Source organism: Lagopus muta, chromosome 4 (assembly GCF_023343835.1).
Source record: "Lagopus muta isolate bLagMut1 chromosome 4, bLagMut1 primary, whole genome shotgun sequence".
NCBI classification, from domain to species: domain Eukaryota; kingdom Metazoa; phylum Chordata; class Aves; order Galliformes; family Phasianidae; genus Lagopus; species Lagopus muta.
Window position 1 is genome coordinate 55904569 of NC_064436.1, and position 72089 is coordinate 55976657.

Genomic DNA, 72089 nt, shown 5'->3' on the forward strand with positions numbered 1-72089 from the left:
TGCAAATAGCTGCCAGCACGATTTAAAGGCATTTCATTTGCCTTCAAATCCCAAAAGAAAAATAGGAAAAATAATTCCTATCACATTAGTAGCTATACAAAATATTTATATTTTTCCACATCTCAACTTTGATTTTGAGGTATAAAATCAGATAATTCCATTTGTTCACACATCTATTTCAGCAACAACAAATTGGACGCTATAATATTTTGAGAATTATTTTTCTGGTACTACTTAACAAATCATTTTAAGGACAGGCTGAGAGAGCTGGGACTGTTCAGCCTGGAGAAGAGAAAGCTCCAGGGAAACCTGATAGCGGCCTTTCTGTATCTGAAGGGGAGCTATAGGAAAGAAGGGGACAGATTCTTTAGTAGGGTCTGCAGTGATAGGACAGAGGAAATGGATTCAAACTAAAAGAGCGAAGATATAGATTGGATACAAGGAAAAGGTCTTAGCTAATGAAGGTAGTGAAATGCTGGAACAGGTTGCCCAGAGGGATGGTGGATGGTGGCTGCCCCATCCCAGGAGACACACAGGGGCAGGCTGGACAGGGATCTGAGCAACCTGATCCAGCTGTAGGTGTCCCTGTTCAGTGCAGGACAGTTGGACAAGAAGACCTTCAAAGGTATCTTCCAAAACAAAGTATTATGTGATTGTGTCATTGCTCATGTACTTTGTGAGAGATTCTCAGCAGAATAAATTTAAAATAAAGCAGTCTGCATGGTGATGGAATGGAAAACTAAGTGAAATGTTCTCCAAAGAACCAAATGTAACATGAAGCAGTAAATAAACACGGCATTAGAAACTTAGCTGAAGCATGTTTTGCCTCCCAGTGGTCTGCAGTTTTGGTTTATGCCTTTTTGAAATGCTGGAACAGTTTGAATCACTGTGTTTTCAAGGTCAAGCTTAGATAAATTGTGAATCCTCCCTAATAGCATGTTGTAAAATATTCTTAGTCATTTCTTACAGCTGTCAACTTGCGAGGAACCTTCTTCAATTTACATATTGCTAAATGGCCTTAATTTTGGGGGATGGCATTACAACTATTCCTGTTCACACATTCACAGACTTCTCATAAAATCTTTTGAAATTTACCTGCTAAGTAGCTTTTCTGAAATACAATCTGCTCAGTAGAAATTACACTGAAAGATCTGTCGAGATATATAAAGCAATTTTTGCCTTGTCCAACTGTTCTTATTTACTAAAAAGTACATAGTAATTGGCTGTGGAGTATCACTCTGATAGGAAAAATATTAAGGGCTATGTAACGCAGCAGCAGAGCAAGGTAAAGGAGGAGGAGAACATGCTATTTATTTTTCCAGGTTGCACTACAGTATTCTTCACAATCACAGAATCCCCGCAGATTCTGCAGACATTTGAGAAGGGAACATAAGCAAAGGGAATGCAGAAGTCATGCATTGAATTGTCCTATTATTTACCAGTTCAAATGAGATTTTTTTTATGGTTGCAGCTACACAGTGCATAGAGTTAGCACTACTTCATAACGTCTTCCAGTCTAAAGTAATTAGAAATTGGGCCAAATCTTACTGTCTTCAGAGTTATCACAGGAAGAAATAGAATAATCATCAGGAAGAACACCAAGAAATTATTTTAATTACTTCACTTTGATATGGCATTCTATATACCCTTACCTAAGTACAAAAATCAAAACGAAATTTCTTTGCCTCAGGCAAGTTACTGTTGAATTCCTTTTGCCAAGGAATGAGTGAAAAAAAATACACTACTTTCTCTGACCCTCCTTCTCCTAAAAACACTTTCTCCTGATGTGAGTCTGAAAACACTGTACCTGCCAACATGGCAGAAGGGCCCAGGGCCCATGTGTTAATATGAAACAGCACTGGTTGAAATCTCATTCGTTCTGAGATAATACATATTGAACAATATTTTCAGTATTTTCAATTTTTTATCCTAAATGCTTCCAAATATCCAATCTTACTACCACTTTAGAACAAAGAAGACTTGCAGTACACACTACCCTCAGTTGTCATCAGAAGCATTAAAATTAACTAATATGGTAATATAAGTTAGTGATCCAAGTTCCAATAAAGCTCAACAGCTTTAGCTCTACTCCCCTGCATGTGTTTGCAGCCAACTGGACATTTAACAAGATTCCAATATTAAAAAAAAAATAACTAAATTTAAAGGGAAAACAAATTCAAATAGATTCAAATAGATAATGCAAAACAAAAACAAATAGAATTTTGCCATTTCTATGTGCATCCATAGCATTCAAATTTAATACATAAATTTAATGCAGTTCAAGTGCTATTCCAGACAGGTTTTGTTTCTTTAATGTTCACTCAGATAATTAGTTATAAATGTATGTTATTACTTTTTGTTGTTTTGGGAGAAGTAGGGTGTTAAAATTTGTTAGCAATCACTGCTAATTGACTACAGCAGCAGGTTAACTTGTAAATCTATGCAGGTGTTGTGTCAACTGAACTCAGAAGGGATGGGGTTCTTATTCAGATCAAAATGCTAACTGTATTGTAACATCCCTTTCCTGAAAATACTGTCTAATCCAAAAGGCTTTAATTTATTCAACACTAATTTTACAAGATATTTACTACCTGCAGTTTCCTCTGAAATCATTGTAGAAGCAGATGTTTGGAACCTTGCAAAACAATCGAATCTCTAGAGCTGTTACACCTACTTTTGAGATGGGAAGTTCCAATTATCTCCCTAAATGCAGTGTGGGAACTGCAAAGTGATATTTTGCAAAATGTATCATTATTTAATGTCTTATTTGGACTGATCCTATAGTAAAATATTACATAGGCAATCAACTGCAACTATTTTTACCACTCACTTATCTTACACTACCTACTTAATGGCAACAGATACCGGTATGCCGAGTGACAACATTTTCAGTGTTTTAAATTTGAATGCAGAACATGAATGAGATTATATGTCTAATAAATAAGTTGCTTCTAGCTTAAGACTTGCAATTCTCTAGGTCACGCTGTTCACTAGAATAATATTTTCATAGGGTAACAGTAGTTTCTTTCAGAATAGCAGTTAAATGCAAACCAGCCTAATGCCTGTTAATCAGCTGAAAAACTGGTGCAGTCACTGGAAAGATCAGCAAAGTGCACTGTTCTTGTCACCTTTGTTTTAGCATTTACATTTATGGGGAGAACAGATTTTTCCATACTCAAATGACTAAGGACCTAGTCCAGCAGTTGCTGTGACATGATATTAGTTATATCTCAGCAAGAAGCAACAGTGTTACTTTTATTTTCTAAGGTAATATATATTCTAGATGTACTCACAAACTGCTGAGAGTCTTATAGTTGCTTCAATACAGGGGTACATCAGCATTCCAGTAAGGCACAAGCACTGAGAAACAGAAGCACGTGCATAGCTTTTAGTGCCTGGAAATTCCCACAAAGGGATTACTCATATTGTTAAAATGAAGCTCATTACAGCTGGGCACCCTGTGGAAACATGTCCTTGAGCAAGGTGCAGCCATTCAATCCATTCCCACTCATCCCATTCATCACACTGCGTTCATCTCATGCAGTGTAAATGAAATGGAGCCAGTGTTCCACTGACAGATAGACCTCACATCTTTTCCCTGTCTTCATGGTGAAGATCACAGGTCTCAGAACATATATATGCACAATAGTGACTTCCTGACCCTAGTACAGTAATACAGAGAATACAATGACTATGACCATAAAAACCATTACAGAAAAGATTATCATATTCCAAGCATAAATTAGACAGTTAACTTTCTCTCCTGTGTTAAATGTGGAGAACTACTACCAGTTTTGATTTTTCCCATCTGTTCTATTCCAAGCTTGCCGAAAGGCTGATATTCTGACAGTAATCTGAGGCATGGTTTTGCCAACTGTTTCTTTTTGAAAGTCCGTATTCCATATGTTCTTGTTTTGCTTCTTTTTATTGCCCTGAAATTACACAGCTAATAAGGAGAGAACTGCCAGTGTTTTCTACAATTAAACTAAAAGAATATATATATATGAGGAGAGACAATTGGAATATATTGCTAATATATATTATTATTATATATTGCTAATATATTGCTAATGACTTACATCCATGTCTTGTCATAGCATGTATTTCTGTAATTCATAATGATTGTCTGTTAAACCTCACATACACTGCGTTTGATATACATCAAATACAGTCTCCACAGAAAGCTCATGATTTAGAACAAGGTATGCACATGGAGTAAGAGTAGGGAGGGAGTTTATTTCCTCTATTTCAGATAAGAATAAAAAATTACTGGCAGGAGTGTAGAAGAGAGAATATAGGTTACAAAAGAAATTATCTCCAGCCTTTCCCCTCTTTCTTCCCTACCTCTTAGCCCAATCCATACAGAGTAATTCTGTTCACAAGACAAAACCTTCCACTTTTTCACATGGAAGTTTACAAGATTTCTGTACATTCAGCCCTGAGTTTTATTCAATTCTCTTCGGTCTGCCATTCTTAAGAGGTAGATTTGCTGTGGGTATACTCTGTGTCATCATTCATAGCACTGTTGAATGTGATCAGTATAAGTCCCAGGGTATTTTGATGATTACTGACCAGCAGACACTTTTCGAACCATTGATTATTCTCCTTACAACTTACTGTTTCAGACTGTTCTCCTCTAACACTTCCATCATCCAGACAACAACTGCATTAAACTAAAGTCAATTATTCTCAGCCTTAAAATTTTTCTTCAATTTCAGACTTGAGAAAAAGATGTAACTGTAGAAAGTAGATCTAGTGGATATATGTTTTCTATAAAGTACATCTCATTTATTTATTTAGATTATCACTGTTTCAACAACATTAATATTACTGATTGATAAATAGCTGAAAACACTAATTTACTCTGAAACTGAGAACTATTTTCTAGATTTTTATTTACTCATTCATTATTCATAACAGACAAGCAGCCAAAATTTGTCATCATGATAACTACTATATCAGTAATATTTTATATTATATATTTCCCCTCCCTGGAAGAGTTCGAGGCCAGGCTGGATGGGGATTTGAGCAACCCGGTCTAGTGGGAGTTGCCCCTGCTAGAGGGAGGTGTTGGAGCTAGGTGATTTTAAGGTTTCAATCCAAACCATTTTATGAGCCGATTCTATGATGTGTTTATAATATAGTAGCATTTGGAACAGTGAGCCTTATTTTCTTCTGCTATGAACATAAATGAAATCTCTCAGAGAAACTACCTGGTGTTTACTTCTATTGAAAGCCTATTGCACCTATCAAACCTCCTTAGGAGATTTCTGAGGCATTGGTACAAGTAAGAAATCATAATAATGACCACCCTGAAATGACTTTCAAGATTTGCTGAACCTGCTCTAAAACCCTTTCTCCCTTTTCCTTTCATGCCATACTGCTTTGTTTTAGCTGCAGTTATTTCTGAGGTGAAAACCTGTTGCTGGGAAGCTTTCAGCGAGATCAAGGAACTGATATGAATCGTCACATAACTGCTCAAGATAATGCCAAGGAAAAAGTAAGGCAAATATGTCTGCATTCCTTTCAGGAATTGTAGTCTGAAAAGTCATTTGGGATGCTGATGTCTTTAAGCCATTTGTAAAGGTATTCTATTAATCGCAGAATCACAGAAGGGGTTGAAAGGGACATTAAAGCCCATCCAGTTCCAAACTCCTGCCATGGGCAGAGTTGCAATCCAGCATATCAGGCTGCCCAGGGCCCCATCCAATCTGTCCTTGAATGCCTCCAGGGTTGGGACATCAGCAGCTTTTCCAGGCAGCTTGTGCCAGTACCTCACCACCTTCTGAGTAAAGAATTTTCACAGAATCACAGATGCTGGAAGGGACCTCAAGAGATCATCAAGTCCAACCCTGCTAAAGTAGTTACCCTACAATAAGTAACACAGGTAGGCATCCTTCTGGCTCTTGAATATCTCCCTAGAAGGAAACTTCACAACCTTTCTGGGCAACCTGTTCCAGTACTGTATCACCCTTACCATAAAGAAGTTCTTCCACTTGTTTGTATGGAACTTCCTATGTTCAAGTCTTATGCCATTACTTTTTGACCTATCGCTACACACCTCTGAGAAGAGCCTGGCCTCATCTATTTCCTCTCCCACCTCTCTTTAGATATTTATAAACATTTATCGGATCCCACCTAAGCCTTCTTTACCCCAGGCTGACAGACCCAGGTTTTTCAACCTTCCCCCACAAGGGACGTGCTCCAGGCCTTTTATTTCCTTCCAGCATCTCATCTAAAACTCCTTTATATTAGTTTAAAGCCATTCCCCCTTGTCCTATCACTATCTGCCCACACAAAATATATCTTGCTTATTGGCTCCCCTCAATAATTAGCTTGAAATTGATGTCACCAATAATTCTGTTTAACGGAAATCTGCATGCTTAAATAATACTTTTCTAAAGAGAAATAAATTGGTAATATCAGTAGCCTTGATTTGTACTTATATATATATAATTATTATTTGGATGAATCTAAAGTAAACGCATGTCTTGTTTCTCACTTCTATTTACCCAATTTTGACATGTATTACCTCCACTGAACACAAAACTCACAAAATCATAGACAGAGGAACACAGAAGCTCAGGAAGAAAAAGGGCTCCAGGATCAAATATGCACATATGCATATAACCTCTTCCATAGATTAACTAGAGAACAATGTTTTGTTCTTAAGTCAGATAGCTCAATTTTCTTTGTGATTGACTATAACACTGATTATGTTCTGATTAACAGCCAATTTCATGATGAGCACATTATTCAAATTTATAGTCATTTGTTTGTAATGTGGACTATCAGAAAGCTTTGCTCTTAATTACACTGATGTTTTAATTGCAGTGTTCTACAATGCTGATTGGAATTGTCAGTTTGTGAAAATGATTATTGCATATTAATGCTAATTGTATAGTTATGTTCTTCTAGTATGATATGAACATGAGTTGTGTTCTCCCTCTTAATTCTACTGTATTCAATTAACATTAATATATTCTTTATTAGAAGCAGATGGGCTGGCTTTTCAATAAGAAGTGTTCTACTATGTTCCTGAACCAGTGACAGATATACAGAAAATGACAACGTGTAAGGATTGCATTGTTGAGGTTCTGCACATAGTTACTGATTTAAACACACACAATTTAACAGGCTGCTGTATTAGTACTCTGGATTTACAGGAAAGTTTTAAGAGCTGATCAGCTAACAAGTAATTATCTTATTGATGCACTTGTTGATAGTTCAGCAGATTAAATGTTAAACAGTAACTACAGTAGTAGATCTTCTGCACCAATCTAACCTAACGATATCAGTATTTGTCTGTAGACAATTTCATCTGACCTTACTTTCAAAGTGTTTATTTAACCTTTACTTCTAAGTTCATTGCCTTCTTATCTGCACTATGCTAAAATGAAAGACAGTTCAGATAGCTACCACAATTAGATGACAACGCTGATACCAACCATGTCAAAAAGATACAAAAACTTGCTAACGCTATCCATTGCCACTGCTACAATGTAGGCTTCAATATCCATTTTAAAAGCTCAACACATCAGTAAGCCACACAAAGTGAAGAATAGTTCATCTGTTACCAGGTACCTATGATGCGTTTCCCACTAAAAGGTAAGATTAGCCGTCATGGCTGATGAAGCCTAACTGTGAGGGCTGAGTTCTGGCTTGCTCCATCCCGTGTTTGTATCTGCAATACCTTAACATCCACTCTACTTGGGAAACCAATAGAAGTGGACTCTGAAATGCCACAAGTAACCTGCCCATTACAGCTGTGGAATCATCTTTAAGATCCTGGTCCAAGACTTGGTCTACAAAGGATATGACATAATATCATTAATAATTTCAAGATAGAAAAATCTTGTGAGAGAGAACAGCTCCCAATTACTCTCTTTCTAATGGCTTTTATTACAGAAAGTAATAGAGACAACATTGGTAACTTGCTCGTTTCTTGTGAGCTACAGAGAGTGTACTTCCTTCTTGGGAAGTAGTGTTTTTAATCTCTGGGAGCAGTTCTTACTGGCTTTCATCAGCCCGAGATGGCAGGCATCCACCATCCCAATGCTAACACAAATATTTCTGCAGAAAGTAATCTTTCCCAAGCACATTATGTTTCTTTTTATAAATAACCAAACAGCTTTGTGTGTACTTGTATTGTTGGATGTAGAAAGCCATAGCCTCACCCACACTCTAAATTGGCTGGATGCAATCCACCTCATGTCCAAAAGCCATTTAGCTACATTAATGCACAGCTAAGCCTGAGCTAATAGGACCTGCTGTGAATCCCAGTGTCAGTACAATTATGTTTTCACTGTGCCTTCACTGTGTTTTCTTTTTAGTCTCAAAAAATTAGATCACACAAGCTGATCATTTCATTATTTACTTCAGAATCCAAGTAGAAGTTATTATGTACGTAGAGAGTTTATCACAGATAGAAGCTTAAATACTAATATAAATATTCTCCAAAGTAGAAACAATAGATATAACAGGTATGTGGTAAACAATAAATTAAGTATTTCATTCCACTAGTCCTTTATTTTCTTTAAGATGACAGGCAACACAATTTCAGAGTTCACAATAACACATCTTAATTGATGGACTACTTCCATGTATTTTACTCCAAAGAATTAACGTTTGCATTTAATATCATACTGTCATTATCTTGTTTCCTCCACAGTGAGAAGATTTTTCTGCTTTCTGCAGGTGCACAGGACAGCTGAACATACCACAGCCTCCCCGTACCCCTGCTATCAGCATACACAATGATCACTAGTCATTATGCATAATTACATGGTTGCATGTATTAAATGTTGTTATATTGCATGACAGCACGTTTTAACAGTTAGGAATTTACATCTCAAAACTTATATAGGTATTTTACCAACATTTCAAAAGCAACGTCGTGTTTCAGGAATGTGTTTTTCTCACAAGTTATACATAACTTATCTGATAAGCAGAAGGAAAACGTAATTAAATAAGTACAAGGAAGGCATGTTTTTCCTCTTCATTTTCTGTGTGTTACCATCTGGTTCACTGGTAACCTAGAAATTAAATTTATCTACTACTAGCTACCTGAAGAATTGGAATTGGAGAGAGGAAATAAAGGTTAGTGCTCAGTATTTGTTTTAAGATAACATTGGTTCCAGGTGCACTAGAGCTAATACTGCTAAGTTATACTGCTGTGTAGAGAAATATACATTCAGATGAGAATTAAAAAAATTATTTTTAATTAAGGTGAACAAGTCAAAGTTGATTTAAAGAAGGACTGCTAGTCTGAGGCCCAAACAATACAAAACTTGAAACACAACTTCTCCTTTTTCATGAATACAAAGTTGTTTCTCATATTTATTTGACAATATCTGGAAATTCTGCTAAAACTACCTTTAAAGAAAATTTGAGGGACAGAAAATTCTCTGTGGAATTAGAATCAGCTTTAAACAGATTTCTTTAAATCTGTCCTAATCTAACGGCAGCACGGCATCTCTCTGGGAAGTTAAGTGACAACATCATAGCAACATAATGGCATAGAGTAATTAAAAGCGTGGGACTGGGAACATGCAGGCCTTGCAACAACGAATATTGTCATCTTTCTGTACTTTATCAGCACTGGGGGTGATTAAGGGATCAAGCCTGCAGGAAAGGTCAGAAGATTAACAGGTGTTTAAGGGAGTATAACAGAAATGAAGTGGCAGCTTCCATAGCAACAGTCAGGAGGTGGAGAGACAAAAAGGAAAAATAAATTAAAAAAATGGAGTACATCATAAAGTAAAGGCTCTTACTCACTCTCACAAGTAGTTTTGGGATGTGGTGACATACAAGTTGCCTAAGCAAACAAGTAATGACAAATAACAATTTTTCTAATAAAGAAGGGGACTTAGGTAATGATTCTGCTCACATGCTGTCCCTTTTTAGTTTTCAGTGGTGACTGCTCTTTCAGAAGACTCTTCCTGCCTTCCTGTCCCATGCCATGTACCTGTATCAAGGGTGAGCACAGTAAAAATTAGTGGCAAATGATAGTGTAGCAACATTTCTACATCCATCTTCTAATCTCATTGCTTTCTATTCATTCTGCTTGCTCACTCTGCAAACTGCTATGAGCCAGGTGTTTCTCAGCTCAGTATCAGAAAATCTGGCAGAAGAGGAAGCACAGCAGGATATTGCAAACAGGTCTTCCATTACACATTTTCTGGATGCTTAGTTACACCACAGACATTCTGAAAGTCAGAAAGAACCATCGACTCCGTTTTGAGAGAGAACACATTTACTGCCAGCATCAGGGCAGAGAAGTATGAAGTCAGTCAAACGAAGAGTTGGAAGTTTTAAACGAGGCTCAACAAGTTTGAATTCTCTCTTGAATCTCATGTTTTCATGATCTCCAATTTAAATTTAAATCCTTTCTGAACTTCTTCGCCCTTCGTTCCTCTTTCTTTGGAGATCAGAACCTAAAACTTGTAACTCCTATATGATTTTGACTTTCTACCTTGTTGTCTTTATATATCACAGTCATCTGTGCACTTGCCACTAAGCACCAGCTTTGGGAAGAAACATACAAATGGTTTTCTACATCTTGCCAAGCCTGCAAAAGTAACAGCATGAAATGTAATCTCTCTGGATCCCGAAGAAGATTAATGTCTAATCACAGACTGTGTATGAGATCACCACATTATTGAAATCTCTCTTAAATGAGTACCATAATGACACACTGTGACTGGAACAGTTCAGGTCAAGGCTGTGTAACACAGTATTGTGCACAGAATAACCTGTATTTTATTGAATGTTATCCCAAGTACTATGATTTTCATGAGTTGCTCCTTCGTTCTACTATATCTTCAGACTTGTTTAGTTTTCCCCATTCAGTGTTGTCTAGCAACTTCTTCCAAAGCAAACATCTCTACTTTTATGGTCTCTTAGCCTCATCAAGTGCATTTGAGTTTTGTTTTCTTATCACACTACAGAGCAGTAAGTTTTTCTCCCTACTAGAGGATTTTGCTTGCACACATACACCACATATATGACAACAGTGGGTATAACTGTGGTATGATCCATTTATTCTACGTGTATGATATTTTAAAATTAGTTTGAACACTATTAGTAGTTTGGCACAGCCACAGGGGATTCAAAGTAATCTGAACATCTATCCCCTCAGACCCTGAAGAATCCTTCAGTCACACTTACCATGGTTCTTTCCTCAAACGCTTATGCAGCCAATGCAGAGCAACTTAGCTGCTTCCATTAAGCAAGAAATAATTTATATGTTATGAAGCATGTGTCCCAAGTGGGAACTGGATGAAAAGAATTAGCTATAAAAAAAAAAACAACAACATGAGACTGGACAGAATACATATTCTTACCCGACGATCCCGAGCTGGTTGTAGTTCTCAGTCTCCAAGTCCATGACTGAATGTATGAAACACTACAGACTCACTTTTCCTACACATATGAAAAAATATAAAATCACTGCTTTTTCCCATTGTAAATGTTTTGGTTTGTTTTAGACTCTTCAATTATAGCACTACTTCTCTTCTGACCACTTTTGGTTCCTAAGAAATTTTGTAGCTGTCAGTATCTATTCCAATACTCAGCTTTTGTTGTCAGTATCCTTTCGATGGCTACACAGCATCTGGGGATACGAGGGTAAAATAGCCCAGCTAGAATTCCCAGAACACATCTTCATAAAATCTAACTTTTTACCATGAGCACCATGAGAAGATGTGTGAGAACAAGTGGGTGAAACCACAGGAAGGGCAATAGTTGAAAGGAAGGCCTTGGACTAGATTTCTGTTTAATGTAACAGAATCTTAATATACGTTTATATTTTAAAATTTTGTTTTTAAATATTTTCAAATACAACAGTATGCATTTAAAACTAAAAATATTCTCCCTTATATATTTGTATTAGTTGTTGATTGCATGCACATTTTTTCCTTTCTTTTTTTCTTTTATCTCCATGGCCTTGGAACAGATTGTACAGCGTTTGGTAAAGATTATATTACAATGGAACCGCAAACTGACACCTTAAAAAATGGGAACACTGCAAGCTATTCACAATTAATATAACCAAGGTTTCACCAAATGTTTTTCTTTAAATTAAGAAAAGTATCAAATTTCATGCCAGTTTCATTATCCTTAAATATTTATGCAAGATTAACTGTTCAGTTCTACATCTCAGTTTTCATAGATAAGCAAAAATAGCAAAAGGCCAACTGTTGAAAATGTAAAAAGTTTCAGAATGCAGAGCAGAGTGAGTTATAGAAGTTTTTGGAGGACTCAACAATTTTAAAGAGTTGATTACAACATGTTAAAATAGAATCAAAACCTGAAAGCTAATCTACATTAAAACTGTCAGTATATATTTGTCTTGTATGTATACACATACACAAGAGTGCTTATGCTTTACACCTTTACAAAACTTTCAGAATGAGAGAGTAAAAACTTACATGTGATATTGTTGTTGGTCAACTCAAAAATCTAAAATAATGTGTAAAAATCTATAGAATTTTTATTAAACTATGTTCTCTGAACAGAAGGACATCCACAAATATCTAAATTGAAGCTTAAGTGTTGGTCCAGTTGTACCTTCAAAGATCTTGTAAATTCCAAAATACATTAATTTGGAGTTCATTTCTTAGTAGTTTAATTACAAAAATGCTTAAGGCAATCTCAGAGAGGGAAGAGAACCACCTTTCATTTGCATTTGGGCCTCAAACACCAGCAAAGACATTGTCCAGTCATTATCAAGAGTTTATATTACAGCTGTTGCTCGAAAAACTGATATGCAATGTTTCAGTTACATAATCTAATCAATGAAATACTAGTAAAGAACCTTATTATTCATAGGAAACGGGGGAAAAAAAGGGAGAAACTCTCCTAAATATATCAATTTGTGTTGTAAGCATAACTGTTCAGAATTCAAAATAACAAAGCGAGTGAACCACACACAAGGTGAAAGTACTCACAAGCGTTTCTGAAACACTCATCAACTAAAACCGCAAATTTCCTTTGCAACAAGAGTTTTGCTAGCTGAAGTAAAAGACATTAAATTCCTTTTCAGACAGAAAGCCACACAAAAACTTTTAATAAAAGATACATCTGCCATTATTTCTAAGAGTCCTACACATACCTAGCCACAAACCCAGGCCTTCTACATTTTCTATAATTTCTGTTTTACCCTCTTCTTTCATATATTTCACTGTCTATTTCTTCTCTATTTCTTTCACTGTTAAAGTGGGGAATGATATATTGTAAATAACTGACACCAGTTCTTAATGCTTTTGGTGGGTAGTAATGGTGATAGGAGGATGGGTGGACTAGATCTTGTAGATCCTTTCCAACCTTGTGGTTCTATGATTCTGTGGTGTATTGTTACCCACCAGAAGACTGTAATGTATTTGTCCTTTTAAACTAGGTGGGTTTTTTTGTTGGGTTGTTGTTTTTGGAAGGTTTTGGAATTGTATTTTATGTTTTGCATTTACAAATAGATCATAAATGTGTGGTTATTAAACACTTACATTTTCTTAAATCAAGCAGTGCTGCTTAGTTGCTATGCCACAGACACACAAATAAATAAATAAGAAAGCATAAGACTGTTTCTATATTTGGATCTTAAGTGTACGATTGAATACTCACTTGTAGATGCCAGTTTTTCAGGGAAAGAAAATGCTTGCAGAAATTTGCAAAATGGGATTTACGGAACGTTAGAAAAAAAATAACCATTATTATCCTGGGCCCCCTGACATCTCCCAGGTAACTCAGAAAAAAAACACCCACAAGAAATATGAGAGTTTACAGACTGTAAGCTAATTGCATTTTCTCAGTCTTTGGATTGCAAAATGTTTGGTGACCTATGGATATCCTTTAATAGGGATAATGATAACCAAAATAACAAAAGCAATTCAGCTGTTGTTATGTTTAGGATTGCTATGCAGGGAAAAAGTGAAAAAGTACAAATCTTTTACAAACAAATTCAGAACCATCTACACAGTCTTGCACAGAATAGATAAATGTAAAAATACGGAGTTATATAGCGTATATGTTTGTGAGTTAATGCCAACATCTACAAAAAGAGCAATTTTAACATATATAAAAATACATATTAAAAAAAAAACTATATCTTTTAACATAAATCCAAAGGATCTGGTAGCTCAGTTTAAACCTATTATCAGTCTCCTGCCCATAGTGGCTGACCCAAAAGGAGAAAGCATGGAGATGAGCTGCAAACCTTGCCTTTCCACAGAGCTGCTCCAAGAGTGCCAGTTCCATTTAGCAGCTGCAGGGTCAGGGGGAAATTTGTGGTTTTGGAAACACAGTATGTCACTGTTTCCAAAACATTTTCCTGGAATTTTTTTTTTGTCTGAAGAAATTTTAAGAAAAAAGAAAGAAAGAAACATGGATTTGTTCCAATTTGAAAGTAAGCCAAATTAAAAAGAAAAATAAATAAATCTGTGAACTATAAAGCCTGCTATTCAGCCTGCCCCACTGCTGTGGCATTCTGATTTTTTCACATGCTCCAGTAGCACCTTAGCCCGTTTCCTCTTCTTTCTTCGCCCTGAGTCCTCCTAATTCATTCAACATGGCTTTTGCCCAGCTTTATTTTCTCTTTACCACTGTCATCTGCCCTTGTTGTTTGCTGGTGCTCTGTATTTCATCAACCAGCCTGAACCTCACTGGGGGCAAAAGCAGAAGATCAGAGCATCATCGTGAAGATTGCTCTATTCTTATCTGTGTCACCCTTTATCTGTCCGAAGAAGAGCAGCTCTTATCCCCCTTTGTTAAATGTCACGTAAACCCTGCCTCACCACAGAGTTTATTGTTATTGTTACACGGGAATTTGTGCTCTTGATTTTTCACTCGAGGTTCTTTGAATCTGCGTTCTCCATGGGAAAAGATTAAATCCCAATGACAGTAAAAAGAAGTGGTGGATATTTTGACCATGACATCATATCTGACTTGATAAACCTTCCTAAACTTTGTAAATTCTACAATAAAATCATGATAATTGCTAACAGTATTATTTTCCCATCTGCTGAAAGTCACTTTTCCTGAAACAATTACACAGATAACATATTCAATTAAATCCAAGCTTTTATCCTGAAATGAAATCACCAGAACAATGCTACAGTCTGAAACGGGTGCACGCAGTACAACTATGAGAAACTTAAATCGAGTCGGGCGGAGAGATATTTCTAAGTAGACAGTCAGGAAGACAGATCATGAATTATTGCACTTCGCTGTCATTTGAATCCACATGAAACAGAAAATGATTTTTTTTTAAATCTATTTTAAGGATATTACAGGAACGGTTCTTAGTGACAGGCAGGCATATAAGCTCCTTCTGTTGCTTTCAATATTCTAGCCCACTTTCTTCTCTTTATCTCAGGCATAAAACCATAGAACGCAAAGTAGAGAGCATCCAAAAATAAACATCTCAATAGCAGAAAACAATGGGTTCTGTTTTGCACAATACATCCCTTCAGACTGATGAATTTTAGCCCACAGAGCTAAGGATATTCCAATGTAAATTTACAAATTCAGAAGGATGATACATGTGATTCAAGACACTTCATACCACAGACAATTAAAAACCATCCATCAGCTTCTGACTAACAATCACTTTCCCCAAAGAACTAGAAATCTGCAACAAATGTTAACTTCCTGCCCATAGAAGTGGCCTGTTTTGCTGGCTGCAATTCCTGTAGTTAGATGGCTCCCTTTCAACTACATTCATTCCAGCAGGTCATATTTTGTAAAGCCTCTAACAACTAATTAAAGTTTTATTTCAGATCTCTAATAGCTCAATCAATAATTTAGGGAGAAAAGAAAACATTTTCTGGGAAAGCATTAGCATAAGATTCACTGAAGCTGTATCACTCCTTCTGGCCATATCTAATTTCAGCAAGATGAACGAAGAGAAAACACAGTATAGCTCAATGTCATTTTGTGCTGTAGTGTTCGCTTTGTATCTTGGAACAACTCTAAATAGCTTTTCTGCTAAAGCAATAATCAATTAGTACTAAATCTCATCTGCGGCAAAGCAAGATGTTCTCCTTGAAATTGGATAAAAATTACATTTTGCAAAGGTTCTCTCATTCCTGCACCACTTTCATTTAAATGCTGGTATTAAAGAAATTGAAAACTTCAATTCCAAATTCCACTGGATCAGTGATAGTCAGAAAAATTTTGAAATAGGGATCTCCAGAGGGAATCTCGTACTTCCAAACTTGCTTACTTTAACTCATATATCAATTTCTGAGTTAAAGAAAAAATCTCTGTGACAGGAAATTGTTTGGATTTTCTTTTTTACTCAATGCAAAAACTACTTAAGTACTCAGAATTACATCTGATTGCGAAAAATAGGAAAAAAAAATCAGTTAAATGAGCTGTAAAACAAACAAGGGAAAAGAAATATGATAAGAAATGTAGCCAGGTACTGTAAGTAAATGGGAAAAACATCACACAAAAGCTGTCTGAAATGTCTTATACCTATTTTATATACTTTGATGTAATTGTATAATTATATTGTAGAAAACTAAAATTCATATAGCAGGCATTTATAAGCAGTTGGTTAAAAAAATAAATAAGTTAAAATAACTTAGCTAAAAAGAAATGGATGAGATTATAAAGGCCTGGCAAATGCTAAAAAAAAAAAAAAACACACACAAATATTTAGCGAGTCTCTCTTCCTAGCTCCAGTTTTAGATACAGACACTGCATCCATAGCAAACATGCTGGAGTCCAAAATATTTCACTCTGGTTTGCATTTTGTTAGCTCAGCCAAGGGGAAAGGCACTTAAACACCATCTTTCAGTCTTCAAAAGGTAGGAGACATCCCCTTGCCCCACTGTGCTCTTCGACAGCTGTGGGAGAAATCCTTCAGTCTTCTCTCCCACTGTAGCAGTAAAAACAAAGAGGAAATTACCTTGGTTAGAAAAAGAAAAGCCATATTTGACACAGTCTAGAGAGGCAGCCTGTCTCCCACTCCTGCCTGTGAAGCAGTGTTACTTCAGACCAGCTTATGGTTGTCAGCAGCCTGACGTGTGATTTGGACAGAGCATTGGAAGTGAACACGGTGAGCTCATCTGCTTGTGGCATCCTGAACAAGCTGGCCTTGCCGAATAGGCAGTAGACAAAAAGCAAGAATCTCTAGGGAAACCTTGCTGTAAAACTAAACTTGCTGGTCTTAGGGGCCTCATATGTTCAAAGATTCTAGCTACTCAGGAAAGTTATCTACCATATGATTTGGTAAGTAAAAGGAATAAGTACATAATGTACTCAGACTCGCACAAACAACTAAAGTTCTGGCTTTTTTTTTTTTTTTTTTTTTTTCCTCCTCAACATACTCTATAATGTCTTTCTTCTCCAGCTTGTCTTGGAAGTTTCTTGTTTTTTGAGAAGCCATTTTTCCTCTGGGCAAAGGAAACAGATTATTGGCTTTAGCGACTCCTTAGATCACCACGTAATCTGGAATGCACAACACCCTACTGAGAATTATACAACAGATTTTAACTAAATAGTTCTTACACTGATTTCTGATACTTTTTCTTTTTTTCTTCCAACCAAATTGTTCTGCCATCATTTATGATTACTTGGCATTGTTGCTGGAAAGAAATGGGATGTTGGCAGATCCTATATGTAAAATAGACTTTGCCAGAACAATGACACTTGGAATCCTAATTTACTCAAGGGAATAATCAATTCTCTGTCAAAGCAGCTTCGATGTGAATAAAAGATTTACATGTGTTTATATGCTCCTTTCAAAATTTTTGCTTACTTAAAAAAAAATCTGTAGAAAGCTTCTGAATACTGCTTCTCATAGGAAAAAAATATTTCTGTTTCCTTATAGTTCCTGAAACACTGTCTCACTTTGCACCTCTGAAGCATCTTTGATGCAAAGATTATGATCAGAAAGCTGCCAGGATCAAGGTATTTAACCTGTCTTACCACAGATATCAAGCCGAGGTAACACAGAACACTGCTCTGAAGCACACATAACTTAACAGATTTGCTTTCAGTTTCTTTCTTTAAATAAGAAAAAAAAAAAAAGCTTTGGTGTTTTAAACAGTCTGTATCAAATTCCCCCATTTTATCTGAAAAAGAACTAAGTCACAAATACCTCACAATTTCTGGTTCAGTAGAAATTGACTATTGCTTCGCGTGTTGACCAGAAAGTAGTGCCTCCTATTTCATCATGTTGGCCCACATCAGAGGTGGATGGTGGTGGCATGGTAATAGAGGTTGAACCTTTCCACCAACATTCCATTACATTTTGCTGCTGCATGACAGATGGCAGTAGAAGGGCACTCTGACAAAATGACATCGGACTTGAAAGTGCATATGAAGCAAAGGGGTGAAATTGGATTCCAGCATGTTGAAAAAAATTGCACCTATTGACATTCATTGACACTTACTGAATGTTTATGGAGACCAAACAGTGGACGTGAACCTAAAGAGTGGTGCATTTTCAGCCGTAGTGACAATAGGTCACCCACCTCTGCTGGTACAGATTTTTATGAGCGCAGCATGCAGGCTCTTGTTCACTGCTGGAAAAAATAGACAGCGAATGGTGGTGACTGTGCTGAAAAGCAGAGTTTTGTAGCTGAGAATTTGCTCTATTGAATAGCTATATTTTTTTCTTTGTATTTTGTAGTTTCCATGGAAACAAATAAAAGGCATTACTTTTGGAGCAACCCATGTACATCTCTACTGAGGCATACCAAGTGTGGAGCAATATTCTATGGATATTTTCATCTCTTGAACTGCCAGATTTAGCGAGCACACCGACCTTGCTGAAAAATTTTTGATTAGGGATTGTAGCTTGATTGTTGCTATAAACAACCCAGGTATTTCTTCCATACAAGCAGTGTACACCATTCATTCAGCCCTTAAACAATACAGACAGCATTATTTCTTCTATCCAGTATAAATGATAACAAAAATAAGATTGTTCAGAATGAAAGTAAAAGGCAACTTTTTACTCACAATTATTATTTTTTCCTTTTTTTTCAAAGCCTGTGTCCTACTCTGTTTCTATTTGACTAAGGACAAATTTCCTTTTCCGAGCTGACTGGTTCTTGACTTTCAGGTACATCTTGTTTCCACAGAAGACAGAGGTCTTTAAAACCTTACATAACTATTAGCCATATAAATATCTTCAGATTTACAGTTTTCTTCTAGATCAGCTCTTAGTAAACAAAACAACAAGAAAAAAAAAATCATCTACTTGAGGGAGCTGAGCACACACAGCAATTACTCAAAGGCTTCTGACTGAAGGCACTACAGAATTCTACTATTCAACAGAACTACCTTACCTTATAAACTTTAAGCTCTTCTCTATGCCGGAAAACTTAAAAGATAAATTAAGTATCGAGTGTATGCTTAAAGCTCAGTAAGCACTCTTAGCAATCCCATGTGTGAACACTTCTATTCTGGAACCAGCCTCCTCATTCCAATTAGCTTAATTCACTTTAAGATACTTTATTATGTCCATTTTCACATTTCCATGAAACACAGTTAGAAAATTTCACTTGTGACAGTCTCGTGAGGTGGCTAGATACAGAAATGGGTAAATTGGAGATTTTTTTTTCTAATTACTACAGTCAAGTTCCAAGGACATAATGCACAATAGGTACAGTGGTCCTCTCTCAAGAAAACACTTTAATTATAGGTTGCTGGCAGAGATACAAAGGAAAGCTGGCTATCGTTACTGGCTGAAGGCTTTGATCTAGTTAAATTCAGAAAAAGCAATGCAAAGCGGACAAAGCAAAGTAATTACGATTATCTGGAGGAAATACAACAATACTAGAGCTGGTCTTCGCTCTTCACAAGAGATGTGTTCTTTTGTTAAGGCAGCAGGCTTGACCTCTATGTATTCATACAGCTAGGTCAGAGCATGCACAAATATTTAGCAACCTTTCTTTCCTTACAATGCTTAGCAGGGCAAACATGTTTGATGACTGTCATTAACCATATATTTGAAGGAAAAGCATCTGCTCTACAGCACGTACACAGTTCTTTTGTGTATATTCCTATGTGCTACTATGTACCTCATCTGTGTGATATCAATGATTCGCAAGGTAACTGAGTCCCAACTGTTATTATGAAATAATCATAACGCAAGGACAAATGCACATGAACAAGATTGTGAGAAAAAAAAAATATATAAGGGGAAAAAAATCCCTAGGAAATTGTAATTTCATGCAGGTAAAATGTTCCCCCTGCCCCACCCTTTCACCCTATGAACCCATTGCATTTACCCCCCTGTACCATTAAATCCCTTGAGAAAAGAACAACCTACCTGCAAACCTCGTGGCCATCTACTAAGTGTGTATCTAGAGCAGCAGGTAGACAATTTGCTGCCCATGGAAGGTCAGCATCCCCATGCAGTTATTTCAGCACCTTTATTAATTATCTCAGTCACCTTTAGAGGTACCTACCAGAACCTCACCCTAGATCTAGTGGTGACTGCTGCACTCCCAGAACAGTCCCACTTGAAATGACCAGGCTGAGAACAGCTGTATCATGCACCAGCTCTGCTGACTATATGCAAAATACTACACTATTCCCACGGGTAGGCATGGTGTAAGAGGAACTCAGTGAAGACTCTTGAAGCATTGGGTAGCTCAAGCTCATTTCTGATTCTCTCTTGCTTGTCCCTTGCAGAGAGCAGGGTGCCACCATTTACATGTTTCACTTTCTGAAACATTAAAATTTGGGATGGAAACATTTTAGCTCATGAGAAAAATATTGCATTTCACCCTTAGTACTTCCAAATTGCATACTTCATTCTGCACTTAAACTGAGACTTTTCTGAGATTAATTTGTTTCAGCACAGAAAAAAAAAAGAAAATATTTTGGGCAAGTGCACTGCAAAATGCCTCCAACACATCTCAAGTTCAGCTTTTCTCATTACTGGACTATTGACCCCAACCATTGTTAATTACAACTGCAAATTTTATAGTATTATTTCATAATTTCCTAAGGAAACGTATTTCCTGTCCTTTGGGGAAGAGAAGAAAATTCATTACAAGGAACACAGAATCAGCCAACCATTCCTGTCAAGAGACTGGACCTCTTCAATTTCTTTTGAAAAATAGTATCTAAAGTATTTATTCCTGAGGGGAAAAAATGCTGGTTTTGTGGAATATTGGAAGACTTTCTTTTGTAGCTTATGTCATTTAAGATTTCGTGGGAACTCATTTTCTGATCACATTTTCCGACAGTTGTTCAGAATATTGTGTTTAGTATCCCTTCTTGTAAGAATTTCGGAATGCTTTAGTAAAATGCAGATACAAAGATGTTTCCCTTCACTTTCAAAATGATGGACTTCAGTGAATTCTTAGCATCACTAGGCATCTTTTACTATTTTTCAAGGAGAGGTGAATCATTCTTTTTTGCAAGTTCATGAATAATGCATTGTATTGGATACAATGCTCAGTCATGTGATTATTAATACATCTCTCTCATACAAGCAGTTCTTAATCACCCAAGGCTGCTGTTTTTCTGAGGCATCTGAATAATTTCTTCTATTTCATCTGAGGGTTTTGAGCTTCCCTGCTGAATGGCTCAGCACTCTTTTAGGTCTGAAAGCACCCATCCTACCAGTTGCTCAGCATCCGAGTCCCGCTTGAGGACTTTGGGGCCCTAAGATACCACCTGAGCAGAGTGGATATGTTGAGCAGCAGGATAAAACTCTCACTGCCCAAAGCTGTCAGGACACCCAGGGTGAAGCTGCAACTACCACCAGCACTGTAGCAACAGTTCTTTTCTTCTGACCCTCCTCACTCCCCACCTTGCCCACACACCACCCAGGCATTTTTTTCCACCTAGCTTCATGCCAAGTTACTAGCAGGGGCTTTGTTTATCCTCATATCTTACTATAATCTTCATACACCCACTAATTCAGCAGGCTTTGGGACATGACTCAAAGGAACAAGTAAGAATCTTTTTTGTTTTAAAAAGATATGCTTAAAACGGTAATATATAAATGAGTTTGAGGTTATCAGCTGTACAAATATTGCAGACCAGATACTATTTTGTGTTTGATACAGTGCTTGTCCCTTATTTCTTTGTGCTTTCCCTCTTGCAACAGCAGTAAAGCACCTTTTTCCCCCCTGTGGCTTTTTTTTCCAACAAGATCTTCTCTAACAATTACTACATCTCAGTATTTTCAGGCCCAATATAAAATGTATGTTGACGTGGCATATTCTGCTTACTGGTTATATATTTCTGCAGATATAAATCAGATTTATGTAAGGAACATAAAAGCGAATTTCAGGGAATCGCAGAGAAACGTGATATAACTAGGAAAATAAGAATCAGTATAGCTGATCAACAGACCTGAATGAAGGCGACACTTCTGCTTTTTCCCCTCACTTTTAAAAATCCTGAAGTTCTAGGTTTTTTCCATAAGCAGACTATAGTCAAATAATTTTTTTGAAGACTATATTTCTCATTCATTGAATAATTATCCATAGATGCAATATGCTTATTGAATACCCAAATTTGACACCCTAGATCATTCACCATCTCTGGATTTGAATGCAGTTGTCTCACATTACTAATTTCTAATCTTCTTGCATGGCAATGAGTCTCAGACTCCCATTCTTGTTTTGCTTCAGCAAAATGTCACATTCTGACAAATTGGTGCAATGCAGAACTATCTCAAAGGAACATTTGGATGTGTTTATACATTTTACTGGGTTTAAAATGAACCACAGACAAATACAGAAAATAAAAATTAAAATGAACTCCTTGTATGCCGAGTAGAGGAAAGAGGGATAAGCTGAGGCACATCACTTCCAGGGAAGGCTTTTACAAAGAATGATTCCAAATCATCATTCTACATCCTTATCCCAGAACTCTCTTGTGCCAAATTTAACTTTAATAAATTGACTACCCAAACTAAAGCATATAAACGGAGTGTTTACTGCATTATGAATAAAGTCCTCATAAAGCACCAAAATCTGTTCAAATTCAATATACATATTCTTCTTAATGATACTGAGACACTTCCCCAAACTCTTGAACCTAAAAATCTGTGCCAGGAAAAAAAAAGCACTATGTGGATTTTTTTTTTTTTTTTTTTTTGTCTGTAGCAGGAATGACCACTATGAGGTTCTGTAAGCAACAGTGCCATAGCATGTTTACAGTGCATCTTGAGCCAGTGAACTCCCCAGTGCTCTCAGGGCCTTCACCCATCACCTGCCATGGACCACGGGCTCTATGCCTGATGGCTGTTCTGCAGAAAGCCTCATGCTACATTTTTGCAAAAAATCTGATAACCCCCTAAGCTATTTAGGCTGAATTTGAAACAGCACTTTCTGGACTGAGGAAGGCTGTACTTTTAAACATTCCAGCCCAGCTGGACTGCAGGAATGAAATATTAACTTAGCCAGCAAATATGCCATTTCAGTGAATGTCCCAGGCCCTTGTCTGGCTAGAACAGATTTCGATAGCTGCAGTTCTCTTATTTTATTCCTTCCTATTGTCTGATCAAGAGTCTTTCTAAGTTCCTGTCTACATTATCAGTTTATGAAGTGGGTTAGATAGGAAATTCATTACAGATGCTGCTATTAAGTGGTTTACCTCTACTGAATTTCTGCTTTTCTGTTCAATTTGCTCCTTTTTACTCCATTAAATCTCTGCTACAGAACTGTGCAGTGGTCACATGGTAAAAATACAGCGTGCCATTTATAAAAATAAGATCTCATTAAACAGTGATCAATATAAGTCTTTTGTGTAGGGAAGGAAACTCATCTCCTTGTGGTGTAGTGTACACCTGGTATTCAAAGCATCCCTGCAAAAGAGGACATACACAAAGCAGAAGAAAGCACCATGATACCTATTACTGTGGAACATAAGAGTTATTAAGTGTTAGCCGAGTGCTCACAGAAAGAATTAGTTTGAATAAGGCCATTTGGAAAACAAGTTCAAAACACCCCAGGAACCAAGCAAAGTTCCCCTGGAAGAGAATTGGTTTACTAGATTTCCTTCATTCCATCCTCTGTGCAAACTCACATTTCCATAGCACAGACTGTGATGTCTGGCTAAGTTTTGATACAATAAGCATGTTTCAATCTGTATGAACACATTATTTTCACGAATTGGTATCACGCAGGTCACTGATTATTCAAATAACTTCAAGGAGCTTTGCATATCTCTGCTGAAGTGCTGTAATTTTAGAGATATTCTCTTCTTAATGGAAGCAAACCACTTGTTAATATCATGCATAACATCATCTGCAAATAGCACATTGCTGAACTAAAAGGCTTTAATGTATTAGACCAGTGGACAAAGAATCAGTCTCCATGGCAACTCTATATTAAATTTTCTTGCTACAACAATCGTGAAGACAATTCAATCAACTCATTTGAGCTGAATTCTTCTATATTTCTAAATGACTCTCAAATATTTCTTCTCCTGAGTTTTTGTCTTAGTTTTAGGAGAAAAAAAAAAACATAGCAAAATGGATAGCTGAATGAAAGACCAACTTTGGGAAGGTCAGTGAGTCATTCTACAATTCTGATTTAAAAAAAAAAAAAAGAGAAAACACATTATAGCTTAAATATGTTAAGTGTTAGACACACCACCTACCCATGAAGCCCAGGCAAGATCCACCAGCTAGGTCTATGAAGATTTTATAATATCAGTTGTTCACTTCTGAGCTTTCATTACATATATGAGGGACAAAGTAGAAATCACTTGCTACCAACTGCCTTCTGCAAAATGCTCCCTTATATTTGAGGCTTTCCCTAAAGCCTTTAAGTCAGTTCATAACTGGATATCCAAATACAGCACGCTTTCCAGCTTTGAGCTGACCAGAGCTCTTTGCCAGGTCAGTCTTGGAAGTGGGTTGGCTGGTGTGAATATCCATACACTTTACCCCTGTGCTGGATTACTGCAATGCAACCAAACAAGTGTATCTTAGAAAACTCCATCTGACACAAACACAACTACTCACCAGCTGAAGCCACCATGAGATATGATAGCATAGCTCCAAACTCTGCACTGACTGCCCACTGAAAATGGGCAAATGAGCAGTGTCATCCCAGGTAACTGGACTATCTTGATACTGACCTTTGCTGTCTATGAGATCACCTCTCTGCCTGTGACCACTGATTTCTATAGCAGCTCTTTTCCACTGAAACCAATGATTGATAGACATAAACATGCCACAGTGAGGAGAAGACTTCACAGAATAGTAGGTAAAATTTTGGACGCAATTTCTGATGAAAGTAAAAGCACAGAAATTCAGGGGGATTATATTCCTTCCCACTTTCCCCAACTCATGAACTGAAACAAAAAATAGCTGACTGCTGCCTTCAGAAAAGCAATGAAAGAAAGGTAATGAAATTCAGAAAAGGTAATGAAAGAAAGACTCCTGAATATTATTGCTTGAGTGGTTCAAGTATACAGAAACATGACTTATGAGAGAGCCTACGTAGTCTGTGACATGAGTAGATATTGCAATCTCCTGCTAAACCCCTATAGTATTTGTATTTTGATCATCCTTTTTCTGAGCATAAGGTTCAGATGAGCTCAGAGCTTCAGAGCAAGAGCTGAAGTGGACCTTACAATTATTATCCATACTGCTAGGAACATTAGCATAATATATCTCTATTTGTTATGAAATAGCATCTGCATCCCTTCTTATACTGCCTGAAACAATGATACATTAATTACTTAGCAGGGTCTGTGCTTGCCACACTAATAATTAACACAAGTATCAGTGAAACTGAGACTTACTGCAGTAGACTTAGTCCTGAGGTTAAAACTGTTCATTCACCTAAATTCACTTAAAAGAGGAATCCGATTAGACTGAAAGATCTGAGAGTTTTAAGTATATTTAAAGCTTTAATGCTTTATTTATAAAACATACAAGCAGGAACACAGTGTGTGGTTTCAGGTTTCCGTTAAAATACTTCACATGTATCCATTTGTGCTTATTAAAAAACCACACAATTTAATCTGACCATCTCAAAGAGACATAGGTGGAATGACTTAAGTTTCCAGGTCACATCTAATTATTTTAATTAATTGATACTACAAAGCTACAACAACATCCCAAAACCACACCATCCTTCATGACCAATTAAAATTTGATCTTAACTCACTCTGATCTTACCAGTCATTACATGTATTACTCCTTAATCCCTCTTTCCTGTAACATCTTTAGGTTTGACTTTAGGTTTGCAGAATGTGGGCAAAGTCATTTAAAAACATGAGACACCAAACGAATGCCTACAGGTAAAATGTCTTAGAGCAATGAAGTGTCCATTTATTTTAAAAGCAATGAGGTTTAATGGAACATTACTGAAGCTTTTAATCTTCACTCGAAATATTTCATGCAGGCTTTTTCTCCTGGGAGCCCTGTCTGCAGAGATCCTAGAGCTGAACTGCAGTCAAGCTGCTGTGTGAGCAAAGATTGAAGTAGTTTGTGCTTAAATTAAATTGCAGAAACCTCACAGCAGAAAACTACCATTACAAAAAAAAACTTTACATAAAAGCCTTTGTCTTTAATTCCCTTTAGAAGATTACAGGCTTAATTACAATTTGCAGCAGGACCACACCCTACCTCCACTGGAGTTAAAATGGCTTCACAGGGACCAAAGTTTTGCCATCAGCATCAGCCCATACACTGCAATAATGTTCTTAACCTCAATCTCTATGATCAAAACACTTTTTTCCTCATAAGCAGAATTTATTAGCTCTCATCCACTGATTCACTAAGTATATTTTCATTGCTTTAGAATCAGAAGTGAATCACATTCACAGAAAGCAACCCCATGAAAGACAGTTTGCAAGAGCTTAAATAAACACACTCAAGACCTACCATGTTTTTGATCTACAGGTACATAAACCGAGCAAAATTACTTTCTTTTCTGTACTTACCATCTCTTAGGGGCACAATTCCATTGCTGTGAAGTTAAGCTGTGCCTATGTTAACGGGGTCAGCTAAGCATCATATTCTTCCCTTTGAAAGGCTTATGTCACCCATCCCTCCTTCTAATGCAAGAAATTTTCTAGTTCCAGAGTTCGAGTTAATTCAGTATGTCTGTGAGATAGTAAACGACACTTGGTTTTCTATGAAAAAGAACATACTCTGAAAGGGATATGAAGGACAAGTGATCACATTCAGAATATTCTGTATTTAGATAAGATTTTTCTTACAGTTAGATTATATTTTTCAAAATAGTATTTAAAAAAAATACTACAGCAGGTGCCCCTTCAGGAAATGCTTTGTGGCAAGGAGTTTGTATGCCAAAATCTCAGTATGCTGTAAGTGGTTTCAAATAAGAATTATTTCTCCTGTGATACAGGTGACTAATTAATCATCTGCACATACCTAGAATATTTACTAAGCATAATGAAAAGTACTTTTTAGGAGCTGTATTTTAATCACTAGCTCACTCCAAATGCAATTTACTACAAAGCCAGCAAATATGATTACATACGTAATTCTGATGTGAATACATTATAGTATTAACAAATGTAATATTGATCTGAAAACTACAGTGTAATTCAAACAACTGGAGGTTACCTACACTAAGAAAAAATAACATTTTTGAATCTTCATTTTTGCTTCAATCTGTATTCCCACACAGAAGACTATCATTTCAAAATGCACTTTACAATTAGAATACAGCATATCACAGCCCTTCTATGGTAGAAACACTTCCAACTGCCCTTGTAATTATTTAAATCAGATGTTTAACAATCTCATGCTTTGTTGTGTGTGAGATAAGCACAAAATTGTTACTCAAAATTCCAAAGCATTTAAGAAATCAGTGAAGAGTTTGTTATGCTCATGAGAGTTTAAGTGTATGCGTGTATGTACACACTCACCCACATAAGACATTCTTTTAAATTAGCAAGATACTAGGTTTCACGTAAAAATGAATAGGCATAAATTATGTTCATAAGGTCTCAGGGTTTTGAAGATAGAGCTTGCTCAGCTCCAAGGGTGACAGGATGCCTCACTCAGATGTAACCCACCACCTACTTAAAGCATCTGCTCTCAACAGATCTGGAGGACATCAGCAGCCCTGGAGCCACACCAGAGCCACTTTGGTCCTCCTGCCTCTCCCAGGGTTACTAACTTGAGTGTATTCAAGTGATACAACTGTTGTGCATCTTCCAAAGATGAAGCAGTCTCAGTGGTGGCTCAGTTAAAGAGCAGGACAAGTAAACACATTAGAGTAATAGAGACTAATCTAAACTAAGGAGACCACTCTAGTCTCTGAATGAGTACATGCACTTAAAGTCACACCTCAGGTGCTATCTATATAGCAGACATAGATGAACTTCTTTTTAAAGTTTGAATTCATCCAGAGACCAATTTAATTTAACCTTTATGTATTACTCCCATAAACATTCATTCTTTGAATTCATTACTCCTTTTTTCAATTCTGCTTATCCAATAAATAAAGTCACTAAAAATAATTAAAGGAATAGAGTATTCTTTATCCAAAAGAATTTTTAACTTTCATACAGATAATTTAATTAAATCAGATTCTAATCCAGTTAATTAGAGTTCAAACTTGACTCAGGCAGCCCTAAAATGTATTTGTTCCATCATCCACATATCCATTTAAAATCCTAAAATAAATCTTTTCATTTTCCACATCTTCTAACAGTAATAATTATAAAACCAGAGTGCACTTTTTTTTAACAGCTATTAATATTTTTTTAGAAAAAGTGAGAATGATTATCCCCATTTTGCAGGTGGGAAATCTATTTTCCATTTCATTAATGATACCCTCTTTCTCCACATTTCATTAAGTCACTAATAACAGCATAAGGGATTATGAAATACTGCCTTGATAGCATTTGTTGCGTGCATATTTCTTCATTATTTTTGCCCCAGAATAACTTGCTTTAGTGCAGTCTTGAAGAAGCTTTGGGAAGAAATAGAGACTTATTAATGATATTCAAATCTACATGTGACTAACTACAACACAAGTAGAAACTCTCTACCATGTAAAGCCAAAGTGAGAAATCCTGAATTAATGAAACTTCATGAATGGCAAGGAATGGCATATAGGCTATTTAATTAACAAGAACTCAGAAAGTGAATGAAAGACAAAACCAACCTATTTTATTCTTCAAAATACTTGACATTTTAAAATTCACCCCTTGAGAAATTTCCAACTCTTAATTTGGTGTGAATTATAGCAGATCAAACACAAGTGTAATGCTTAACTGCTTGCTCTCTTACAAAAATACAAATTCTGTCTTGGATTCAGCCCATATATAGATATGCACCAATTCCAGAAAACATGACACTGGCATCATCTGAAGATTACAAGATAAATAGGCTGTTGACCAATTGAACTTTCTGCTTATTTTCACTTTTAAACAACTGAAATTGCTACTGTGGCCACCATAACCACAGCATTTGTGTTATTTCTTTGAGTGCAGCTGTAAAATTGCCATAGTGACCTTGAAAACAGAACTGGTATGGGAGCAGTACAGTAGAAAAAAAAAGACATGGGAAAAGACAGTGAAGCACAACAATAGTTTTAATATCTCCATGGAAATTCAGCTTCATTTCCATGCTGCCAATTACAGCTAGCTGAGATTATTGAATTTCACTTCAAGTCTCTCTCATTCTGTGGCCAACAAGATCTAAAAGAGTGTAACACAAAAATAAGTGATTTAGTTTCGGGGGATACGTTAAAGAATATGGCCCAGGCTAGGTGTAGGATGGCAGCACAGACAGCTCTGGAGCTCTGGAATATTACAGCTGCTGACAAACTGGCTTTTTAGATTTGTTCATTATGGAGTTTGCTTTTTCATACCTTTTCATACCTCTTCTGCAGTTATCCCAGTTATATTAAAAGCTATTTAAGAAATACAAAAGGAAAAAAATACTAATTGTCCTCTTCATAACTATATTCTTTGTCACTTTTTCACCTTTAAGCACACACTGTCATGCCTATAAAGTCAACTATTTGGGGCAGAGATGGTTTATGGTATTTTTCATACAGGATTTGCACACCTTTATACACTTTATACAAAACTTACAAAATATTTGTTGTTGACATGAAATGCTGTTAGCATTGCTGCTTATTAAATGAACACCTACATAGGGATCTTTTTACTCAACAATGGCCTAGCTTTGAGACATCACTTCATTCTTTTGACAAGGGTAGTGTGCTTACTCTTAACAGGGAGAAATTTGGCAGTGAAAGTATAAGACATATTTTTACATGTTCTAATGTCACAATATGGAAACTTATATTTAATCATAACTTTTTTGGCATTTATTTACTATTCTAAATATTTTGAAACTGTACACATGAAGACATTTCTGGTTTCTAAAACACTTTCATTTCTTAAAGATTCCTCAGTTCCTATCAGAAAGGATCACCCATTAGTCAACATTACAAAAGCTCTGTAGTTGAAGTAGTAAGACTACTGAATTTGAATCAAGGGCACAGAATGCCAGGAAACTCCTTTTGGAAAAAGGAGTGGCTTCTATAACATCACAATATAATGCAAAGTATTGGCAACACACTGAAAACACCTCCCTGTGCAAACAAACAGAAGTTTCTGTTTATGAGAAGCTGATTTAAGTACAATTTCAAATATATAGATTAATGAGCAACATTTTCCAGCGTAGTTAGTAAAAAAAAAAAATCTCGTATGAGCACTGACAGTTTAAATTTAGCTGTTATAGTGAATATTAACTTTCTAGAGCACTTCTCTGAATGCATTTATAATCCATTATAATCTTAATTATAACATTAATATTTGTTCCCTCATTCTATCTCTTAGAACTGTAATTTTGTCATCTCTTAGAAGCTGGTATGATTAATGTTTTCCAGAAGTGAAATACTACATGTATTCGACAGCATGTTACTCCTCTTCTGCATCGCTGGTGAAAACTTTATTACTTCTCTAAATAACACGAAGAAAGACTCCTCCCCTTCTCCTCCTCCCCCCACCAAAAATTTCCACTCAGGAACTCGTAAATGGAATTAAGAAATCTCACATACACCTGCCATGTGCTCCACAAGTAGAAATCTCAGAAGAGTTGAGATTCTGCCTTTTCCTTAAGGATTAAGTGTCTCACTGTGCCATTAGTCTGCCTGGAAACCTCAGTCTAAGATTCAGTTGGTCTTACTACACACTGATACTACCTCGCTAAGGAAGAAAAACTGGTTGTCAAACAAATATTTTGGTAATAATTTGGAAGGAAAAAAAAACATTTATCAGGGGAGTACGATGAGTATAAGATGTCTGAGGATCTGGGAGAATAAAAATAGATCACAACAGGCAAAAATAAGAGGAGGCAATACACTGAGAAGGAGAAAAAAAGACATAAGATTTACATAAGATTTGTAAGAAAAGACAATTCACAATAAGATTGGAAAAGTTACCTGAAAAGCAAAATAAATAAGAGGGGAAGATTTTATGACATGTCCCATCTTTTCATATTCTTATCTTCTATTAGTCAAGCCTAATAGCCACAATTCAAATTGTTGGAAAGAAAAACATCGCATTCTAATTTGTTAAAAGATTTTTAAATTGTTTAAAACACTTGGTTAAATTTTCAACTTTAAATTGGAAGACAGTTTAAAAAATAAAGTAGATATATCCTGCTTAGAAAATCTCCTCAAGATCATAATCATTTTTATTCAATACACTTGGAAAGTGTTCAACAAAAATATTTAAGTTAGTAAAGAAAGCAACTTTATATTCAAGTTAACTCTTAATTTTTGAATATAGTGCTTCTTAGTAAACAGAACTTAATGATGCACTGAATGCTCAGATTAAGTTATTTTCAAAGAACTGAAATCTAAGAGGATTTGTGACATGGGTCATAAAAAAGTATTTCTAATCTCTTTCTGGATTTTCTTCTGGAGATCACCCTCTGCTCACTTCATTCTTCACCTCTCACCCCCATTTGTATTTGGAAACCAAACTAAATGAAGTATTTTCTCACCTTCCACAAGTTTTCCCACCAGATATTACACAATTGCCTCTTTATCCCTCTGATATATTTGAATTATGAGTCAAAAGACAATCTTTGACCTTCACCATAGGAGTTCATGTCTCTCTTCAAGTCACTATTTCTTCCCAACTGCAAACCTTGTGGAGCACAAGGTGTAAGAAGCCCTTAAGGATTGTTTATAGAGATGTTTATTGACTATAAGGCCTGCAGAATATCCACTTTTTATCCTACTTCCTATTTATTCCTACCCTAATCTTGTTGAAACATATTGAGCAAAATGTCTTAATAAAGACTTGTGATAATGGCGTCCACCAGCTATTTTATATCATAGAACTTTAAATAGACCTGTTTTTATAATCTTCATTTCCACTACGAAACACTGTTTATCTTAATGTACAACAATGTTAGGTTCTGCATGAATGCAGTTATTTATGGTCTCTAATTTGGATATTTAAATAACAATGGACACTTTCATACATATGTGTTTCACCGTATTAATATATTTTCTGTTACATTCCTGGGAGTGTTACATGCCCATTATCTTCATTTGCAAAAGAGAACCAAGGCACTGAGATAACAGCTCAAGCATGTCAATCTGCTAGGAAATTGAACACATGTTCCACCAGCACTGCAGCTGTACAGACTGAAAGAGTTTGTGTCCTTACTATTAAACAGGATTCCCACAGAAACTTTTAGAAATGGTCCTGACAGCGCTCACTCCTAAAGTAACCCCAGGAGTAGTTTATAAAGATGCTAATTAGCACAGAGCAAAAGCATGACCAAAGATTCAAACGTGGTTATGGGTTAAGAGATCCAACTCCAGTGCCCAGACTCGGTCTGCAGCTACATTCAAAATTTGCAAGTACAGCTTTAGCTGAAAAACAAACAGCTGAAAAGAATGTCTGGTCTTTACCATGGGCAAAAGGACAGAATTTTATCCAGGACTGCCAACATACATAAGCTAACTTGAGAGAAGATATGAAGAACAACAGTCTGTCACTGTTCTTAAGCAAAACTCTGGTTTTCCCTTGAGATGATGAGAATGAGCCCTGTGAGAACTCTCAAGGGCAGCTACGTCTGATTACTAATATGAATGCAAGCAAGAGAATTGGCTGAGAAATGAGGAGAAAAGGAAGGTGTTATTCCATTCCTCCTTGTTTAAAAGCCTCCCTGTATAGCAAGGGTGCAGCTGTTGAAATCAAAACCACTGCTTCCTTCAGAAGGAGCTACAGTGCTTTAGCTGGAGCCAAATCAAGTTCCTTACTTTTACTGAGTTTAACATAGCAGAACTGAGTTACTGTGTTCCTCTTATTTGCTTAAAGAAGCTTTGGAAATATAAATCAAAGTCTTCATTACTTGGCAAACTGTTAATCAGGAAAAAAAAAGACCAGCCCACAGATATTCTGACTTCTATAATAATTAAAAACTATCTTGTTTTTATTCAGATCTTGACTTAGATCAGATTCAAGTTACCACACAAGGAAAATGAGCTTTTGTAAGACAAAAGTCAACTCAGGTAAACTTGTAGCTGAACTAAAAATTGGACCTAGGACCCTAGCCTGTAAACTACTGATCCTTTGTCAATAGCTATATTTTATAATCACTTATTTGAGGGATATAATCAATTTCTATCTGATGAGAAAGAACTCCTTTCTTTCCTCTCAGTGCATTTTGATATATTACATGGGACAAACAGGGTACATTTTAACATACTAAATCAACAGTCATTATTCCTCTGTCATAAAGATTACATCACTCCTGCAAACTAAAAACTTACACTTAATAATAGGGAGAATCTGAAAAACACAGTCAATACAAAATACTGTCAGTAAGACCTGGAGCAGGCCCAACAAAACAAGACTAAAGTTAATCTAAAGAGAATGTTGACAGGCTCAATACAGTGCAGCTCCTCAGCTGTCAAAGAACAGCCATGTCATGATCACATGACTACTCGAATTAGAAAGGTAATATCAAAGCTACTCTGTCAATGGAAACACACCTATAAACTTCAGCCATTTTCAGACCACAGCTGTAAGAAGATGGACCAGGAAGTCCAGAAGTTGATTCCAGTACTAAGTTTCATACCTCACTATAAAGTGTCACAACTCCCATTAGATGTAATGCATTGAAAACATGGAACCTAGACCAATCTTCTACACAGAGACAAATTAACCAGAGGACCAGGAAACAATAAAAATAGATATTTCACTTTTGTAGAGAATCAAGGAGCCATAGGACAGCTACGGACTTACCTAAAAAAAAAAAGTCAGTGTGTTTTCAAAGGATTCATTTAGATGTATTCATTCCCAGTCAGCTACTGAATTTCACCCCAAAACTAACAATTAAAAGAAATAAGCTCAAATGACCTGTCTCATACACACTGATAGTTCCAATAAACTAATCTGTGACCAGAAAAAAAAGATGCTTCTACTCTGGGGTGTATGAGTACTACATAGTCATGCAAAGTCACAAAATATGGTCCTATTACTTTTTCTTATGGTCAATTCATTCAAAGTATTTCATTTGGACTCTTAGCTCTAATAATACCGTATACCCAGTGCTGCACAACCAGGACTTGGCAATATGCTATATTGCCATCTGGTTTTGTTTACCATAGATTTTAAACTATTAAACATTTATTAAAGACCTTATTGGTTAAACCATCTTCAATAATCATTGTTATTATTTATTAATCATAATACATCCACATAATTACTTACAGCCTCCTTCCAGTACCCTTACTCACACTGAGTAATAGTTTAGACTATGATATATCCCTACAAAACAAACCACAGAATTGGCTGGCACTCAGCAGAGATTTGGGAAACCAACATGGTTTCTCTGTAGCATTTGCACAAGGTGTAGTCAGTTAAATGATTACATGCACATACACGTGTGTGTTTCAGTTTTCCAAAAAGTTCTCTAAGGTTCCAATTATATAAATCTCTAACCGAAATTAATATTTCTAACCTTTCTGAGATAATGGATTGGCAGGAAGGGCCAAATTACTGCTGCTGTCATTTAATCAGTGTCACTAACCCAAATTGTAAAAGGCAGGTATGTTTTGTTTCTTAAGATAGTTTCTTCCTGGTGCATTATTCAATGCCCACTGCTGTCTTTGGCCAATTTATAACACAGACCAGATATATTATAACACAGCATTTCTGCAAACAGAAGTACCTGATTTTTTGTAACTTGGAGAACTGAGCATCAAATGACTCACTTTTTAAATTAACCCAAGATGAAGATGCAACCTGCCATAAAATACATCTGAACTGTTTTAAGGAAATCGTGGGTGGGCCATTCAGTAAGGAAATCCCTCAAAAAATGTATATATACTAGAAAATTTGACTTAATATAATCAGAAGATAAATAGCCCTTGAAAGTATCTTTCTCCACAATACACATAAGCCAGGGAAAGTAAAGACGTATGTATTTAAGAGGAAGGAATTCTGACATTGTACAGATAATCAAGGAAGAGATTATTTTGAGAAAACAGCATGTAACACAATTAAGAACCCTTGAGAAACAAGACATCAAGTCTCTGCTAGCCATTTGTGAATGAAGAAGATATGCTACAGTCCTAATGAGTTTGATCCAGACAAGAGATTAAATAACTCTCTTACCTCAGGCTGGTAAAACTGTAAAGGCCAGAAGGTTTCAACATGTTTATGACATATTGGATTTGTGTTATCACAAACAGATGAGAACTTGAGGCACTAGAAAAAAAAGTTGAAAATAAGTTAGTTTTCCTATTTTCATTCAATTGTCAAGAATAAATACTAAAGATTTTTTTTTTTTTCTTAAAAAATTATTTTGCGATCCTCAGCACCGGCTTAGGAATTCCCTTACCAACAAAATCCAACAAGAAAACATTTTAGAAAGGTAAACATGTTATCAAGGTAGACTCAATTGATGTTCACATTTAATTAACATGCATATGAACAGACACTTAGGAAAGGAGGCAAGCATGTAATTTCACTTAGAGAGAAGCTTTTGGCATTCTCCAGGAAGTAAAGCAGATGGAATTTTGCCTACATATAGAAGAACTGTGACCTTTGAGTAGGGGATTTTCTTAGGTAGAAATGATCTTAGCAGAAACATTCTGTAATTAGAACAAGTAGATGCTGAAAATAATAGCTTGCACTTTTTTTCCACACTTCACCTAGTTTTTATTCATAACTAAATGCTGCATTAAGATTAGAACCAAGCTTCCCTGTTGTAATTAATGCAAATGACAAGTAAAAATAAACAGAAAAATCAGGGACTGCATGCATTGTTACAACACATTTTAATTCACTGTCACTAAATGAAGTAATCTTAATTTCAATCACAAAAAAAAAAAAAACAACAACTTGCCTGAATATTCACATTCAGAACTTAAAAGTAATCAGTTTATAACAGCAGGTTAAAACTAAACAAAAATACTACAGCATAACAGAACCTTAACAAACTCTCTCTGATTCAGTCAATTCTGATGCTTTTATTTTATGATATTTTAAACAATCAAAAAGATTAACAATATAAAAAAGTGATACAGGAGGCATAATGACATAGCAACTAATAGAAAGGCACTATAAAGGAAAGAAAAAAGGCCAGCCACCTGTCTCCAAACGCTAAAGAGGAATATGCAGAAAGAAATCCTTCCCCAGTGGGGGTCAACCCTTAACTGAGGTCTAAGAGAGGTGCAGCCAGACTCCACCCCTTCTGGTCACACAGCTGAATTGCCTTCACCTGTGCTTCCAGGGCTGACCAGGTCCTTTTCCCAGGTGCTCAATCAGTGGTTCAGGCCATGACTCAACAATTCCGACAAAGATATGTGTTACTTGAACAAGTTTTTTCTGCTCATTAAAACATTTAACCATCTAAACATCTGATGTTTGTGAAAAAGAGGAATTCTGTAAGGCAAAATTCTTCAGTTACCTTATTCACAGCTCCATACAGCTTTTTCAAGCTTTACCTAAACATCCTTTACTTTGAATCTCTTATTTTAGTTTTTACTAAGCATAACAAAGAAGCATTTATTTACAGGACAGTTCACAAGAAATTCAGCTTTGAAATTCCATTGTAGCCCATGAAATAGATCTCATCTTTTAAGAACTAAGTGAAAGTTTAGTACATGCTGAGCATCTCTTTGGCCAAGATTTATGTACTCCCATCTTCTCAAAAATCTCTCAGGCTTGGACAATGCAGTATAACTTGCAGTCAAGCATGCTGTCTAGCATTACTACTAATGCACTTGGGATTCAATAAATCATATTTTATTTAGCTGAAAAGACTATAATAACTGAACAGATTCCAGTTCATGGAACTTCTAGGAAGCCACAGGAGATGAAGATATTTCTTTAGCTTTTAGTGCTTCCTGTGTTTCAGTTTTATAGCCCATGCTAGAAGGGTTTCCCTCTTCTAAAAGTAACAGTCTAGATTAAACAGTTCTTGATTTGTGACTTGATTGGCTGTAGATTTGCAGTGTGACTTTGGGCAAGACTCTTTGAACTAGGTTGATCTCAATTAACTTCAGAATTCTTTGTCTGCTGGCAGCATCTGCCCTGTCTAATTTTCAGCTTCAGCATATATATGTTGTGCTGACCCTGGGTTGTGCCAGTGACAGCAGTCCAGAGAGCAATATGAAAACTAAAACAACTAAGGAACCCACCTCTTTATGCTTCAATCCTCCACCTGACAAAAGCAGAGAACAGAAATCCCATCTTTTCTAAATACATATTCTGAAAACAAAAATGTAACTTAGAGATTAGGAAATGCAGTAATTATAGAAGTAACACAGCAGTGATAATAGAAAATCCACCTTTTATTACATTATTATAAAGAGATATTTCTTGACTGTTGAATCAAATTAGAAATAAAGATTTTTGTCCTGTTCCTAAATGTATTTGGCAAAGATTAGGTAGAATTCATCAAAAATATGAACGACACAAAGAGCATTTACTCTGAAAAAGTATCTTTTCTCATGTGTTATTTGCTATGAATATTTAGTTTCTTTATGGATGTTTTTCACTGAGGTGTTTCTAACATATTATTTACAGACCATGCTCCAAAATATCCTGGCCATTTAATTTGTAGAGTAATAGAACAACAACAACAAAAACTATTAGTAAGTTTCATATTGGCTGCTGGAACTCTATATAGTAGCTATAGTATGTTTCTGCACTCAATTAAATGGAAAATGCAGAAATCAAGTAATTAAAAAATGTATTGTAATACACATACACCAGAGGGCAGAATGAAGGCCGTTTTTGAGATTTCCTGGCTTTGAGCATACAGTGCAGCAGCACAGCTGAACAGTGAGCACAAGGTTTTTTTGCATTTATAAGAGTATTTATAAATCCATTCAGAAGTAGAATCTTCCTAATTGTCTTATTGGCAGATGTAATCAGGTGTTAAGATAAATACAGAAATGCTGCTGTAGTAAGAAGAAACATAAAACATCCTTTGCAATGAGTTAATAAGTCAACAGCCAACCTTAGAGAACTTGCTTGTAGATTGCTCTATCTAGGCCTGTCTCATCAGAGTAAGGATTGTAGGAGTCACAAAAACAACAATACTTATTTTAAAGGAGAGTTAGAGAGACAAGTTTTTCTGAATCACTTCAGAGTGGTTCATAATACTTGGAGTGCTGGACAAAGCATCCCACTTGATAGGGATCAATAAGCTGGTGTGATTGCAGCTGTCAAGAATAAAAATTTAAAATGTGCATTTCTAAAAAGACTTATAATATCCTCGTGTTCTAATGCACTTTTTGGTAATAATTTTTGAAATTTTGATAAGTAAGTATAAATCCGAATTTAAAAAAAATAGCTGAAGCCAAAGGAAAAGACTGTTAAGATTTGATGTAAAAGTTTTTGTAAATTTTTAGCACGTGAATTTTAAAATAACATTTAGAAATTACTAATTCTACTGATGCAAATCACTTTGTCAAAAGCCACTGGTTTAAGAACTCAAGGAATAAAAGAAGATCTGCTTTTCAGAAGATACAACTGGAAGTTCCTAATCACAGCTCAGTTTATCTTCTTTACTTGGTTTTTTTAAAGCCAAATATTAAACCTGAATGCACTTTATTTTGGGACTAGCAGCATAGTACCCACAGCTTTGTCCAAGATGTTAGTATATGCTCTTCTAGTCTTCTCCTGGAGAATTTAAAATTAAACCTGAAAAATTAAAGGTGTTTCCTAGAGATGAAGTGTTAACTTTATCCTCATCACATTTTTTCAATACCCCATGACATGACATTTTCCTTAATATGCACCTGCTTGCTAGAGACACCTGGTCAATTATATAATTGACATAAATTTTATTATATCTAACATGAAAGAATATCTCTGCTGAGTACTGCCATGTTAGATCCATCACCATGGGTGAGAACTGGGAGGTTCTACAAATATTTCCATTCTCCAGTGAGAAGTCTCCTCAGACCTACAGCTGTTTTGTCATTCTTCAGTCTGCCATGAAGCATGTTATAAATCCTATTGGCAGCAGTAAGAACATGAGAAATATTTTGTGATGCTGTGTATGATTGCACAAATATATACACATACAGGGACTTAGTCCAGATTTGAAACACTAAGTTTGATGTGAAGCCCAGTAAAATTAATGCTAGTTTATGTATTTTTTTTCAGTTTCTTTATAACCAGTCCTAGCTAACTTATTCCATTGCAAAATGGATCAATTCATAGAAAGAGTGAGCTTTGGTTTCTCTCTTGACATGCTACATAAGAGTGATAACTTCTATCACAAAGTATATCTGAATCTCCCAATAAAAGTTTATCCTGCTGTTCAAATCTCATAATAAATACTGCAGGCTGTCCACTGAGAGCATAAGCTTAGCTGAATAAGGTCTCCATGAGACACAATTTAGAACAGTAAGAATGTCTGACAATAAATGTTGATTGTTTTAACAAAAGAGCACATGAGATTACAACGACAAATGAATTTGTCCTAGGTAAAATACTATGCTTTTTCTTCTAACCATTTCTTTAAAATGTACATATACATATATCCAGACAATTTTGCCTGTCAAAATTTTAGAAAATTTCACAGATTTCATAAAACAATACATCAACAGAAGACCTGTATTTCCAGGGAGTATACTATCATGAAAATTAAGTTTGTGTGTATGTGCAAATCTTTATGTGTGTATGGGAGCTACTAAATCACGACCTGAACCTCTGATTGATCACCTGAGGCGAGCAATGAGTCAGCCATGGGAGCACAGCTGAAGGCAATTCACCTGTGCAGCCGGAAGGGGGTGGAGCCTGGCTGCACCTCTCCTAGACCCCATTTAAGGGCTGACTGCCACTCAGGAAGGCTTTCTCTCTGGAGATTGCTCCTATTTGAACCTTTTTCTGTAAGCCCAGGACACAAGTAAGGTTTTTTCATGCACTTCATTTGTATTCCATTATATTTTCCTGGAGCACCCAAGGGACACCTAGAAAAATGAGATGGCACCACCTCCTTAGGTATGCCTTAGCAGCTCCTGCTGTAGTGTATGTAAGAGAGTCCTCTCTGGCTGCAATCAATTCTCCAGTCATTTAAGGTACACAGTTAAAATTGAAATGGTGACAAGGGAAAATATATTTTGAATTCTGAGCTACACTCCTAAATGTAACTTAGGGATGCTATAATCTATCCTTTCCCCTCCTGTCAAAAACTTCAGGGTCAGAAGGACTCAGGGAAGGAATGTTAGAAACAGAGGAGGCTCAAATAGCAGCTTCAGTATTGATCTCTCCCTAATAGGCCACCACTAGAAAGAGGAAATCTGTGGAATGCTGCATGGTTCTGTTACAATGCACATTACCTTCTCTGAAATGGTAATTTACAGCCAGCCACTATGAGAGGGAAGAGAGGGCAGAGAGGGCACAAAGAAAATGTTTAGTGCTTCACCCTTTTCATTAACTTCTTTGGGATCCAGGTAAACCATAAAGGGCCAGAAGACTCAAATGTGTGCCACTTAGAGACAGGAAAACTAAGTCTCCCAGTGAAAAAAAAAAAAAAAATCAATCTGTAAACACTCATGGAGCAAAGAATTGCCTTTTTTTTTTTTCCTCAACAAGTCTTATGGAATAACATTCATATCTTTCTGAGCCATTAGGACCCCCTGCTTTACTCACTTAGAAGCATTAGTGAGATAAGAAAAACAATGGTTTTTTTTTTTTTGTGGAAAAAAAACAGATATTCTTGGCAATTACAGTAGAAGTAGATACATTTATTTCAAGTGCACAATGTAATTACATGATTTAATTGATGATGTATTATTTCAGACTTACCATATTTTTGTCTTTAATGTATAATCAGTTTATACTTAGGCAACTGGTGGGGAGAAAATACAAGTTTTTTTCAATGTCACTTAGTTACATTTATTGAAATGCAAATTCTGACAATATCCAACCCAGATTTGGCAGCCCTCTTAGGTCAATAAAATTATTTTTAAAAGAATTAGAGTATTTATTATTTGTGCCACCAAACTGTCCTTCTCACCGCTCAGTACCTACAGTAATGGAGGAGAAAAGAGTTGGGCTTTGCTTATTCCTGAAAGATGAGTGAGTAGGGTTAAATCTGATAACTTGTCCTCCAGTCCAAGAGGCTTCCAGATAAAACCACATCCCTCTGCTGAATCAGCTGGACAATCCATCTGGATGTGCTAAGAGCCCACAGACTATTTCTGTGGACAAAATGTTTCAAATGCAGATTTCAAAGCTCTTTACAAATGATTACAATTATCTTCACTTTACACACAGGAAACAAAAACAACTGGGAAAGATGTCTTCTAAGAATGAGAACAGAAGAAGAAATATTTCCTTCTTAGTTATCGTCTAATACAGCTTCTGCTGTGCTAGAAACTTGAAAGTTGTTGAAAGCCGTCTCTCTTCACAAAAAAGAAAAAAAAAAAGAAAGGAGAAAAAAACACCCCACACAAATGAATGCATCTTTTTAGCAAACAAGCAGTTTCCAGCACATACCAGTGCTGCATGTGGATGGAAGTGTACAGCTTCTTATACTCAGAACAAAGATGAAGGAGCTAATCTCCATTGGGAGCAGTAGATACGCTGGCTTTAGTATATTTTACTCATTTATGCCAGGGGATTCAACTGGTGTATATCTACCACAGACAATATACCATTTTCTGAGGGCTGTAAGTCTCTTTATATAAAATTTCTATATGAAGAGGAAAAAATCTCCCCCAAAATCTACCTGTTCCAAAGTGAAGGTAGAAAATCATCTTTACATGTATCCATAGTCAACCTTAATTTTGCAGAGACTGTGTAAAATTTGTAAAAAAGAAATCTGTACCAATCTGTGAAAACTTTGTGGAAATAAAAGCTAAACTGAGGGAGAAAGCTAACAGTGAATATGACTTTCTCTTGAAAAAAATCTTGACAACAGAAGACTTTTTGTGCTGGAAAGGTAATGCTTTAGGTGACCTCATAAGTCTTTTCCACACCCAGCATCTGTGCTTTTGTAAACTTCCAAGATAATCTGTACTTCAAATAGGCCATGGGATCCAAAAGGAAGTAGAGTATTACGTTAGCTGATTTTTTGTGGCTTTCTTTTTGGGGGGGAGGGTATAGAGTAAGCAAGATGTCTCATTCCTCAGTAATGTTTCTATTTTTTCATCAGCTCAATTTTTTATACATGGAGAACAGTTTTAAAGTCTATTGACAATGTTAAGCCAAGCTTAATGTGCACATTTCACTGCACATCTCTTAACACTAAAGTATGTGAACAACAGTTCTTTTGGTTTAACTCCCTTCATTGTCTCTGTTCTGCCTGCAAAATGGAAGCAGGTTTGTGACATTCAAGCCACCATAATGAAATATGACAGCATAGGGGCAGGAATCATTTTAGTACTATGGCAATGGACAAACAGTGCTTATTACTAGTAGTTTTAGGCTTTCACTCAAGCATTGGAAGCACATTTTAGTTCTTCCTTCTTATGCAAACATTTTAGTGATTTTTGGCTGGCTCCATCCTGGCTGGCTCAATGAGGTGCAAATTAAACAGCAGTTCCGTGGGCCAGGAAGATCTCCTGCTTCACTGAGAAATAAATCACTTGATGATGACAGATTGCATTTCCACTGCCACCATTTCCCTCAGCCATGGCAGGGCACAGTATGTTTGTATTCAGTCCAGGGATCTCAATCATACACTCATGGTCTCCCAGTACTTAGTAAGTCAGGTTTATGAAAGCTTAAGGCAGATGTCAGTTTAGTCCCTCTACTTAGAATTGTCTGACAGAAGCTGCAAAACCAACACTAGCTTTTACTAATACTCATGCAAGGCTTTAATTGACATAGATAGATGTTTATTTAACATACTGGCATGTTAAGTAATTACTTGAATCTCCCAATTGCTATACTTACGTTGATACCACTTAAACGATTTTCTTAAGTGAAATGTAAATTATCCTATAATTACAATTGTCAGGATTTATAACAAGCACCAGCATAGATGGGAGAGTCTTGGGAAAAAGTGATTCTACTGTAAGGCAGTCAAATTAACTAGCAGACCAAACAGGACTTGTGACTCAACTTCAGTTCTACAGCTAATATTCTATTAATGTTAATTTCTCTTTCAGAAATGTTCCTGTTTTATTTTCACCCAAGCCAGTAAGGTTAATTATTGAGCATTTAACTCCTATAAAGCAAGTTCTTGTTTTAAATGTTAGCTGGAATAAATTGATACTTTCAGGATAATCTTTGACCTAAAAATAATATTTAAACTAGAGAAGATATCGAATAGGAAAGCAACATTCTTTCATTGTCTTTATTCTTCTGGATCTTAAGGAAAAAGTTGTCTGTATATAAGCAGCCCCAAAGAAAGGAAGGTTAAAACAGGAAAATGTAGTCACAGAATTTAAGAAGAATTCATATATTTAGAAAGGGCCTGTTATCCCAGCCAGAATCACTTCTATAGTACACCTGACCAGTTTGTCCAGCCTGCCCTAAAAATCTACTGGACATGAAGATTCACACAATTTCCCGGGCAAAGTATGTGAGTATTTCACAGCCCTTAGCAAGACCTTTCTATCATCTCATCTGATTGCTTGAGATTCATCTTGGTTCACTCAACAAGGATATAGAGCACAGAAAAATGCTTCATCTGTAGCAGCCCATACGTACAGAAGATGATTACCACATCAATCTATGTTCTCTTTTTTCAATGGGATAAACATCCGCACGTCACGATACCCCTACAGCATCTTGGAAAGTTTGAACTCTTTGCTGGCTTTTGGGCTCTTTCAGATGTTTTGTCTCTTGGAATAAAAGAGTAGGCACAGCACAAAGGTAACATCTGAAAATTCGCCATAGTTTCAGTATGTGTAAGCTGTGAACTAATGTGAACAAGTGCTCAGACTGAAAATTGTATGCTATGCCTAAAGCAGCTTAATCTCTCTGAACATTGATGGGAAATTATGGGATAAAAAATGAATTATATTAAGGAACAAGAGTAGTAAAATCAGTTGATTAAGCTCAAGCAGCAAAAATGAAAACAAATTTTGTGCAAAATAGGAACTGTGGATGTATTCACAGCACGACTGCTAACACCCTAGAAACATATTTTCATACAGATGAAGCTAGAAAGCTTGAAAAAGAACCCATTAAAAATAAAGGTCCTAAAATTAAGTGAGGAAGTAATCAAAATGAGGAATTAGTATGAAGGTCTCTGTAACAAAAAGAGAACTATAATTTAAGAAAGCAGTAGTTTTATGGAATTGGATATCAATATTCCCCACCAGTGGTTGCAATTTACCAAGACTGGTTCATTTTTCCAGTGAAGTCCTTAAATGACACACACCTGCTGGTCATTTCCTATTTCTTCTGTTTTGCTGAAATAAATATTTGCTGACTTGGCTACATTTTGGAAAAAAATAACTCCTGTAGTGAAAATAAGTTACGAAAAAGTTATTTCTATCAATGCAAGTCAGATTCCTTCATTCCAAAGCCACAACCACAGCAAGAAGTCTGAAAGCTAAACCGTGCAAACAAGAATATGTTCAGTTCCATCCAACCACTTAATAAATCTAAACTACAAATAAAGTATTAATTGCCTTCTGACATAACACATTCTGAGATGTTCAGAAGAGTCTGCATTGAAGAATGACAGCTTCAAACACTTTACATCCTCTCAAGAATGCAATACTTTGTTATACGCTCAAAAGTAGCAGCAGCTATACTTTTGCTGAGAGATTGGAGATTTTTCACTGGTCTTTTATTCGTAATTATAGTTGTCTTTCTCATGCCTGTGATACAGTCACATTCACTGCCTACTAATTCAAGAGGTATCCCTACATTTAATTTCAAATCCTACCTGGTGTATGTTACAGCTTTGATAGTGTTTTCCCCTCCAGAAGTATTTTCAGGCAGGTACTAAAATAAGTTGTTTTTCATCAGCTACTAGCAGGCTTCCACTCTACCCTCTGCAACCTATTTACCACTATAGTGCTAAGTTTTTATCTAGACTCCAAAAACAGAGAAAGCTGTGCAACAATACAAAATGGTAAGGATCTTTGAGAGTCCTCTTTCCAAAGACTGCAGCCAAAACTGACTTCAAAACCAGACACAGATCTGAGTGACCTGATCCAGCTTGTAGATGTCTCTGTTTATTCTATAATTCTATAAATTAATTAGAGTCCTTCCCCTTTTTTCTGGAAATTTGCACCTCCAAGTTTCATGCCAGTTTCATCTATAAGAGTGAAAGATATTTATTTAGCCAGAGAAAGCTCACCAAATTCATAGACACCTAATGCTTACCACAAAGTTTTTAAAACCATATTTATTAGTTCTTTACAGCTGACTTTCTTGTTGGGCAGGGAGAGTGAAAAGCCTCCGTAACTGCCAGCTACAGATGTTTACATTATCCAGGGAATTGCAAATTCCCTTTAATTGCTAATGGCAATTCAGCTGCTTGAGGAGTAAACAGAGAGAGTAAGATCAGTGGTTACTGCTTGTTCTTGCTCCTCCATCCTAAGGGAAAACAAGCTGCTGTGAACACAGGCAGGGCAGTACAAGGATAGTTAGTAAAAAACTGAAAAATCACAAAAAGTTTGAAACGTGCTACTATGATGCGGTACCAAGTTCACTAGAAAAATTGTGCTATAGAACCACAGACTTCAATAGAGCAGATTGTAGTTTCCTTATATATAACCACATGTTTTGACTCATAGAATAAGCATATAAGCTGAGGCAAATTTTCATGTTTGCAATGAATTTGCCTTCCTTGCATGTCTGTTTCACACACCCATATGGGACAAATTGCTGTCATTTGCTTTCTTCTTGTAAACTTCTTAGCAGGCAAAGTGTTTGCAATTGAGAAGTCTGAGAGGGGATGTTACACCTGTTTATAAACAAAAGAGTGGGAACCAAATATATGGAGCCAGGCCCTCTTCAGTGTTGTGCAGTGACAAGACAAGTGGCAATGGGCACAAACTGGAGCGCAAGAAATTCCATTCAAGCAGACTGAGAGTGTTAGAGCACTGGAACAGGCTGCCCAGACAGCGCATGGAATCTCTTTCTCTGGAGATATTCAAGACCTACCTGGAAGCTTTCCTGTGCAACCAGCTGTAGAGAACCTGCTTTATAGCTGGAGGATTGTACAGGATGATCTCTAGACATCCCTTCCAACCCTTGCTATTCTGAGATTCTGTGAACTAATAGCAAGTCTTGAAAGCCTTTACAAACCAAAGAACTTGTAATTACTGAAAAAAAACATTCTTCCACTGGAAGGTATCTCCATGAAAAGTATATTATAGGTTACACAGCAAAACAACACTGTATCTCAATTTCTGAGTTGTTTTGCAGGGAATCTAGTGATATCAGTCACTTAGTTCAAGATGTAGATGTAGTTATGCCTGCTGCCAATACTGGGAATTTTATCATAATATTCATTAACTATTACATTTATTGGATAATTTACACCCACAACTCATGGCACCCTGGGTAAGATTTTACAGAGCCTAATTAAAACCTGAAATCCCAGAGGGATTATCATCAGCAAATCCCAACCCCCCTGATCTAAGGAATAGGTTTGGATTCATAGATGTCCTTAACACAGTCATTAGTGATTCAAGCTGGCAGTTTCAAGTACTCATGAGAATGGCTAGTACCACCTTCTGTCAAATTAAACAAAAGCAAAGTCCATGAGGAAAGTGGTCAGACCAGAGTGTGAAGTGTTTGACCTTACAGCTTTGTTTTCCTTCTCAAACAGTTTAGCGTTCCCCTGGTATCCAGTCACTGCCCAGGTCACTAAGGTAAGTTTTAGAGTGTCTCCCTTGTTCTTCCATGGCTCTTTTACCCTTTCACTCACACGCATCCAGACGCGGATACAGAGTCAGGAACGTGAGAGAATTCCAGGTAGCATTAAAAAATGAGATTTTAAGAGAAAGCAGAAATAAAGGAAGATTCCATTGTAGGAATGTAGTAAAATTCAAAAGAGTTAGGGAGACCTCCTGAGCTAACAAAACAGGAAATCATATCTAGGACATAAATGCGCTTTTTTTTTTTTTTTTTTTCAGTTAAAAGAATTATCTAACAACTGTAATTTTTCATTGGTGTCAACTATTGGTGTGGGCTGGACATCTTGCAGTGTAGTAGGAGAATGTTACTACTGGCAGATAAATTCATAGAATGTCATTTTTAATTTCTAGTGCCACAAAATTACCAGTCAAGCAGCACTCCCTTGTATGAATGTAGTCTTCATTTCAACATAAACTTTGCCTAAATTAAATTCATGGCTTTCAGAAGATACCAACATAGTATTCTGGAGAGAAAAATTTCACAGACTGAAAAATATCAGTTCTTTCAGTTGTTTTTTTTTTTATTATTTTATTTAAGGCAGGTGTGTCAGAGCCCTAAATATCTTCTGGCTTGTAAGTAATATTCCTCAAGCAGGATTGTGGGAATACAAAACACCATCATACATTCTCAGTCATCAATGATTATTACAATCATACAAAGGAATAAAATAAAAATATATATAAATCTAAAGAATCTTCCATGAAATAAATGGGATGTTCTCCCAACAGAGCATGAATCTTAATGTGTTTTCTTTTATATATCTAATTTTGTTAAAGCTTTCACAGGTGCTACAGTTGTCAGACTAGAAAGTAAATATTAATATATTAACAACTTGTTCAGAATTGTAAGATCTGTCTGAAAAGCAAACAAACAACTTCTGTTACAATTTGCACATTTCATACGTGCCAAGATGCTTAGGTTATAGGTCAGAATACAAAACACAAACAACCCAAGTCAGGAAGGAGCTCAGTCAGATGTTACTTTAGGAGAAGTTGTAGGTGGGTGACTATAGAGAGAATAGAACCAAACTCTCCTCAAAGGGACACAGTATGAAGATGTGGGGCAACAAACAGAAGTCACAGGAAGGAAAGTTTTAACTAAATATAAGGGAAAAAAATTGTCAGAATGAGTAAAGTCCAACTTTGAAGTAGATTGTCCAGAGAAACGGTCATTGTCCTTAGAGACCCCCAAACTCTCTTAAATATGATCACAAGACTGCTTTGAGCATGGACTCACTCATGGACTAACTGCAAGTACAGACCTGCTTTGAGCATGGCATTTGGGCCAGATGACCAAATGCCTCCCAGGCTACATTATTTCACTATATAATCTAGAGATGTGCAGAACCATTTGCATAAACACAGTGATATATCAGAGCTAAATGGCTGAATTTAAAAGACAATAATAAATACCCATGTTCATACCTCTTACAGGATTTAAAATAAAAAAAAAGAGGGGGCGAGGGGTGGGGAGAGATTCAGAAATTTTGATTTATAAAAAAATCAGATTTCTGAAGTACAAAAGGTAAGAAAATAGTTCACAGATTATCTCTGATTTCTTTGGGACATACAGTACAAGCAGAATTCCCAGCTGGCTAAAGTAGCAAACATGAGGATGTAGAGAAACAGTAATTACACATTAGCTCAGTTAAACTAATTCATATGGGACTACATCACAAGAATTGATAAAATAAATTGAAGTGTATTAAATGATGGAGGAACTAGTAAACATGTAACTAGTAAACATGTAACCCCTGTAAGCCCACCTTTGTGATCCTCAGCCTGGATATGTAAATGTAAGTAATGTATAGGTATGTAAATGTACAGTAAAAATGAAGAGACTTCAAAACATATTAGATATGTCCAATCTGTATACAGCCCATAATTATTTTTCAATAGTGATTAAATTGACAGTAAAATCAGCAGAAAGTGAATACAAACATCAACCAGCTTACCTGCCTTCACCCCCCTGTCTTGCAAGACAACACCAGTATCACCAGTATTTTCATTTTTCTCTTTTTGTGGCACTGTTCCATGCTTGTTATTACATTTCTTCTTAGAGCTTACTGTAATTGAAATTCCTACTCTGTGTATTTTCTGCCAAAGTCTAACATGTTTACTTAAAGAAAAACATTTAAATGGCTTCCTTGGGTAGGCATCCTCCCACTCTTAGCACAATAATTTCAATGATTTACTGTTCTAGCTAGGACTTTTTCCCTTTATTACTCAGGTAAATGTCAAACAGCAGCCCTGGCCTGCACACAGCAAATGCATGTGGGCTCTGCTTGCAACAAATTAATGATGTATGTTTGGTTAGAAACCATTTTCTGAATATTCATTTTCTCAGAAGTATTGGATTCTTTCTGCTGATTTCAGCAGTCTTTGTTTTCATCCACCAACTACTGTTATAATCTACTAAGTGTGACACCCTGAATCAAGGGTTTGACTGACTCTGACAGAGTTCTGTCAACACTCAATTGACTGAAAAAACTCAGGGAGATAACATAGTATGAAATAACATTTGAGATGTTAGTAAGTTAGGACCTTAACATGGCTGTTTCCAATTGGTGAAAAATGGCACATATATGTAACTATAGAAAGGAATGTAGGAAGAAGGGAGAACTAAACAGGTGGTAATTAACAGTGAACAATATAGCAAACAGAACTGCAATTTTATATGCAGTAGTAGGGTACTTCTCTGGAGAGGAGTACAGGGGGAGAACCACTTTGACAAGCTGCTGGCTACTCCTCACTGTTGGTTTTCAAGACTGAAAGTGCACAACAACAGCTCACATCAAGCTTTTCATCCACCAGTACACCCAAGTCCTTCTTTGGAGGGCTGTTCTTAATATACTTCTCACCCAGCCTGTATTCAAAATTTGGGATTGACCCAATCCAGATGCAGCACTTGACTCTTTTCTGAATTTCATGATGTTCACATGGGCCAGCCTCTCAAACCTGTCAAGGTCCCTTCCCTCTGATACATTCATAGCCATTTTAATCCTGCAAATTTTCTTGTAGTGTATCAAACCTGCTGTGCTCCATGGCAATTGCAATTGGAAATTCCATCTGGGCACAGACAAAACTGAATCTTCTTCACGGAACGAGCATAAAACTCAGAAGTTTGTGCCCATTCTCCAGGGATGTCTACTGCAAATTCCTCTCTCCTAACATAAGGAAAATCTTGGTAAAGCAAATTAAATTGAAACAGTTCAGGGAATAAGACCCATTAGTTACTACAACACTGACTCTAACTGCAACAAAGATTTAGTAATACCATGAAAGAATGAATCTTTATCTTAAAACATTACCTTCGTGGTTGGTTGTAACCATAGTTATTTACAAAAACAAACTTTCAAAGGCAAATATCTGAGCACTTCATTTTTCTAAACCCTTTTCAGAAAAAAAAATTATAATTTTGATTTTTACTTCAAATCCTTAGAATGCTCATTATGAAAAGAAACATAGCACAGCAGGTTCCTCACACAGTATGTTGATTACAATTCTATAGTATTTATTTAAGACTGAGAAATATCTCTGGCATAATTCCAGCCTATTTCACCACTGCCTGCATTCAGCACAATCTACAGTACTGCAGAGATTAAAAAGACTGAATTTGGGGTAAATTTAACTTGCTTCTTTAATTATTGAGGAGAAAACAGTTGGTCACTAGAGGCTGATAACATTCCTACTGTTAAAGGCCTTTTTATCTCCCGTGGTAATGAGATATTTTATGTTTTATATAAATAATTATCCCTATATAATGCTAAGGTTTTCATATATGCCAAACTTTGTATTAATTTTAATTAAAAAAAAAACAAGTAATTACAATACCAATAGTGTGACTTTGCAAAGATGATAAATCAAAAAATGCTGATAATTAAATATTACATGTGATGCATTTGACAGTATTCATATTTATAATTAAAAATAATCAGAAATAAAAAGCAGCAAATGAAAATCCAGACATACTAATGTATTATGTTTGTCTTCTTATAAGGTCTTGATTTCTCTTATGAAATTATTCATATAAAAGCTTGTAATTAAATATTACAATATTTAATTTTTAAGCACATGATCAGAAAATTACAGGCTTTATTCCTAGTATCTTACATCCTTTTTTGCTCTAGCTGATCCCATACATGTCTTGCAGAAAGAAACTGAATTTTTTCAGCAGTGTGATTTACAGCTCTCTGGTAATCTGGTAATTGAATAGTTTGTGCATGGCTAAGCTGTTATGGCAGTTCATCACTTCTATTTTTTGGGGGGGGAAGCTGTGTTTTTTCTTTTAGTACTTTCTAATATGTAAGGATTTGTAGAGTTCTACTGCAAAATTTAATTTGGATATTTTCATATCTGTTTTTGTATGGGAAGTATATTTTGATAACATTTTTGCTTTTAACATACATCATATAATCTCTTAGATTACTTGAGTGAAGTTTAAAGAGAGATCCCAGCTTTCAGAATATCATGCTATAAAGTTAAAGCATAATGAATTTTGCTACATTCCTGTCAAACTAGTTTTCAGAAATGCTAAATCTCTAATTATACTAGTTCCAGTGAAAAGCAAGTGAGCCTTTTCTTCCCCCCAGAAAAAAATCAGTAAGTTATGCATACATGTGCTTTCAAACAAACATTCATAAATATCCCATAAAAGCTCAAGAATAAAAACAAATATGACAAATTGAACTAAATCTGTTAGCCAGTGTGCAATATGTACTTGCAGTGGTGCTAACATCATAAGAAAAAAATTAGCAAAGACCACCAGCTCTTTTTCTTGTTTCGGAGTTTCAGATAACACACTGTTAATAGCGGTAATGTCATGAGTGAAATGAGTGAATGTATGCACGTGCATCCATGTAAAAATGTGTAGTAATAAGGATGTAATAACCCTGTATATGCTCATATACACAAAGCATATCTTACTATCTTTTCTTAAAAGGCTTCATGGCTCTGAATATTTTTGTTTTTGAAGCCTCACAGACCTTTTCCCTTTCTTCATTTCTCTCTCTCCCAAGGGTGAAGGGCACGAGGGCACGTATATTGCTGACACGAAAAATCTTGGTTAATGAAAATAAGCTGAGCTAAAGATCCTAGAAGTATACCTCAACGCTGAAATGATATGTATTTGCTTTCTGTGCATTTTAGCACCAAATGGATGAAACACTGGTGCCAGTAACTGGAGTGTAGATAAGGAACAGATCAAGAGCTTTTCGTGTGGAAAGATTGCATTAGCCTAGGGAACAATAGTCTCCAGATACTGCTGAGGCACAGCGTAAAGAGGAAATATAATTTAAACAAGTGAGAGCGGGTGTATATTACCCACTGACCTACTGCCACAGTTCTCATTTCTTAACCTTTAAAGAGAAACATCTATTTACTGGAGAACAAAGGAATGGTCCTAATATAGAAAAGAATGTGACTTTCTCAACCTACAATAACATATGACTTGTGTTCATAGAGCATTTTTGACATAAATTAATACATACACATATGAAGTCTGTCATTATTAATTTTGTTTCCTTCTGTGAAAAATTAAAACAAAGCCCCAGTGCTAGGGTATTAAATGAATTCCTCACACAAGAGAAGCAGTTTTTCCAGTGTTGCAGTCATATTACACAGGCACACTTTATTCAGTGTCATGTTTTATCATCACTATGTGAATTTTGTTTTTCCACTGTAGTGCTCTGGTCTCCTGTTTCCAAGCTGACCCAAAGGGTGCATTTATGTTCAAGGTCCAGTCCTATGCTGCTATACATATCCTCCATTATAGGCTAGCAACTAGCAGGGACAGTCTTTACTTAGGTAGGGGAATCCCTAAGAATTTTTCACATTGCAGTTCAGATCACTTTAAATACATCTTAGGGTTATTTTTATATATTTACATATACATGAGGCAGGGTTGAGGAGGTGGCAAAATTTCCAACAGAAACCCCATAAGCAGATTCACCTGATGGAGGAGGTTTTCCCCAAAGGCCTCCAGACTTCCTACAGACTGGACAGAAATGCCTACCTTCAAGTCAGGTGGATCTGCTAAGCTTGGGTTCAATACAGACCAAAGCTTTTCCACAGCTACCTTAAAGGAGGTTGTAGCAAGATAGCAGAGATAGGACTAGATGTAATGGCCTTAGTCTGCAAAAGGGGTGGTTCAGGATGGATATTAGGAAAAATTTTTCTTAGGAAGAGTGGAACAGGCTGCCAGGCTCCAGTGTTGGAGTCGGCATCAGTGAAGGTGTTCAAGAAATGAGAAAATGTGGCACTGAGGGACATAATGATGGTAACGGGATGACAGTTGGACCAGATGATTTTGGTTTTTTCCCCCATCTCTATGTTTCTATGAAAAAGAATACAAGACAAAGCTTGTTTCTATGAAAAAGAATACAAGACAAAGCTTATGTCTGTGACTTCATTATATTGAGGTTTTATAGATGCATGTCATGTATATTTCTGTAGAAAATGGATGACTTTGCCTTCTCTTTTTTCAATTATATTCAGTATTAATAACAATAGTACATCTTGTGATTACTTTTAATGAAATTATTATAAAAATAACAGAGAACATTAACCTGGAAACATTGACATCAACAGGCTTACTTACATGACTAAGTATTGGGTACCACAGAAGTAATTTTTCTGTTAATATTTAACCTATCAGCAATGTATCACCTTAAAACAAGAGTCTGTTATTGAATATCACTCATCTTGAGGCAAATTTTTTTGTTTGTTCTCCACATTATCCTCTAAAGACCCCTTTGAGATGACCTTCTTCCAGCACCACCTGCTACCAGAAAAATGTTAATACATACATATTACTTAAATCTTCATATGAAGCTAACATTTTCAGTCGTTAAAGTAATATAGTCCACAAATATGAATGGCCATGCTTTAAGAGGAGAAAACCTGTAAACCCCATGAATTTAATATTTCACATTCAAATATTGGTTTCTAGTAAATTAAAAACAACTTCGTGTTCTATGCAGTAGTTTGAAAAAGTTAAACTATTCACTACTCCAAAATCCAGGAAACTATACACATCCTCCTAAAGCTATAAAACCCTTCTTGCCCTCCTGCAACTGGAAATATCATGTAAAAAATATTTTCCTGCACCATTCTTTCCTCTACTTACTTATTTTACCACCTCTAAAATTACTAGTTTTGATGTATGAAAATGACAGACTTCCCAATGGGAGGCATTATTTTGCACAAGATAGGAGAATGTGACCTGAGGAACATACATACCTAAAAGTTGATCTAATTCCTACTGAACAACTTAATAAAGTCCCAGTGAAGTAGGATGATCTAGTTGCCATTATTTTCTCTTTTCCAAGGTGAGACAAAACCCAGATTTTTTTTTGCAGATATATCCATTTTTATAAACCAGCTTTTTGTTTCAGTATGTATCACAGCAATTTCATATGCCACAGAAATTAGAGATTCTCTACCAGAATTAAATATATTTAAGAACAAGAGCTGTTTTCAAACTGACATATTTAAAAATACAAGTGCAATTAATAGAGCATTGACTTAATTATTTTCTTCTGATCAAATTATAGCTTGAGATAACTATGTGCTCTTTGCACCTTACAAAATTTACAAATGGACACAAACTATTTACAGTTTTAGTAGGGCAGCTATATCTTGTACCCCTCATTATGTCAGCTTGATCTTACACTCAGAGAGACAGCTTCTGTCAAATTATTCTTCCTAAGGCATTCAATAGAAGAACAAGCCACCACCTCAGTTTTTCCTCTCAGTTCTGTTAATCCAGGCATTACAAAATCACAGAGGGAAAAATATAAAAATACTAAATCTTGAAACCTTAAAAAATATGGTGCATGGGGAGTAAGACTGGCTCTTTCAGGATCAGCCACTGTTAGCCATATGTGAAACCAAAACAGAAATATAAGAGCTATCATGGTGTGATTCAGCAGCAGTAGCCAAAGCTGGGAACAGCTTCAGGTCTCCATTCCCATGACCAAAGTTTTTGGAGAGGAAACTACAACATGTATTGCCCTGAGATGGCCAGGACCAAGTCAGGTGCATTTCAGGAAGCCAGTTGTTTGCTGAAATAGGTGCTAAGATGGGAAAGGACACTGAGGCAGGAAGATGCAAGAAAAGATGATGTAATGAGAACCCAAAAAGCTTTGTTAACCCTGATCTTCCTCTGTAGTAAAGAAGTAAATAATCCAAATTTTCCTGCTTCTTACCAGTCATTGATCTTGACTGTAATGTTTATCACACCCTTTGATCTTCTACAAACTCTTTTTCTGATCCTACGGCACAAGCATGTCAGACAGCAGAAAAGAGTCTTTCTGCCTACATTTTCCAGAACATGGGAAGAGCCATGCCATTATCTGTTTCTCCTTCTGCCTCTGATCATTATCTTTTCCAGCAGATCAAGTATACTGTTTTGTACTATTTGAAATTGCTGGAACATAAAATACTATCATACATTTCACAAAATTATACATTTACAGTATATGTCCCAGCTTCTTAGCACTAGTGACAATGATGTACTTCAGCTGAAATCAAGAACATCAACAGATTGTATTACAATCTGTCACACTTTCTCAGGAGGGAGAAATTGGCAACTTGCTATACTAAGAACAGTAATCAAGCATCTGGAATATTACAGTACAAGTAGATTTTACATGATCTGATCAGTTGAAACAGTTTATAATAACGACTTTAAAAATTAGCTTGCCAACAAGAGGTCTCTGTAATAAGCATGTGTTCGTATTAATACTAGAATACCTGATGCATGTGTTTCTATGATCAATAATATCTCTTATTTACTTCACTAATGGCAGTAGCTTAAATTATTTGCATCCAAAATTAATGCACATAGAAGTCATTTAGAAAGTCTCTTGTTGCTAATCAAAGTAATGCCCTATTTTTATAGGTGTCTAATAGGAAGAACTTTAATACTGCTCAGCAAGCAAAACATTTTCTGAACCATTGGCAAGAAAGACATAATAGCTGCTTTCTCTCATGTGAAGAAAATGATATATTGAACAATCTGGCAAAAATAGAAAGGCTGTCAACAATTAATCCAAAGCAGAATAAGAAGTCCTCTGGTCTCTATCACTCTGAACTGGACCATCACAACAGTTCCTTTTGTTCAAAGAAAACCAGTAAGAATTAAATTGTGCTTTTAGGAATTAAATGTTGTTTTCACAAGTTATTAATGTTCTAACTGTAATGAAATGCTCAGTACAGGATTCTATGCTGACAGGGATCTGTTGTAGTAGGCGTGAAGGCGTTATCAGGATGTGACGCGTCAGGACCTCCCCTGCTCTGTGATGGATTTATGACACATGCTTTAGGGGTGTAGACAAAGCACATAGGGCATATAAACCTGTGTAGTTGCAATAAATGCCATTTGCTACTCCTCATATTGGTGTCTGTGTGGCTAATGGCTCTAGCCATTTGCTAGTCCTAGGTGGCCTGAACCCTCAAAATGGGAACAACAGGGATCCCAAGAAAAAAATTGCTACGCTGTTTCTGAGATTTTATCAGTCAATCAACAACACACAAAAATGAAAGCTAAAGAAAATGCTATGATGTTCCTTCAAAATAGAGAAGGGAGGTGAGAAGAAATTCAAAACACCCAACAGGATTATTTGAAAATGAATTTATGCCTGATTGCAGTTATTCATGAAAGCTTTAAACAATTCCTCTCTTTCAATTCTAAAAAGATGTATGTAACATAGAGACCAGAATCAAGTTTTAGATCAATCTTAACACACATCATTTATAATTAAGGTTTGTGTTTAAGAATTAAGGTCTAAGACACTTTAAACCTAGAAAACATATGAAATATATATTAAGAGATATTGAATATATAGTATTAAATAGATCTAAAGCCAGCAGATCTAAACACAGACATGCAAAGCCTCAAAGCCATGGTCTGACCCAGTTCTCACAACTAGCACCACCTGTGCAGCCAGAGGACTAAGAGCAGCAGAGAACAGGAGCAGGTGAATTTCCTTTCTAAATGAAGGAGTCAGAACACAGGCCTCAGGAGGAACAAGGCTTTGGAGTCCTGGCAGGGGCAGCTTTTAACATCAAAACACTGAATGTTACAGTAGCTCACTGCTTTTTTGTTGTTGGTTTTTTTGTTTGTTTGTTTGTTTTAAAAAAAAAAAAAGTGTCTGGAAGGCATAGGGATAATTCTGGCTATGTTCCCTTGCCAAGGAGGAAGCCCAGCACAGATGACCCTCTCTGATGGATGGTTCTCCCACACAGTTAGGAAAATGCAGAAGAATGCCTGTCAAGTTGGGACATTCACAGAGGCAAATCCTGTGCAAATGTAAAGGAGATCAACAATGCCTCAAAATAATTAACTTTCAGGCAGAAGCCTGAATAGCTGCATGAAGAGATGGAAAGTCAAGTATGTTTTAAGATGTGGCTTCTCCGTTGAACAGCTTAAGCATGACCAATAGGGCTGTGTCAAGAAGAGTACATACAAGAAAAAGTGCTGTTAATCTACCACTGTTCTGCTTTTGAATATAAGAAACCATAATTAGCTATGTACATTTATCCCAAGAGACAAAGTGCAAGTACAAAAATGAGAGGAAAACTTGAGCTAAGAGGCAACAGAGCAATGTTTTGAGCTCTTTCAGTGCTGAGAGCAGTGGCTGAGGGGTTTCATCTGAACTCTTGTCTTGAGCCTGGGAGCAGAAAGAAAATGGAAAGGCTGCTGGAATTTGGTGAGCAATGGAAAAATATGCAAGTCTTCACATTTCAGAAGGGAAGAAAAGGCAATTCTCATTGGGAGGGAAAGGAGAAGAGGAAAAATAGAGATAGATGGAGCTTAAAGTATATAATAAATATGAAGGAAGAAGATTTCTGATCCAGCTTTCAGATTAGGATGTTAATGTATTATTTCTCATTGACTTGAACAGACTTCAGTGAACTGAAATGTTGATACGGATTTTGTAAAGCAATAACTTCCTAATGGATGTTTCAGAAGTCAGTAGAAGAATCACTAAAATCTACCAGTTTTAAAAATCAAGTCTTCACTAACCTTTATATGAGCTTCATGGCATTTTCTCTTACCTGAAAGTGAACATTAGGGCTATTGGTTGGAGACCTCACAGCTCTTAAAGGCATTCTGTTACTCAGTGTACTGGAACCAGTTCAAAATTTCCCGTCTCAAAATTTACATAAATATCCTAAACCATTTTATTAGAGTTTGGAGTAAGAAACATAATACATAAATGTAAATCCATTTAATTTTTATAGTTAATTCTTTAAAACTCTTTCATTAAATATCCTCTAAAATATTTTATGTATACAATGAATTCTTCTGAAATAAGAACTGACAGCACCATAGCATTACTGTTATTGAAAGCAAAAACAAAAGAACTGCAAACATGTGGAAAGCTGCTGTTTAATGCAGAGGTTGGTAAAATGTGAATACAGAAGATTCAGCTCTATGAATGTGTGTGCTATATGAGCTTTCATAAGAGGAATGGAAAAACTTTGACAGAATATCGTTTCAGTATTCAGCCAACGCCTTCTATCTTTCCTCATTTTATGATATATTATTTGATGCTGCAGCAAACCAAAAGGAGATTTGTTACCATCTGAAATGTTTTCAAAAATACTTTAGAAATATGAGCCAAATATTGGATATCATAGCAATTTTTCCATTATGTTTGAGGGTGCAGTAAAGCAGTAATAAAAGCTGATTATTTACACAGTATCTCAACAGTCCTAATTGCACAGGACATTTTCATTCTATTCCATTTTTAACAGTTGCAAGCACAATGCTGATTTTGTAGCTGATAGCAAAGGCAAGCCATGTTCATCATTGTGTCAGCTAGCTTTAACTTAAAATCATTGATAATGTGGCTGCAATTTGAATGTATGCTGTGATTGTTACTAGTACTTGTGCTTTCCTACACTGGCTAGCAGATGACACCCAGGTCTGTCAGCTAACTTGATTATTAAAGCCCACTCTCAAGCTACATTTCCTTTACCCAGATAGGACTTCTCCTATAAGGATGACTTGCTAGTTTTCAAAAATTAAGCATATTCTCATTTTCCATAAAGAAATTTCACATGTAGCAAGAAACCATCACAGATCCTACAGATGTGATCTTGTGATATTTTCATTGAATGAATTCTTTCACTTTGCAACATTAATTTCATGTATGAAGAATCCATTACTACTTTACTGCTATATTTTGTTGCTGGTTCTTCCCTCTCATCTGCCCCTGTATTTCTACTGATGTAGCTGAATGTGGACTGGGAGTCCTGGATAGCGCTCTCAGTGCTACACAAGTCCAAGGCCTTTAACATTCAGAATAGAACCATCCAGGTTGGAAAAGACCTCCAAAATCATCTAGTCCAACCATCAACCCATCACCACCATACCACTAACCATGGCCCCCAGTGCCATATCTCCATGTTCCTTGAACAGCTGCAGGGTCAGTAACCCCTTCACCTCCATGGGCAGCCTGTGCCAATATTTCACCACTCTTTCTGAGAAGAGGTTGTTCACAGTTACCAACCCAAACTCCTCCGACCAGGGGCTGATCTCTACTCCACCACAACCTTCTCTCAGGATCAGGAGTTAGAGCCTAAATCTGTTCTTGGAGGCAGCGTGTAAACCTGAAGCAGTGGAGCTATGAATACACACAGTTGCTGTTCCCATTCATCCTGACCCAGTTGGGCACCACCCTCACAGCAGCCAGCATGAGGGCCTGCAGACAAGGACTGGTGGTGACCTTCAAGATGGCTGCTCATTAGCAGCGCACCCAAATAACTTCATTAGTACCTCTGTGAGTCACAGCAGAACAGCTTCAGGATGTCAGAATGGCAGTGGGATCCATTTAGCTGATGTAATGCATAAACATTTAAATAACTGGATGATTTGCCCTTAGTTTCAGAAAGACCAAACTATGGCTCCTTGTTGCAAATTAGAGAATATAGCAAGTATTTGGAGCAAAAGCTCCCAAACACTGTAGAAACAGATCTCTAACTAAAAATTAAGGACTTCCATATACACTTCTCCTATTCTATGCTGCAAGTGGAGATAGTAAGAATGCAGCAGACAGGGATTGCATCTGTCTGCAGAGAACCCCGACAGTTCTAAATTTCACTGGAAATATGGTAACAAAAGAAAGCTTATCAAAACACAAAGCATATTCATTGCAAGGTCCCCAGATTAAGCTGCTAATGAAACATTCTGCATTAATTACAGGTCCTAGAATAAATGTAATATAAATATCAAATAGGAATAGCTTCTGACCTCGTTGTAAAAGAAGCCTTTAGAAACAGTATTGGAAATCTTTCAGTTATACATATTTAATCAGAAAATGTCTATTCATTTGAATAAGGAAAGAAGTGACCTTCATAAATCTGATGGGAGAACAACATGGAAAAAAAGTTTAAAAACCATCAAAACATTTGATCCTGTTGCTTTGAAATTTTAAAGCAACTTTTCCTGACCTAAAAAATAAGTTTAGAATATTAAAACACTAGGGCAAAAAAATAAAAGAAACAAAACAAAAAAAAAACAGTCAAATGGAGGAGAAACGTTTAAAGTTTAAGTAAAGCATTTCAATTGACTGGAGCTACTTTTACTATTTTCGGCTGTAGAGATTTTTTTGAGGACTTTAATATTGTATTCCTTTCTTAGACAGGACACTTTCCAGGCTGCAAAAACTGCACAGGAAACAAGCAAATAAAATATCCTTCCTACCCAGCACTAATAAAAATTCATACCTGAGGAAGAAATCTTATAGCTAAGTCTCCTTGGGCTGGTGAAGGACTACTGAGATGCAGTGTGGAGCTCCACTGTACAGCTGTGCTCAGCAGAGTCCTTCTCTACCCAACACACATTGTTCTGCCTTCACTGTACAAAGCTCTCCAGTTTCTTCAAGACTTTTTAATAAAAGCAATTATAAATAAAACTATTCTTGTTCTCTGAGTATTCTTCAGTCAATGAAGGTTATAATAATATTTCCTTTTTAACATGCAAGCTGAGCAGAAGATCTAACCTTGCTGCTTCACAGCTCTGGGAACAACTGTATCTACTAGCTCCTTCTGAGAGCATGAAACTGGCCGAAGGGAGCAGAGAGGCCACTTGGTACAATACTACCACATACACTGACTACGTGAGTATCCTCATGACCCCCAACCTCGTGATGCTTAACATAGCCAGTTAACATCCATCTAAAGATGACAAAGAATAAGTAACAGAAGGACAAGGTGTTAAAGGACAGGCTGATAAAGACAGGAATGGAGATAGGCATTTAAGAATGCTTCAAGAAAAGGGGTTTCTTAATCTGGTTTTCTTCAAAGGAGAATAGGTGCCAAATATTCTTGCCTGTGAGCAGCTAGATACAGTGTAAATACCTAGCTCTGATGTCTTTCAACAGGAGTAAAAGATCACAAAGACCATATCAAGCCACAAATTTTCAGTGGCTGATTAAACAGGCCTGAACAATTTGATCAAGATCCATGGCCAAGATCCTTGATCCCATAATGTACACGGGGTTCCCAGAATCTGATAACCCCATACCAACTCCTTAATTACAAAAAGGTCTGGGGGACATTGAACTAAGACAAATTATTTGAAAATGTTCACAACAACATTGTCTTAGTACATCACTTTATTTGGTACAAGACTGCCTAGCTGCTCTATATAAAAGAAAAAAAAAAAAAAAAAAAAAAGACAGTTGCAGACCAAGGAAACATTTGCAACAGAAATTAGTCTAACATGACATAGAAACTTGGATAACATACCTGCAGTATACACTGTCTGCTGCAATTAGCGCAATAAGACTGCATGACTGATATTATAAAGAGAATTTATCTTTTTATGTGGTTTGATTTTCACTGACTCATTGCAAGATCAATCTTCCTTATTAAAGAAAGTGTTCATTCTGAATTTAATTCTAGATTTAACAAATTCAAGCTGAGTCTCATTTAAAGCAGACACTATGTCAGTAACATATTCATGAATTTCCATATTCATCAATACACGATAAAACTGGAAGTTATTATTTTGGATGAAAGTCACAAATTGAATATGTGATAATACTGTATATACCATAATTATCTCCCTTAAAAAAAGGCCACTAGAATTGGAAGTGAAAACAAACTTCCCCGTATCATAGAGTCAATAGATATTTGGACACTAAGTGCCTTTTTGGCTTTTTTTTTCATCTGGAAACGTTATTTAACGAGCATTCAAGTATTGCAGGAACTGTACAGGCTGATAACTTCCACAACCTCTCCAGATCTCTTCCTATAGAGCATCTTAGCTAAATTTTGTCTGTATAATCAAAGAACATACAGGTGCTATAATTAGGAAATATATGAGAGAGTTTGGCTAAGCAGGTTATTACAGCAAGAGCAAACAAACAAAATAAAAGGCTTACTCTTGTCCTAGGCTTGCTGAAAAAACTCCAAGAGGAGATCCAGAAGAGATCCTTCCCTACTGGTAATCAGCTCTTAAACGGGTCTAGGAGAGGTGCAGCCAGGCTCCACCCCTTCCGGCAGCACAGGAGAATTGCCTTCACCTGTGCTCCCAGGGCTGACTCATTGCTCACCTCAGGTGATCAATCAGAGGTTCAGTCTGTGATTCAGCAGTTCCCACACACCATCTTTGATTTCAAAGCTTGTGTTTGTAATTGGTTGAAGAACTGCTTCGTGGTATATGAGATGTAGAGAGAAGGTAGCATGCAGCACTGATGATACAGCAAACACTTAAAAATTATGTTTTGTCTGAGGATTACAGTGGATTATATATGATTATTTAGGCTATGGTTTCCATTCCTATGTTCCAATGTGTTTATTTTATGTTTGATCTGTACCTTCTCTCATCTCATACTTTTGTGGAAGAGATGGTTCCTCAAACAGCACTTTGCACAACTTTGCTTGCTTTGCACTCATCCATGAAGAAGATCTTTATTACAGCTGGTAGAGCTTCTCTTTGCAAATGTTTATTTTGTTTGTTTTTTTTTCCTCTCCACAGGGATAGATCTCACAGCCACAGAAATCGAATCAGTAGCAATTGATTCAGACATTTGAATTTGATTCTCCAAAACACTGAACAGACCAGTCCTATTCCAGCAAATAGTTTACCTCCAAACATATTTATGATCACAGTCTTTAAGAAAGTGTTACTTTGTGAATATACACTAAGATTTTAATTTATTTTAGTTAGAGCTGAATATTCTTGTGAGTGCACCTTTAGCGTGATGAGAGACTGTCATTCTCCTAAGAACACATCTACACATTTTTTAATGATTGTTCCAAGCTAATCACTAATCTGGCAGTTCAAAAAAATGTATATTAAAAATCACTTACTTAAACCAGCGAATACTAATTTTGGAGTTCAAGACCAAATTGGTTTCCTATAAGCTGAATTTCATTAAAGTATTTAGTTTGTATTTTTCAATTTTACTGCCTTTTGGGAATGAAAAAATCACATTCAATTTTAAATAGCATGTATGTGAAATACATTTAACCTCTGAGTGCATAAGCAATATTAACCTGCTGTCCCTGCAGCTGTTCTACCTTATTCTTGTCAAAACAGAAAATTAATAGTCAAAATATAGATTTAAAAATCATTTACTGATTTTATCCTGAAAAGCATTTGATTCTGTAATGTATCTTCCTTAAGTACAGATGTAAAGTAATAGTACACTTACCAGCAGTGTATAACTTAGTAAGGTCTTTGTATAGTACATAAGCATAAGGAAAATATGCTGACGTTCCAGAGAAGCCTTTGGTGATATATTATTTCTCCCAGGGCACACATAATCTCTTCCATCCATCAGCTTTAAAAATATGTGCTATACAAAAGACAGCTCCCTCTGCATCCTAGAGAGAAAGCTCTGTCAGAGAGGCTTTTTGGGTTTTGACCATTTAACAATAAAATTTGTGTGAAATTTGTGCTTCACAGGATGTATGAAAGTGTATGAAATATGTTAGTGGTGATCAGAGAATAATAAAAGATATATATGTATACTTAGAGAAAATCCAACCAACGTTGTGCACGATTTGTTTTGTTTGGTATGTTCCCTAAGATTTGTATCATCATATTAATTTTCTGCTCTAAACTGTACTATTAGCCTTTACCTATGAAATATCTTTGCAAATAATTCACATGTCATCCTCAAAGGAACTACTTTAGATAGAAGTATGTGAAATGTGTAACTGCAAATTTCATGTTTGGCTCAATTATAACATAAAATATCTAAGGGAAAAATAAGTGTAAGTGTGTGTCATAAAAATTAAAAATGCTTTTAAAGAGGAAAGTTCACCACATAAGTATATGTAACCCTTGAGAATAAAGCTATTAACTCCTTCTAGGTGGAATGACAGAAATAACTGTGTAGCTCCAGAAGTCTCCATTTGTGAATGATTTTTGGTATGGAAGAGAAGATGTCTTATAATACAGATACTTGGTAAGTTGATATTAAATGTTCAATAAAATATAAATGCCAAACAATCAAAAATAATAAATTTATTCATGCATTTTTCAAATCATAAGGCAAATCCTTCACAAGCATTGAAATCAGGATCTTAAAAGTCCCACACACAAACACTTTAGAAGTTTATGGATTCTATTTCTACATATTCAAAGGTACTTCTTTGGACACAACAGCACAGTAACAAATAAAAATAACCATCCTGTGTCAGATGAGAAATTACTTCCTGCAATTATTTAAAGAAGAATAAAACAAGGAGCAAACTGACTAACCTCAAAAAACAGCAGTCTTTGATGATATTCTCTCAGTTTCTCTGTTAAGGCTGATAGAAGAATCTTTCTCATTCTCCTCCTACTTGTCTTTTACAGAAATGACACAACTCTTCACAACTTTGCCTTAAAAAAGCATTCTCTCATCCCCTAAAAAAAGCCCACAATTTTTTTAATAAAACTTGCCATTAGTTTCATATTACAGACCCAGAGAAATCATCAGCATTATCATTCATCAACTGTCAGTATGTGCTGGTCTTAGAATCATAGAATTATCAAGGTTGGAAAAGACCATCAGGACCATCTTGTCTAATAGCCTACCCGTTGTCACCATCGCCACTAAAGCATAAAACCCTCAGTGCCACATTTACCCTTTTCCTGATCACTTCCAGGGGCAGTGACTCCACCATCTCCCTGAGCAGCCTGTGCCATTACCTGGCCAGTATTATTGACTGAAAGAGTGACAGCAGTATAGAGGATTTTTCATAGTGAGCCCAGGATATGGGTAAGCATTCTATCTATTCTCTTTGGGTGTAATAACTGCTTAGCCAAACTCTCTGGTATATTTCATAATTATAACATCTGTACATTCATTGATTGTGCATCAACATAATTAAAAAATTGAATCACTCTCATTTCAACGTTTTACCTCATTTTTTTTTAATTCTGCTGCACTTGAACATACAAGATTCTTGTAAACACAAAAGCCGTAGTTATCTTGCTGTAGCTCATATTTTCTTCTACAAAATTCTAGAGCATTATCCTCAATTACTTTTTGAGTGTATCTTAAATTAGCATTGTGGTTTTTCTCCTAAATCTTCTCATAACACTAGACAGTGGCCAGTTCAGAGGAAGAATCAGCTGTAATCTGGGAAACAATGATTCTAATGAGCCTGAGTTTCTGCTAAAGTAGCAAATCCTAATTGAGATTGGAGATATAAAATCTGGGGAGTGAGAATTAATTCTTAAATAATAATTAGAATTTCTCAAGTAAAGTTACTCAAATAAAAATGAGGTTTATATGCAGGCTAGATGATATTCTGGTGCTGTGAATACCATGGGGAAAACAGAATACTGCTAGAAATGAACCTGGAAGAAGACAAGCATGTGTACTTCAACTGAGACTTTAAGATCAGCTCTAAAGCTGCTTGATTAAAAAATACAAACCAATCATTATCCAATATTTGAAAGAAGATATGTACTGTATATGTGCTGGCAGCTACATTTCCAAAAATGCTGTGTACATCTGTAAATGCAAAAATATAGAATTCATGAAAAAGCTCACACAGAAAAAGACACAGGTAAGACAGAAACTATCATCTGTACATACAGGCTGAACTCCCCTGTTCTTCTCTGATGTCTCAGATCTCTGATAAATGCTTCTACAAAAATTACTGTTAAAACACCCTTATTTTCTTGAATAGGTCCAACTAATTTTTTCAAATAATTACCAAATCTCGTGTGTTATTTACGTTCCTGTCAATCTCCATGTCATCTGCACATTTTATCATCACTGATTTTATATTTGCTTCCTCAGATCATTGCTGAAATGTTGAAATAACATTGAGCCTAGCACCGATATGAGTAATACTTCACTTGGGAATCTATTTGACCATGATTCACCATTGGCAAGCTCCTGAAATCTGTCATATATCTAATCTTTAGTTCATTTATCATGTGGTTTTTGGCAATGCTGCAAAGCTAATTTTTCACAAAAATGTTATTATTCACTGTACTTATTAGGGGAAAAAAAAACTAGTATATATCTGTACAGTAAACTTCAGGCATCAAACTTCGCATTCAATCCTTGAAAAAATTATTTGCTTAAAGTAATATTAACTACCGATTGTACTCTTATTCTTTAATCAGATTCACACATCTCACACTTCTCTTGGATTAATTTCAGGATAGACAGAATATATTTACATATATTACTCTTTTCTGATATGAAGTCATGACATTGATGATTTCCTGATAATTTTCTAGATATCAGAATGTTTACTGTCTAGAACTAACTTCTGAAGGAGCCAAGCCTTTATTCAACTTCCGGTTCAATCAAACATTTCCTCTATAATGAGGTTCAAAATATTGCTGCTTCATGATGCATTCACATATTACAAAATTGGTGCATTTAATTTCAAAAGCACAAACAGTGGTTGGACATCCTTGCTCCATAAACTTTATTCTTGCTTTTAAAATTAATTATACTTTCCACACTTCACAGTCAGATGTTTTCTATTTCTTTTAAATGGACCTTAACAGATATCCTTTGGTTGACCATAACTGTTAGCCATTCCATGGAGTTCTCAATACTGCATTAGAGGACACACCAAAGTGTTCCTGTTTGAATTCTAATAGTAATTCAGGAGGAAAGTGGAGGGAGAGGGGTTGCATGCAAACTCAACAGTAACAAAAATCTCTGAGAGTAACTTTGTTACTCGCTCCTCAGACACAGATATTCAAAGTCAGAATAAAGTAGGAAAAATATAAGGAGATAGCCCAAGAGATGTTACTTTCTTGGAGATGTGAATGAGTAACAAAGGGTTCTTATTTTTTCGGATGCCTAAATATGGCTTTCAATGCTATTTTTTTTAAATACGAAGCTAAAATTTGTAAGCAATTGTTTATATACTATTCATCCCTTTGAGACTCTGAAATTTGACAAGAGCTTGTAAATATGCCATGTTTTTTCCCATGGGGAAATGAAAACTCATATCAATGAACTGGAAATCCCATCTCATCCTGAGTGTTGGGCTGTTCTTTCTCAAAAGTTTTTGTCAGATTTTGACCTCTGCTCTGGCATTAGATAACTGAGGCACCCCCTAGACTATGTCAAAACCTTTGTGTTCAGCCCTGGTCTTTTCTGTACTTACCCTGAGAGCTGCATGTAGCCATTAGGTTTTTCAAAATAACAGTTAGGATTTGTGCTTCTTCAAACAGATTTTCAAATTCTAATGCCACTGCAGGGTATCGCGAAACTTGTTGGCTTTTAAAGGCAGGCATATTAATAAGACATACTTTTATTTAGCAGAATTGGCACCTAGGTTTCTTCTAGTTCTTTTTATTTCTTAATGAAGGGAAAGCTTACTTGTCATGTATTGAAGGAAATTGGAAAAAAAACCCTGTACTTTAGGAATGGGGGAAATATGTTTTTGGGCAATGCACCTCCCTCACATCTGAAGAGTGGAGACAGGAGTCATATTTTTAGAAGACATTTTCACTACTCTTGAGGAAACTTTATCATAGCTTGTATCTATCCAAAGGTTGTTTGTCAGTCACTTTAAATATAACTTAATTATACCTCTTCTGCAGAATAGCACAGAATGAAAATTCAAAAGAATCATGTTCTTTGTTAGGCAGAAGTCAAGAAGAAAGAAAGAAATGTTGTATGGCACCGACTGTAAAACTGGTAGTAAGATAAGGGTAAGGAGAATTAGATAGCTTCTAGCAGATCGCATGCAACAGGACATGCTAATGTTCATAACATTATTTTATATTTTGAGAAGCATTTCTGATAGCTCATTCTAAGGTAAGAGATTGTTCAGCATTTGCAGAGCACAGACTTCCTATTGTTTCTTCACCTCTCAGCCTCTGCCAAGAATAATGATGTCATGGAGGACCACAACCTCAATTTGTTTCTAAATAAAAGTGGATATTGTGCCCAGTTCTCTTCTTACTTGTTTATTAAAAACTCAGTGCCCTGATAAAGAATACCACGAAGCCTCCACACATACTCTTTTTCACTTACCTGATTTCAGCTCTAAATTTGATCTCAGTGAAACAGCATGACTTTGGCAAGTAAAACATGCAATTAATCCATCTTATTTGGATCTAGCAGTGTTCTTGCATACTCACATTTTATTTCAATTAGTTATTTAGATTTACAAATGAAAGGCATGGCATGGCTTCTCCTCTCACCCCAGGCAACCAGATACACAAAATTTAAGTCTAATTATGCTGTGCTTTCCTCCCTCTGCAAAGTGTTTTAATTGTTCCTATTCCAAACCCAAGTATTATGAGAAACTGAGTCATAAGAAAAAATATTTTTGTTGTCACATCTTCTGCTCTGTTTTTTTACTTGGACACTTCATCAGTTTCTGAGTGGAGAAGGGTTTTTGCTAAGGATTTAAAACGTGCTGAGTTTGATAGCATTTGCTGGCTCTATCTCAGAGATAGTAAAACAGATGCATTAATCCTAGGAAAGCTTCTACCCCAGAAACAGTTCAGCTTCTTTCATACTATATTAAGGCTGAGGATGTGAATACAGCTACTTAGTTTTGCTCCTGAAGAAGCATCTTGGTTTCTCAGGATTGAACTTCTCAGAAGTCCATCTCCAGAAGAGCTTCCTGAATGAGCACAGCAGCATGGGCATGGCAAGAACCTGGAGCCCAAATTGTCCAGAGAGATGATCAAAAGATACTCAGTGCATAAATCCACCATGTTCCTAGGAAACAGTGTAGACCTGGAGTTAAATAAGCTCCACTGAACCCAAAGTAACTACAAAAACATATTACTTTTCAGTCAGATCCATGACAAAACATCCAGGTTTTTTGCTAGCATAGATCCCCCTAGTCAATTTTTCCAGTGCAGTACTGAGTTTTCTATGGCCAAAACCCAAAAAATAAATAAAACGGAGTTCATTACTATGTCTGTTGTTAGATGTAGATGTGAAAATTACTAGTAATTACACAAGTTTTGCCTAACTATTATTTCAGTATTTGTTTCTACTCCACGTCTGCAATGAAGCAGAAGGACAAGTTACATCCCATATGATGTTAAGGATGCAATAGGTTTACCATCTGTTGACAAAGATGTGAAAGACATTTGCTAAAATTAATTATTTCAGTAGAAATCGAGTGTCTTGCATTCCAAGAACCCCATGGTAACTAGCTGGAAAGCTCCCTGGAACAGTCTGGGGCTATTCTCAAGGACCAGGAGACTCTCAGTGTGGTTTCAGGACCAGATATGGTCAAGCTGAAGGTGAATCAGGAGCAGTAAGCAATCCCCCTATGGCATAGAAGTGCTCCCATGCCAGACCACACAAAATGAGGTTTAAGCAGGGTTTTGAGGCTCCTGAGAGCAGTGCAGATTCCTGTGTTAGGGTGCTGTGGTCCAGCATCTCACCTGCTTCAGGAGCTCCTGCCTGTGAGGGAGCAGCAGTAGGCACAGCCCTACGCAGAGCTGGTGTCCCAGGAGCAGGGAGAAAACTGAAGCAGTATGCATTGATATGTGGTGGGGAACAAATGGGAAGGAAAATGATCCAAATGAGAGCCCAGTGACATTTTAATCCCTGGAAGATTCACATCTGCCATGTACAAAATGGACTGGAGAACAGTAATGCTGGTCTGGCTTTCACATAGTATTTTATTTATGAAAACTCACACCTCGGGGATTCAGTCAGTCCCTTAATGACATTAGGAAGATTTCCCTTCATTTCCCCTGCAGCACAGAACAGATACATATAGTCAGAAGGAAAGGAAGCATTTTAGGAAGTTTTCCTCCATAGATTGTTGCCACTGGTTTTTTTCCTTCCTTGAGCCCAGCTCTCACCTCTTATCCCTTTTCCCTTTTTCTTCCCATTTTGTGGGGCTGGGGGGGGGGGGGGGGAGCAACCCCTGTCATGGGCATTGACTGATCTAGTTAACTCCATGACACACCTGAATTCAGCTGGAGATAAAGGTTCCCACTTTCAATTTTTCTTCTCCTCTTTTGTGCCTTCTGCTCCCACTGAGCTACCAGGGGAACAGAAGTCTGCTGTGTTTGTACAGTGCTTCCAGCACAGACACTGAACAGCATCACCTCCGTAGGCCATGCCTCACAGTTGCATAACCATGAGTTTTTACGTGTAAAATGCATACAGGGAGGGACACTGTTGATTTAAATGGTCCGTATTAATGTTACATTAGTAAAAACGAATCTAGCATAAAATCATTTGTCCTGCCCAATATACGCAATAGTTTCCTTTTTTCTTTTCTCTTTTGTCAAAGCAAGAAAAACATTCAGCTGAATTGTGACTATGGGGAATTGTTCTCCACTAGATATGGTAAATCCTCCCGCTAAAATATTAATTAGTAAATTATAGCAGTAAAATTTCAGGTAAGTTTTTAGTACCCAATTCACATCCTCCAAGCCGGAGTTTACTTTGTAAATATTTTCTAATTCAACAAAACATGTACTGCCAGCCTTAGGTCACAATTCATGCAGATAGCAAAAGGACTTTGTGCCTTTTTATAATGTGACTTACCCATTTAATTAACTCCTTTAATACATTAACATCAGACAGTTCTCTTCCCTAGCACATCTGTCTTTGCCTGTGTGACTAAAAAGCTCTGTGCACCATTCAAAACAGGCCAGCTTCCTTCCTCTCTCATAGCAACAAAATCCTGGCTACCTCTGAAGTGGATATGCTAAATGGGAGGGATTTCACATCGTCTCTCATCTCTTCAGTTTACATGCACAAAATGCTACAGTTCTGCCTAGAATATTTTTTTTCAGCATCAACCATTTTGTGTGTGATGCCAATCAGTTTACTATTACTGATCACGTCCATTCATTAAAAGACATATATAGGGAACATAGTCTATTTTGTGTTCTTTCTAATTCAGTCATGTATGGTATATACAGACATTATTTTATTTTCCTTTTTCTCATATTTTCCAGATGATACACCAAAAGAGTACAAACTTTTAAAAAACTTTTCTATTCTCTTTTAAATATGACAGCACATTCTTCACTTGGCAAGAACGCCTTGATGCAAACAACTTCTTGCACAGATACATCAAATATCATGTTGACGACTATCACCATTTTTTTTCTGATAAGGCTTACACTTTCACTTACACTAGGTCCGTGATTCAAGCAGTGACCTTGTTGGAATACTCTAACATATTTCAGAAGTCTATTTACATTGGTGCTGTTCAATATTCTACCCTGGGTCACTGAATCAGACCATTAGCAAAGACATAAAAATGTATGCCGTTCAGCCATAGGCAACTCGAACCTCCTTGTTTCTAAATTAATGAGCTTATCCTGCAGCATAAACAACTCTTATTTTCCACAAAGCTATAAAGAAATGAACAGAGGAAGATTAAGATCTTCCTCATTATGAT

At 36.3% G+C, this 72089-nt stretch overlaps 1 long non-coding RNA gene across 1 annotated transcript; it reads right to left on the bottom strand.

Annotated features, from left to right (window-relative positions):
- Nucleotides 1-8360: 8360 nt before the first annotated feature.
- Nucleotides 8361-36650, bottom strand: LOC125691876 (uncharacterized). The gene is made up of 4 exons (XR_007376302.1): nt 36552-36650; nt 35575-35667; nt 11346-11424; nt 8361-9967 (listed from the first exon to the last, which is right to left on the bottom strand). It is a non-coding gene; the product is annotated as an uncharacterized LOC125691876 (long non-coding RNA).
- Nucleotides 36651-72089: the final 35439 nt, after the last annotated feature.